Raw genomic sequence first — 72,089 nt, 5'->3', positions numbered from 1 at the left:
GTTAAGGGACCTGTGGGCTCGGAAGGAGCCCAGAGGTGCCCTCCCCTGCCCCCAGGGACACCCCCTGCCACCCTTGCCCACCCCAGGAGGGACCCATCCCAGGGAAGGAAAGGTAAGTTCGGGTAAGTATTTGTTTCAGATTTTTTGTGTGGCATAGTGGGGCTTGATTTGGGCCCCCCTGCATGCCACTATGCCCAATGGCCATACCCAGGGGACATAAGTCCCCTGGGCATGGCCATTGGGCAAGGGGGCATGACTCCTGTCTTTGCTAAGACAGGAGTCATGTTAATGGAGGTTGGGCGTCCCAAAAAATGGCGCAAATCCGGTTTGAGGCCTAAATTTTGCCTCAGACCTGACTTGCACTGTTTTTTGACACACAACCCCAATTTTCCCAAACGCCGGCGCTGCCTGGTGTGAGTCATTTTTTTTTACGCACACCAGTCCGCAGCGCCGGCTAACGTCATTCCATTAATAAGGCGCCCGCATGGCACATTGGAATGGCGTTAGCCGGCGGTAAAAGTTTTGACGCACAACTGCGTTGGCGCAGTTGTGTCTCAAAAAGTATAAATATGGGCCTGTGTGTGGCTAATAGGTGAGCCTAAAGTCCGCACACAGTTTCATTTGGTGTCTGGGTATGGGAGATTCCCTAATGTTTGGAGGATGTCTAACAGTTGTCCCTCGATATTTGCAGGAGACTCTGGTTACCCCAATGTGTCATGGCTACTGACCCCAGTGAGGAATCCCAGGACAAGGGCAGAGGAACGCTACGATGAGGCACATTGGCGAACTAGGAGGAAAATAGAGCGCACCTTCGGCCTCCTGAAGGCCAGATTCTGGTGCCTCCATCTGACAGGTGGATCCCTATACTACTCACCAAAGAAGGTGTGCCAGATCATCGTGGCCTGCTGTATGATGCACAACCTGGCTTTGTGATGCCAGGTGCCTTTTCTGCAGGAGAATGGGCCTGATAGTGATTTTGTGGCAGCTGTGGAGCCTGTGGACAGTAAAGAAGAGGAGGTAGAAGAAGAAGATGTAGACAACCAAAACAACATCATCATGCAATACTTCCAGTGAGACACAGGTAAGAAGATAGAACTGCTTCCCACATCTTATACTATTGTAGGACCTAGCATGAGTCTGCCTTTTTCACTCTGTGTATGGACCCTGACTTGTCACTTTGGCTTTCCATTTCACAGATCTGGGTCCCAATTTGTGCCCTCTGCTCCTGGCCTACAGCTGTGTAACACTGGTATGTGAACAAGTACATTGACATTGCTATATTCCAGAGATTTTGCAATTACACATTTGTGAAAGCACAGACTGACTCCAGATTGATTTGTGATTCAAGGGTATTTATTTCTGTGCTAATAAGTGGAGGGGTGTGTGCAATGGGCTGGGGTGATACTGGAGGAATGTCCAGGGTTGAGTCCAGTCTCTTGGTCTCACAGGTGCATTGTCCAATAGGGCATAGTAAGGGGAGCAATGGCAGTTTAAGGTGGACAGGGTGACAAAGTGGGACAGAAGGGTGACATTCAGTAGGGTCTTTTTTCCTGGCGGGGTCTTGGTAATGTTCTCTGTCTTGTTCCTGGATCTCCGGGACCGTTTGCGGGGTGTTTCTCCTTCTGCAGGGGGTGGGGTGCTGGTGGTCTGTTGGTCCTGTGGCGGTGCCTCCTATTCACTAGCGCCGGCGGAGCAGGAGGGCTGTTCTTCATCCAGGCTAGTGTCAGGAGCCCGTTTGTGTGCCACTGTGTCCCCCATGGCGTTGACAAGGTCTGCCAGCACCCCTGCAATGGTGACCAGGGTGGTGGTAATGGACTTCAAGTACTCCCTGATCCCCAGGTAGTGTTCCTCCTGCAGCCGCTGGGTCTCCTGAAACTTGGCCAGTACCGTGCCCATGGTCTCCTGGGAATGGTGGTATGCTCCCATGATGTTGGAGAGTGTGTTCCCTGGCCTGTCATCCCACTGTCGCACATCAGTCCCCCCAGCTTCCCTGTTATCCTGTGCCTCTGTCCCCTGAACTGTAAGCCCACTGCCACTGACCCCAGGTCCCTGATTGTCTTGGGTTGGTGGGTTTGTCTGTGGTCCCTTTAGTGGTGGACACACTGCTGATTGATGTGTCCTGGGGACAGAGGGATGGGCCCGCTGGGTAGGTGTTGTGCCAGTGTTTCATGAGGGGGGAGGCTCTGTGGTGATTTGGGACTGTGTCAGGGGAACCGACTGTCCCGAGGTCCCTGATGGGCCGGGCTGCTCATCTTGATCCAGATGTGCAGAGCTGCTGTCATCACTGTGGGCCTCTTCTGTGGGTGGAATGGATATGTCTGGCACCTCCTGTCCAGTAGGGGTCCTGTTGAGGTGTAAATGCATAGTTTTAGTATCTGTGTGTGCCATCTTGTGCATTGGGTGAGGTACCTTCTACTCCTGTGCTTGCGTCATTGTGTTAGCCCTTTTGTGATAGTTGATTTGGGGTCTGTGTGGGTTTCTGTACTGGACATGCTTTGGTGACGGTGGTCCATGCATAGGTGTTGCATGCAGGGCCTTGGTATTGAGATGTGTGGGTTGTGATTGTGGGACATATGGAGTTGATGGTGTGATGGGGGTTAGGGTAAGAGTGGGAGTATGTAATGGCATGCAGGTGGGGTGGAGGGGATGAAATAGTTAAGATATGACTTACCAGAGTCCAGTCCTCCTGCTACTCCTGCGAGGCCCTCAGGATGCATTATTGGCAAGACTTGTTGTTAGTTGTGGGGAAAGAGGTGGGGGTCCACCGCCAGTCCTCTGTACAGCAATCTGGATACCACGGATCGTTTCTTCCCCCGTAGGTCATTCCACCTCTTCCTGATGTCATCCCGTGTTCTTGGATGCTGTCCCACTGCGTTGACCCTGACGACAATTCTCTGCCATAGCTCCATCTTCCTTGCAATGGATGTCTGCTGCACCTGTGATCCGAATAGCTGTGGCTCTACCCGGATGATTTCCTCAACCATGACCCTGAGCTCCTCCTCTGAAAACCTGGGGTGTCTTTGAGGTGCCATGATGTGGTGTGGGTGATGTGTGAGGTGCTGTCTGTTGTGATGTGTGGGGGGTTGTGTTGGTGTGTGTTGTTTGAGGTGCGTGGGTGTTGTATAAGTGATGGTGTTGTGTGTCTGTGGATGCTGGTGTTGTGTTAGCCAATCTCTCTCTCTGGCCTTCTTCCAAATTTTGGGTTGGAAGGGTTTGTGGATAATATGGGTGTGTGTTTTTTATTGGATTAGGTGTGTGGGTGTGGTGTGCATATGTGTATCAGGTGTGTGTATTTTGAATTGTCCTATGTGGTTGTGTTTTGCAAGTGTGTGTGTATTTTGAGCGCAGTGGTGTGTACCGCCAATGGATTACCACGGTTGAAAGACCAGCGTGTTGATTTGTGGGTCGTGATAGTGTGGGCGTATTCTTGTTGGCGTGACGGTGTCGGTTTTGGTATCCCCAGTTTATCACTGACCTTTGGTGTGGCGGACTTGTGTAGGCGTCTGTATTGTGGCGTATTCCGAGATGTGGGTTGTAATACCTGTAGCGGATTTCCGCCGCCGCAACGTTATGTTGGCGGTCTTCAGCATGACGGAAAGTGGGATTTACCGCCCGGGTTATAATGAGGGCCAGAGTGTTGAGGGTTCAAGTGCAGGTGTACCCCTGGTCATTTCCCTCCTTTTTGTTTTCAGGTGCAAATATTTAAGGCTCATACTAAAATGTGATCTTACTGTTTTTAATTGACAAGTACATTATTCTTTCAATTTGTGCAGAAATATCTAATTTAAGTATATCATATATCAAAGCCTAAACATCTCTTTCTTTCTCTCTCTCTCTCTCTCTCTCTTTTCCTCTTTCAATCTCTTTCTCCAACTCCCACATCCAATGAGACCCCTATGGACTCACTCACAGACCTACTCAGATACTCGGGTATCCACTCACAGACCCACTCAGATCCTTGTGCACACACACATAGCTCCACTCAGACCGTCACGTACCCACTCACAGACCCAATCAGACCCTTACTCACCCACTTACAGACCCACTCAGACTCTTCTCACACACCCACCCACAGACCTACTAACACCCTCATGCACCCACTCACTGTGGCCAACCACACTCGGCCAAAGGCTGTGGTTGGATTAACATATACTAATAAAACCATAGAAATTGACTGAAAAAAAAATCCAAGGTTACAGGGATGTTATCATTAGGAAGTGGAATTTTTTAAAAATATAGAAATTCACTTGAAAAAAACAAAGATTACAGGGGCGTTATTATTAGGCTCACATTTTAAATGTGCTAATCCATAGAAATTCACCAGTTATAGTCATCTCAAGCAAATATAACTCGTGCCCTAAGGTAACTATAACTTGTTCCCTCGCCATGCACTGCTAATTACAGCACTCATGGCATCTTTGATAACATAATTGATAATATCAATCTAATATTTGTTTTAACATTTTTGATGAAATAACTCTGCATTGCAAGGGCACAATTCATAGTTACCCTAGGGCAGGGGTTATAGTTACTTGAGATATGTTGAATTTCTATGGTTTGGTACATTTAAAATGTGAGCCTAACTATAATGTCCCTGAAACCTTTGGTTTTGTAAGTGAATTTCTATGTTTTAAAAAAAATTCTATTCCCTATGATATCCCTGTAACCTTAGTTTTTTTCAGTGGTATATATATATACATAATTATATATATATAAACATATATATACATATATATATATATATAAACCATGTGCGTTTTTTGACTTGCCTATATCTTTTGGGCCGTTTAATGGATCTTCACAAAATTTTCCCAGAAAAAGCATGCTGGTAATTATTGTTGCATATTGAAAGTTTCAGGGTGGTCCATCAAGTGGGACCGAGAAAAAGGGGGAGTCAAAAACAGCGAGTTTCCCATGTTAATTCTCGTAGGAGTTTTGAAAACAACTACATCCGAACTTTTGGATGGAATTACACAAAATTTGGCAGAAATCTAGATTTTGTTTCACAGACTGCGTTTTTTGTCATTTGGTTGTTATTTTGCTGTGACCAACCCCCTCCGCACACGGACAAAGGCTGTGCATAGTGCAGGATTGGGAATTTATAGTGGGTTGGCTTCAAGATTTAGCTGCAGACCAGGCCCTGTGGCCAACCCCCACCACGCACGGCCAAAGGCCATGCATGCCAGTGGCTGGATTACTCTATAGTAATTAAAATTACATTATGTTAAAAAAAAAACATTAAAATCCCATTAAAAAAACTAAAGGTTACACTGACATTATACATAGGATTTGCATTTACTCATGCAAAACCATAGAAATTCAGCAATTATTGTTATGGTTAGCTCAAGTAACTATAACTAGTGCCCTAAGGAAACTGTAACTCATGCATATTAGATATTTTGATAGTGCACCACTTGAAATAGATCAATAAAGTCCAATTACTACATATTGTGAAATTATCATCTTCATTTTATTTTGCTTGTCTTGCACATAAAAAACACATCAGCCAACGCGTTTCGTCCTTAGCAAAGGATTTCTTCAGGGCTGAAATATAATAGAGAAAAGTATTCTAAATATGTTAAAAAGATACAGGCATAACATCAACACTGGATTAGAAACATAAAACAAATGCTGAAACAATGGCCAAAGGCCAATTTGTAAAACATATAGGCAAGGGACACATAAAAAGAAATTTGCTAAATTGGAAAGACACATAGGGGGTGATTCAGACCTTGGCGGACGGCGGAGGCCGTCCGCCAAGGTTCCGCCGCCGAATGACCGCACCGCGGTCAAAAGACCGCAGCGGCCATTCAGACATTTCCGCTGGGCCGGCGGGTGCTCTCCAAAAGAGCGCCCGCCGGCCCAGCAGAAATGCCCCTGCAACGAGGACCGAGCCGGCGTAGTTGCAGGGGTGCGACGGGTGCAGTTGCACCCGTCGCGTATTTCAGTGTCTGCAAAGCAGACACTGAAATACTTTGCGGGCCCTCTTACGGGGGCCCCTGCAGTGCCCATGCCATTGGCATGGGCACTGCAGTGGCCCCCAGGGGCCCCGCGGCACCCCCTACCGCCATCCTGTTCATGGCGGGTTTCCCGCCATGAACAGGATGGCGGTAGCGGGTGTCTGAATCCCCATGGCGGTAGGGCGCGCTCCGCCGCCATGGAGGATTCATTGGGGCAGCGGTAAACCGGCGGGAGACCGCCGGTTTACCCTTTCTGACCGGGGCTGAACCGCCGCGGTCAGAATGCCCTCGGGAGCACCGCCAGCCTGTTGGCGGTGCTCCCGTGGTCGGTGACCCTGGCGGTCACCGGCCGCCAGGGTCAGAATGACCCCCATAATACTCATATATGAGCAATATAAACAGCATAAATGATTAAGCTGATGATCAACACAAAGATATGCATAAAGAATATGTATGTAGAATCAAATACAGCAAGATAATTAATTAACGAAAAAGTAATACAGAAGAACGACCCAAAAAACTGGAATAAAAAATAAAGAAAAAGCTAATGTGTGTGTAAAGAATATCAATAATGTCTACATACTGAAGGGCAGTTAATACACACAAATTGAGGATCAATTGTTAAAAGTGCAGGGCTAAAGAAGCATAAGTTGTTATGCTAAACTTCAACACAGAGATACAAATAAAGATCATATATGTATAATTAAATAAGACAAGGTAATTGGTTAACGAAAACAAAATACAAAAAACAACAGAAAAACCCAAATAAAACATCTGGAGACAATGTGTATATGTGAAGCATCAGTAATGTCTATGTATTAAAAGACAATTCATATATACAAAGAGAGAATCAATTGTTACATGTCTGAAAATGTAAGGTCTCCCCAGGAGAGGGACCGGCAGTGCCTACTATGGGACTATGCCCATTATTAAGGTGATAAAGATAAGTCAAAAAATGGGAAATTTATCACCTCAATGATAATATTAATTACAAAAAATCTGAAAATACAACAACATATATTTGAATGCAAAGGAAATATTAAATTTTTTGTACAGAAAATATGGAAAATAATCAAAATATGTAAGAAATTATATGAGCAGAAATTATTGTAGCCTGTAGCCATTGAACGTCCCTTAATTTCATTGATCCTGCAAATACATAAAATATTGAAAAAACAGGAGTATCAGGAAGTGGTGTTCAATATCACTTCTCATGCTAGTGATTCAGGTCGTCAAAGTCCACAGAACCAAATATAAATGAGGTAGACTAGTACTGGGCAATAATACTTGACCAAAAGGGTGACCTGAGTCCGATTATGAAAATGGCAAAAAACAATAGATAGAGGGGAAATAAGAAAAACCTGCCGAGAGAGATGAGCCACAAGAGCATAGATGACAATCTCTCATCTCTCACCTAAAGGAAAGATAGGCCGATAGACGCCTAGTGTGGAGTCGTTTAGAACGCTTACCGTCTGAGAGCCTCTTGTTGTGCGCACCTCTAACTGCCGTAGTGAGAATACGTCTAAACCGAGCACACCCTGGTACTTGTTTATATGGAGAGCTGAAGGCCATTTTTGTCTGGGCCCAGTGCGAAAATTCATTGCTAAGGCAACACATTGACAAAGCACAACCTGGTATAATTAAGGCGTTCATATGGCAGCCATCTTGGAATGTTTAACAAAATATTCAAAACAAAATATAACAGGCTTGTAAAAGCAGGCAAAAGTGAAGAATAAGGGTGAAAAAAATTGGAAAAAAAATCCACACTGAGACTGAAAAGAAAATAAGAAAAATCATCATTCCTAACTGGAAGTAAGACGAAAGAGATGAATGATTAAAATAAGAGAGTAGCCTATATAGCAATTGCTTCCAAAAGGTGATTATTCATAGAATATCTAGATGCTAAGGAGCAACAATGCCCTCATGAATTATCTCCAATCCATAGTCAAAAGAAGACGTTTGTAACATAAATTTCATCAATCTGCTAACAAAGCACCGCCATAGGCAATATAATAAGAAACAAGAAAAAACATAACAACTAACTTACAGAAAGTGAAAAAGAAAAAGACAAGAAAAAAAGAAAGAAAAGAGATACCCTAAAATTGAAGAAAAAATGTGTGAAATGGTGAGCGCTAACTCACCGTTCAATAGAAACAATCGTACCCGCTTCAACCAGCATGGGAAAGGCGATAAATTGTACAAATTTATATGTCATTTTAAAAATATAAATGTAGCTAAAGAAAGACAAATTGCTCATGAAGAAATATAAATGGGAATAATGAAAACATCAAACCAAAGAAAGTGACTAGTGAAAAATGTCGACAGGAAGTAATGAAAATCCTCTTCAGTATTATGACCCCTATCGACGGTCCGTAAGCGACATATCCATGCTGCCTCCTTGCGCCTTAGAACCAGTTCTCTATTGCCTCCTCTCCAATTAGGTAGTGCCAGATCCAACCGATGGAACCAAATGTTACTATCGTTCGGGTGTTGTTCCATCATATGGAGCGCCAAAAGATAGCTTACATCTTTATTTTTTATTGCACGGATGTGTTCTTGTATGCAGAGTTTAAGGGGCCTTACAGTGCTGCCAACACTTTTATCTTTTATCACAGCTGCAGCCTAAAATATAGACGGCATATTTAGTTTTGCAGTTTAAAAAGTGCCTGATTTTGTAACTTCTGCCAGTATTGTAGCAGAAACACCTGATCTTGTCCACACCCAGACTGCACATATTACATTCATGGCATACGAAGAATCCTTTCGGACCTGTGGTTAGCCACGTATGCGTCTTGTTGGTGATAATATAGCTAGGGCATACATGGTATCTAAGGGTCGTCCCTTTCGATAGGTCACCAGTGGCTTGCTGGAAATAGAACCAGTGATACTGGGTACTTCCTACAGTAAATGCCAGTACATACAGAGGATCTTATAGATGTCATTGCTCAATGTAGAAAATTGAGTGACGAACGCCAAGTGGCTAGGCGTAGCTTTTTCTTTTATTCTTGTGATTTGTGAGTGTGGTACTTCTCATTACTGTCCCAATACTTTTTTGCGCTTTTGTTAAGACGTCTTCACTATAAATCCGATCCTGAATCTTTGTTTGGCATTATCAATATTGGTAGTAAATGTATTACTGGTGCTACAGTTGTGCCTGATGCGTACCATTTCTCAGAAAGGGATATTGTTAATAACCGATCTCGGATGGGTGCTGCTAGCATTGAGAACACTATTACATGATGTAGGCTTCCTGAAGAGGGTACTTTGTATCTTGTTGTTTTCAACATAGAATCTAATATCAAGAAGGTCTATCTGTTCCTTACTGGACTGTAAGCTCAGTTTGACATTGAATGGATTATCGTTAATAAAAAGATGATATGCCAAAAGTTTTTCCGCGGATCCTATCCACAGTAGAATAATATCATCTATATATCTATCCCAAAAGACCAGTAAATATGTCCATTGAGAGGCATATCTGTCCCAGGCATGCTCTCTCTCATACCAGCCCATGAAAAGGCAGGCATCAGAAGGAGCAAACCTGAAACCCATCGCAGTTCCCTGTATTTGATGAAACCACTGGCCATCATGTAAAAATACGTTTTTGGATAAAAAGCTATCAATCACTCTCAGACCCTCTCAGATACTCATGCACACAATCATAGACACACTCATACAATTACGTACCTACTCAGAGACCTACTCATGCATTCATGCATCCACTCACAGACCTATTCAGTGTCATGAATCTACTCACGCATCTATTCAGAGAATCATGCACTTACTCAGAAACCGACTCAGAGACCCATGTTCCCACTGACAAACCCACTGAGGTAGTCATGCTCACATTCACAGACCCACCCAGAGACTTATGGAGTTGGGTGGTTTAGGGGCTTAACCACAAGGCCTGGCCACAGACCAGCCCTGTGGCCAACCCCCTCCGCACACAGACAAAGGCTGTGCATAGTGCAGGATTGGGTATTTATAGTGGGTTGGCTTCAAGGTCTGGCTGCAGGCCAGGCCCTGTGGTCAAACCCCACCACACACGGTCAAAGGCCATGCATGGCAGTGGCTGGATTACTCTATAGTAATTAAAATGACTTTATGTTAAAAAAAAAACATAGAAATTCACTGAAAAATACAAAGGTTACAGGAGCGTTAAAGTAAGGAAATAGAATAAAAAACCATAAAAATCCCCTTAAAAAAACAAAAGGTTACAGGGATGTTATACATAGGATTTGAATTTACTCACGCAAAACCATAGAAATTCAGCAGTTATAGTTATGGTTAGCTCAAATAACTATAACTAGTGCCCTAAGGTAACTGTAACTCATGCACTCACCATGCACGGCTCATTACCCCACATATTACATCACTCATAACATCTTTGATAACATAATTGATTATATCAATGTAACATCTGCAGTAAAATTATTTAGGAGAAAACTGTGCATGGCGGGGGAGTGAATTATAGTTACTTTAGGGCACGAGTTTTGTTGCCAGAGCTAACGATATCTATAATTGCTGAACTGTTATGGTTTTGTGAGAGTACGTTTTTTAAGTACAATTCTATGTTGTTTTTGATTCTATTTCTAACTATAACATCCCTGTAACATTTTTTTAATGAAAAATATATATGTATATCACATTCCCACCCAAAAAACAATACCCACACTAAAAACCCTTTATCATCCAAAAACCCATACCCACCTCCAACCCTAAAATGCGCTTACCACCCAAAACCCCAAACCCCAAACCCCATACCCACCCTCAAACCTAAGTATGCCCTTACCACCCAAAAACCCATATACGCTTACCTACCCTAAACCCTAAAAATTACCTTTCCCTAATCTCTCTCTCTCTATATATATATATATATATATATATATATATATAACACTTAGGACCTCATTATGACCCTGGCAGGTGGCGATATTTTGGAGAAAAGTACTGCCAACAGGCTGACGGTACTCTTCCCAAAAACAAAACAATCGCAGTTTGGCTGAAGCCAAACCGCCAATGTACCACTCTGTCCACCAGGGCGGTAACAGCTGCCGGGCTGGAGACATCAGTCTCCAGCCAGGAGGCCGTCACTGTCCAGCAGGATTTTGACCCCATCTACCAGCATGGCTTTTGTGGCTTCCTTAGTGCCACAAAAACCATGGCGGTAGGCACTATCAGTGACAGGTAATTCCTTCCCTGTCACTGATAGGGGTCTCCTCTGCCCCCCTCCCCTCCTGATTCCTCCCCAACCCTCCCCCACCCACTCCAGCCCACCACTCGACATACAAGCACATTCACGCACCAACATACACACACTCATATCCACATTCACCCACGCATTCAGACATCGATTCACACATACATCCACACCCACTGACATACATTCAAGCACACATGCATTCAGACAACACAACATACACGAACACCCATTTATGCACACACGCATTCCACACACCACACACCCGCATGTACGCACACAGAAACATACACCCACACCCCCAGACACACACACACAAAAAAAACCACCCCCTCCCCTGTCAGAGCACTCAACTTCCCTGCTTGCAGGGTGTCCTCCAGCAGGAGACGGGACATGGTGCTGCTGCCAGCAGCAGCGTCCGCCAGCAGAACACCGCCAGGCCATATCATGGGTCATGTTACAGTCTGTGGCGGTCTACTGGTGTGGCCTTCTGGGGGAATTCCGGTTACGGTCATAATATGGTGGACGGTAGGTAGCTGCGGCAACGGTGTTTTGGTGGCCATCGCCACTGCAGTAGGTGGTCATTACCGCCATTGACATAATTAGGGCCTTAATACTTACCTCTACTTACATCTAAAACATTTACTAGGCATATATCTTTACCATTCAAGCCCTTACAAAAATAAAAAAAGTAGGCCCTCATTTTGAGTTTGGTGGGCGGAAAAGGCCGCATACCAAACTCCATCATTCAGGTCACTGACAGTACGGTAACCTTCATGCAGCCCCTATTACGAGTTTCCCACAGGCAGAAATAGAGTTTCCGCCTGCTTGCTCAGTGAGAAACAGCCCTCGTAATCGAGCTGGCAGCAATGTTGCAGTGTGTAGGGTGCAACAGCACCCGTCACGCTTTTCACTGTCTGCTTAGCAGACAGTGAAAAGCGCAACAGGGCTTTACATTGGGGCCCCTGCACTGCTCATGCCAATTGCATGGGCGGTGCAGGGGCCCCCATGGGCCCCCCCGGCACCCTGTTTCTGCCATGTAACATCTGCCACAGAGAGGACTCATAATCCCCAGCACTGCTCTGGAGTATTAAGACTGCAGCACCACCAGGCCGTCGGCTGGCAAAAAAGTGGTGGTGCCAATGGTCCGACCATCGCGCATTTACCAAGGTCATAATGTAGAGGCCGGACCGCCGCAGTGGTGGAGGTCCGAATGCCAACGCAAGTCTGGCGGTCCTAGTACCACCAGACTCACTATGAGGGCCTTAATTCTTACCTTTGAGACTTTTACCACTTATATACCTTTACCATTCACGCTTTTAGAATTACATTTGTTGGTGAAAACATATTCAGGGCAAAGTCATGAATGTTAAAGGTATGTTTGGTAAAGGCATATGCATGGTCAAGGGTTCATGATAATGGTCATGCTTGGTTATGACTGCGTTGTAATGGCTATTTCCCCCTTGACACATGACCATAAACGTATTTAAAAACATACAAAAAAAATAATTTCCCTACCTGGTACCACTTTAATAAAGTGGTAATAGGTAGAGACCTACTACTTACCTATAGCTAAGGCCCTATCACTGAGCATAGCCAAAGTGTAGCAAAATCAATATGGCTGCCTTTTCATTCTTAAAGAACAGCCATTGGTTTGCCATTGCTGTGTACCACAATATACTGCAAAGTTATCACAGTATACGATGGCCCAAAATATAACGAAGACATAGCTGTATTAATGGAATGTGGTACCCTTGAATCATTCATGGTGTTGCATGGACAATGCAATACTTAAGTAAGATTTACAAAGGAGCACAAGACCACCATGCATGGTCCTACGTAGACTGGTAAATCTGGAGAAACAAAGGCAGTGTAATTCACTGTTTTGTGTTACTCTGCACACCACAATCTACATTTCTGCTAAATTTAACATATATCCATACACCACACAACTGTAGCCACTCCACTATATACTTTTCTACTCTATGTCATTCTACTGTATGCCTCTCCACTCTATTCCACTGTATTCCACTCCACTATACAACACTCCACTGTACAGAATTCCACTGTATGCCACCCCACTGTATACCACTCCACTCTATGCCACTAAAGTGTATGGCAATCCACTCTACCCCACTTAATTCTACGCTCTTTAATTGAACCCCACTCCAATGTACGGCATTCCACTCTATCCCATGCCACTCTAAACACAGTAAACTCTGTTATACATCACTACACTGTATGCTACTGCACTAAAAACTATTAAAATCTATGCCACTACATTGTACAACACCCTGCTCCATGCCACTCAACACTATGCTATCACACTGTGCACAACTCCACTCTTCACGAGTCCACTAAACGGTATTACACTGTATGCAACACCTCTCTATACCACTTCAATGTACATAATTTCACTGTATACCACTTCCTTATAAGCTACTCTAGCATACACTATTCCACTCCACACAAGTTACCTGTATGCCACTCCTTTCTATGATATTCCACTGTACACTACTCCACTGTATGTTACACCACTCAATGACACTCCAGTGTATGCCACTCCATTCTAACCCACTCCATTCTACGCTATTCCATTGGACGCCACTCCAGTGTACACCGCTTCACTGTATGCCACTGCATTGTATGCTACTACACTAAACTCTATTCCACGCTATGCCACTCCACTTTCCTCCACTCCACTCTACACTATTCCACAGTATGCTACTCCAGTATATGCTACTCCACTCCAGTGTACACCATTCCACTCTATGCCACTCCATTCTCTGCTAGTCCATTGGACACTATTCCACTCTATGCCATTCCATTTTCTGCTAGTCCATTGGATGCCCCTGCACTACCCCATTCCAGTGTATGCCATTCCAGTCTAACCACTTTACTCCACTATACACTATTTCAGTCTATGCCACCCTACTGTACAGCACTCCATTCCACACTATTCTACTGTATGTCATGCCAGTATGAGCTATTCTACTCTATGCCTCTCCAGTGTACACCACTCCACTCTACACCAGTCTATTCTCTGTATGCAACTCCACTCTACATTACTCCATTATTTGCTATTTCACTCTACCACACTCCAATGTACACTACTCCAGTCTACATCACTCCACTCTACTCTATTTCACTCTATGCTATTCTACTCAATGCAACTCCACTCTACGCTATTTCACAGTACGCCACTCCATTACACTGTTCACAACTTCAATCTTTGCAGTTATACTGGATGGTATTCCACTCTACACCACTCCAGTGTATGCAATTAAGCTCTACCCCACCTCACAATACACCACTCAAGTTTAAAGCACTTCATGGTACACTACTACATTATACGCTATTACACTTTACACTACTCCACTGTATGCTACTACATTTTATGTTATTAAACTCCACACCACTCTTCTGTACACCACTCCACTCGACACTTCTCCACTCTAAGGCCCTCATTACAACATTGGCAGCAAAAGCAGCAGAATTCCGCCACGGTCATTATGACCCACTGCTCGGAATCCGCCAAAATTGAGACACCCACACAAGTCCGCCACACCAAAGGTCAGTGATAAACTGGCGAAAACAAAACCTCCACCGTCACGCCAACAGAAATCCGCCCACACTATCATGACCCACGAATCCACGAGGCGGTCTTTCAACCGTGGTATTCCATTGGCGGTACATACCGCTGCGCTCAAAATACACACACTCTTACTAAACACAGCCACATTGGACAAATCAAAATACACACACCTGATACACATACACACACCGCTCCCACACACCCATTGCAATATAAAACACACACCCACATCACCCACAAACCCCTACGACCAAAATACCGAAAGAAGGCCAGAGAGAGACACTACAAACTACTACCAAGCATCCACAGGCACACAATAACATCACCCACATAACTTCCACGCACCTCACACAACACACCACTAAATATCACCCCACTTATCACTACACACACCACCCCACACATCACCCACACCACCCCATGGCATGGCAAAGACACCCCAGGTTTTCTGAGGAGGAGCTCAGGGTCATGGTGGAGGAAATCATCAGGGTAGAGCCACAGCTATTCGGATCACAGGTGCAGCACACCTCCATAGCTAGGAAGATGGAGCTATGGCGAAGAATCTTGGACAGGGTCAATGCAGTGGGACAGCACCCAAGAAATAGGGATGACATCAGCAAGATGTGGAATGACCTACGGGGGAAGGTGCGTTCCGTGGTCTCAAGACACCACATCACGGTTCAGCAGACTGGCGGCGGACCCCAACCTCCACCCCCACAACTAACAACATGGGAGGAGCAAGTCCTGGCGATTCTGCATCCTGAGGGCCTCGCAGGAGTAGATGGAGGAATGGACTCTGGTAAGGCAATGCGTTACTACTATATCCCCCACCCTACCTGCATGCCATCACATACCCCCACCCTCACCCTCACCCCCATCACTCCAACTCCTCACAAATGTCCCAATATCACAAACCACACATCCCAACACCAAGCCATGCATGCACCAACAAAGCATGGACACCCATCACCAAAGCATGGCCACTGCACATACTCATACACCCCCCTAAACCACCATCACACAAGGTCCCACACAGGAATGCAAGCACTGGGGTACTCGGTCACCCACCCACTGCACACTATGGCACACACAGATGCAATAAACATCCTTTTACACCCCTGCAGGACCCCTACCCAACGTCACCGGACAGGAGGGTCCACACATGTCCACACCACCAACAGAAGAGACCCACAGTGATGACAGCAGCTCTGTCCAACTGGATCTAGATGACCAGGCCGGCGCATCTGGGACCTCAGGACAGTCGGTTCCCCTGACACAGTCACAGGCCACCACAGAGCTTCCCCCCTCTGGAAACACCAGAACAGCACCCACCCAGTGGGCCCATACCTCTGTCCCCAGGACACGTCAATCAGCAGTGTGTCCACCACTACAAGGAACCCAGGCTAACCCACCACCCCAACAACAACAGGGACCTGGGGGCAGTGGCATTGGGCACACGGTCCAGGGGACAGAGGCCCAGGAACACAGGGGAAATGGGATGGCTGCTGTGCGGCAGGGGGAGGACAGGCCCAGGGAACCCACTCTCCACAAGGCCCTCTCCAACATCTTGGGAGCCAACCATCATTCCCAGGAGACAATGGCAACAGTACTGGCCAAGTTTCAGGAGACCCAGCGGCTGCAGGAGGAACAGTATTTGGGCTTCAGGGAGGAACTCAGATCCATCAATTCCACCCTGGGCACCATCATAGGGGTGCTGAAGGAAGTTCTCAACACCAGGAGGGACACTGTGGCACTACAAGGGGCCTCTGACACTAGCCTGGATGATGAACTGCCCACCACCTCCGCCGGCGCCAGTGGACAGGAGGCACCACACCACAGGACCTCCACACCAGCACCCCACCCCCTGCAGAGGGAGATCCACCCCGCAAACGGTCCCTGAGATCCAGGACAAAGACAGAGAACGATGCCAAGACCCCCGCCAAGAAATGAGACCACCCTGATTGTCATGCTTCTGTCCCACCTTGTCACCCTGTCCATCCTCAAACTGCCCCAGCTCCACTTCCTATGCCCACTTGGGCAATGCACCTGTGAGACTAATAGACTTGACTCTGCCATGGACTTTCCTCCACCATCACCCCTCACCATTTTACAGCACCCTCCAATATTGAACACTTAAATAAACACCCTTAAAGCACAAAACAATCTGGAGTCTGTCTGTGATTTCGAAATAGTGTATTAGCACTTACAGTGTCAAAATGTTCTTTCAATTGTAATGTCAACATACCTATGTCACACAGCTCTAGTCCATGAGAAAACAAAGCAGATGTCACACAGTGGGACCCACATCTGGGAAATCGTAAGGGAAAGTGACAACTCAGTGACCATACACTGGGTGAAAACGACAGACAGTAGAGAGGTAGTAGTGTTAAAATACATGTAGTAGGCAGGTTTGTATTCTTACCTGTGTCTCACTGGAAGTATCGCAGGATCACAGAGTTCCTGTTGTCCATGTCCTCTTGTTCTGCTTCCTCAACTTCACTGTCCACAGGCTCCACAGCTGCCACAACACCTCCATCTGGACCATCCTCCTGCAGAAAAGGCACCAGTCGTCGCAAAGCTAAGTTGTGAAGCATACAGCAGGCCACGATGATCTGGCACACCTTCTTTGGTGAGTAGAATAGGGATCCACCTGTCATATGGAGGCACCCGAACCTGGCCTTCAGGAGGCCGAAGGTCCGCTCTATAATCCTCCGAGTTCGCCCATGGGCCTCATTATAGCGTTCCTCTGTCCTTGTACTGGGATTCCTCACTAGGGTCAGTAGCCATGACAGGTTGGGGTAACCAGAGTCACCTGCAAATGGCGAGGGACAACTGTTAGACACACACTAACTCTTAGGGACATCCCCAGACCCAGACACCCATTCCCAATGACTAGCTTCCAGATGCTCACCTAATAGCCACACACGGGGCCTCTGGAGTTGACCCATCACATAAGGGATGCTGCTATTCCACAGGATGTAAGCGTCATACACTGAGCCAGGGAATTTGGCATTCACATGGGAGATGTACTGGTCTGCCAAACACACCATCTGCACATTCATCGAATGATAACTCTTCTGGTTTCTGTACACCTGTTCACTCCTGCGGGGGGGTACCAAAGCCACATGTGTCCCATCAATGGCACCTATGATGTTGGGGATATGTCCCAGGGCATAGAAATCACCTTTCACTCTAGGCAAATCCTCCACCTGAGAGAAAACGATGTAGCTCTGCATGTTTTTCAGCAGGGCAGACAACACTCTGGACAACAAGTTGCAAAACATAGGCTGGGACATCCCTGATGCTATGGCCACTGTTGTTTGAAATGACCGACTTGCAGGGAAATGGAGTACTGACAGCACCTGCACTAGAGGGGGGATTCCTGTGGGATGGCGGACAGCTGACATCAGGTCTGGCTCCAACTGGGCACAGAGTTCCAGGATTGTGGCACGATCAAGCCTGTAGGTGATGATCACATGTCTTTCCTCCATTGTCGACAGGTCCACCAGCAGTCTGTACCCTGGAGGATGCCGCCATCTCCTCACATGTGCCAACAGACGGTGCCTATGAAGGACAACAGTGAGCACAGAGTCAACCATCTCAGAGGTACGTACCCACAGCTTACACAGAACACGATTCATAATCCGAAATTTGCATGTATGAGTGTTGAGGCAAGGCCTAGGTATGTGTGACGCAGTTAAAAATTAAGCCACGTGGGCCCCTGAAATGGTGGCTGCCTGACCTGTAAAGTGGGACAATGGGATGTGTAGGAAAGTACCATCTTGCCTGGTATGTTACCCCCATTTTTCACTGTATATATGTTGTTTTAGTTGTATGTGTCACTGGGACCCTGCCAACCAGGGCCCCAGTGCTCATAAGTGTGCCTGAATGTGTTACCTGTGTTATGACTAACTGTCTCACTGAGGCTCTGCTATCCAGAACCTCAGTGGTTATGCTCTCTCATTTCTTTCAAATTGTCATTAACAGGCTAGTGACCAATTTTACCAATTAACATTGGCATACTGGAACACCCTTATAATTCCCTAGTATATGGTACTGAGGTATCCAGGGTATTGGGGTTCCAGGAGATCCCTATGGGCTGCAGCATTTCTTTTGCCACCCATAGGGAGCTCTGACAATTCTTACACAGGCCTGCCACTGCAGCCTGAGTGAAATAACGTCCACGTTATTTCACAGCCATTTTACACTGCACTTAAGTGACTTATAAGTCACCTATATGTCTAACCTTTACCTGGTAAAGGTTGGGTGCTAAGTTACTTAGTGTGTGGGCATCCTGGCACTAGCCAAGGTGCCCCCACATTGTTCAGGGCCAATTCCCCGGACTTTGTGAGTGCGGGGACACCATTACACGCGTGCACTACATATAGGTCACTACCTATATGTAGCTTCACAATGGTAACTCCAAATATGGCCATGTAACATGTCTATGATCATGGAATTGCCCCCTCTATGCCATCCTGGCATAGTTGGCACAATACTATGATCCCACAGGTTTGTAGCTCAGACCTGGGTACTGCCAAACTGCCTTTCCCGGGGTTTCACTGCAGCTGCTGCTGCTGCCAACCCCTCAGACAGGTTTCTGCCTTCCTGGGGTCCAGCCAGGCTTGGCCCAGGAAGGCAGAACAAAGGACTTCCTCAGAGAGAGGGTGTTACACCCTCTCCCTTTGGAAAATGGTGTTAGGGCTGGGGAGGAGTAGCCTCCCCCAGCCTCTGGAAATGCTTTCATGGGCACAGATGGTGCCCATTTCTGCATAAGCCAGTCTACACCGGTTCAGGGACCCCTCAGCCCTGCTCTGGCACGAAACTGGACAAAGGAAAGGGGAGTGACCACTCCCCTGACCTGCACCTCCCCTGGGAGGTGCCCAGAGCTCCTCCAGTGTGCTCCAGACCTCTGCCATCTTGGAAACAGAGGTGCTGCTGGCACACTGGACTGCTCTGAGTGGCCAGGGCCAGCAGGTGACGTCAGAGACTCCTTCTGATAGGCTCCTTCAGGTGTTGCTAGCCTATCTTCTCTCCTAAGTAGCCAAACCCTCTTTTCTGGCTATTTAGGGTCTCTGCTTTGGGGATTTCCTTAGAAAACGAATGCAAGAGCTCATCAGAGTTCCTCTGCATCTCTCTCTTCACCTTCTGCCAAGGAATCGCCTGCTGACCGCGCTGGAAGCCTGCAAAACTGCAACAAAGTAGTGAAGACGACTACTGCAACTCTGTAACGCTGATCCTGCCGCCTTCTCGACTGTTTTCCTGGTGGTGCATGCTGTGGGGGTAGTCTGCCTCCTCTCTGCACTAGAAGCTCCGAAGAAATCTCCCGTAGGTCGACGGAATCTTCCCCCTGCTACCGCAGGCACCAAAGAACTGCATCACTGGTACCCTGGGTCTCCTCTCAGCACGATGAGCGAGGTCCCTTGAATCCAGCAACTCTGTCCAAGTGACTCCCACAGTCCAGTGACTCTTCAGTCCAAGTTTGGTGGAGGTAAGTCCTTGCCTCCCCACGCCAGACTGCATTGCTGGGAACCATGACTTTTGCAGCTACTCCGGCCTCTGTGCACTTCCGGTGGAAATCCTTTGTGCACAGCCAAGCCTGGGCCCACAGCACTCTAACCTGCATTGCACGACTTTCTAAGTTGTCCTCTGGCGACGTGGGACTCCTTTGTGCGACTTTGGGTGAGCACCATTTCACTCCTCTTCATAGTGCCTGTTCCAGCACTTCTGTGGATGCTGCCTGCTTCTGAGAGGGCTCCTTGTCTTGCTGGGGGCCCCCTCTGTCCCCTGAGGCAATTGGCGACATCCTGGTCCCTCCTGAGCCACAGCAGCATCCAAAAATACTAACCACACAATTTGCAGCTAGCAAGGCTTGTTGGCAGTCTTTCTTCAGGAAAATACTTCTGCACAACTCTCCACAGCGTGCGGAATCCATCCTCCAAAGGAGAAGTCTCTAACCCTTGTCGTTCTTGCAGAATCCTCAGCTTCTACTGTTCAGTAGCAGCTTCTTTGCACCCACAGTTGGCATTTCCTGGGCATCTGCCCATCTCCGACTTGCTTGTGACTTTTGGACTTGGTCCCCTTGTTTCACACGTATCCTTGACTGGAAATCCATCGTTTTTGCATTGCTGGTTTGTGTCTTTCCTGTAGAATTCCCCTTTTCACGACTTCTATGTCCTTTGGGGAACTTTAGTGTACTTTGCACTCACTTTTCAGGGTCTTGGGGTGGGCTATTTTTCTAACCCTAACTGTTTTCTTACAGTCCCAGCGACCCTCTACAAGGTCACATAGGTTTGGGGTCCATTCGTGGTTCGCATTCCACCTTTGGAGTATATGGTTTGTGTTGCCCCTATCCCTATGTGTCGCCATTGCATCCTATTGTAACTATACATTGTTTGCACTGTTTTCTAATACTATTACTGCATATTTTGGTATTGTGTACATATATCTTGTGTATATTTGCTATCCTCATACTGAGGGTACTCACTGAGATACTTTTGGCATATTGTCATAAAAATAAAGTACCTTTATTTATAGTATATCTGTGTATTGTGTTTTCTTATGATATTGTGCATATAACACTAGTGGTACTGTAGGAGCTTCACTCGTCTCCTAGTTCAGCCTAAGCTGCTCTGCTAAGCTACCATTATCTATCAGTCTAAGCTGCTAGACACCCTATACACTAATAAGGGATACCTGGGCCTGGTGCAAGGTGTAAGTACCCCTTGGTACTCACTACAAACCAGTCCAGCCTCCTACAGGATGTGAGGTAACTGCGCTGGCGCTGTACACCGTCATGGTAGGCGGTTGAAGACCACAACACAATTCTGCATTGGTTAACATTGGACCCTATGGGTCCCAGGAGCCAATGATGATGTACGCCGGCGGTGACGGTACGCACCGCTGCGGACTTGACCGCCATTTTCTATCTGTTCAATCACTCGATACCTGATCTTCGACAGGAGAGGACCTACACTGCAAGAGCTGCTGTGACCTCAGTCTGGAAGAGACAATGGCTCGTGCATCTGGGGAAAGGGCCCCTGCCTCCACCACAGAGGAGTTGGAGAAACTCATGGATGGGGTCCTCCCCAGTACACACTACTCTACGGTCCTCCAGACAAACAGGTAAGTACACTGGGAGCATGCTATATGGGCAATGCCTGTGTGGAGTGGGGTGGATGAAAGATGGGGGGGGGGGAGATTGAGGCGTGCATGAAACAACAGTGAGTGCATGTGCCACATGGCAAGGGTAGGGATGGGGACCAATGACTGTGACGGTGCAGTTGGTAATAACTTTTCTTTTTCCCCTGTACAATTCCTGTAGGTCTGTGCCCACCAGAAGAAGGACATCTGGTATGCCATCGCCAAGGATGTCTGGACCCTGGGGGTCTATCACAGACGGAGCCCCCACTGCTGTAAGAGATGGGAGGACATTCGCCGCTGGAGCAAGAAGACGGTGGAGGACCAGCTGGGGATGGCCTCCCAATGTGGGAGGGGAGCCCGTCGCACCATGACCCCCCTGATGTTCAGGATCCTGGCGGTGGCGTACCCAGAGTTGAATGGGCGCTTGAGGGCATCACAGCAGCCACAAGGAGGTGAGTACACTCTCATTTAGCTGATTCAGCGCGCAGTGGAGGTGTCTGGCTGGGGGAGGTGGGCTGTGGGTTTCCCTAGGCCAGGGTGAGTGTGCTAGTTAGGTCCCCTTCTTCTGGCAGACCCTGTGGCACCCCACCTGTGTACAGTGCCAACTACACCTAGTCAGGCTCCTGTGACATCCAAGTGTGCAGATGTCAGCCATAGCCTTGTAGGCCATGTCCCAGGGATTGAACAGTGGACCCCAAGTGCGCGGCGTAGTGCAGGGGGCTTCTGTGTCTGTCGTGTCCGCCAACGGTAGCAGTAATGCATGCACTCAACATGTCTTTCTTCTGTCGCCCCCCCTTTTTGTGGTCTCCCTGTTCTTGTGTGCATTAGCATCATCAGGCAGAGGAGCAGTGGCACCGGAGCAGGAGGGAGCTGCATCCCACATGGCCCTGGAGGGCGAGACTATGGACTCGGAATTCACCAGTGAGACGTAGGGCGAGGGGAGCTCCACGGCAGGGACAGGAGCTGACACCAGTGATACGTACTCATCCTCTAATGGGAGCTCCCTTGTGGTGGCGGCCACATCTGTGCCCCCCGCATCTACAGGTACAGCCACCACCCCACTACCAGCACCGCCCTCCCAGCAGCCCCTCAGCCTTTGCCCCGTGCTCGTTCACCCAGGATGGTGGGCATCACCTTCGCCCCAGGCACTTCAGGCCCTGCCCCAGTCACCCCTGCTGCCCTCATTTAGGAGGCCATTGACCTCCTCAGGTCCCTCACTGTTGGGCTGTCTACCATTTTGAATGCCATCCAGGGTGTAGAGAGGCAGTTGCAACAAACCAATGGATTCCTGGAGGGCATTCATTCTGGTCAGGCAGCCCTTCAGCAAGCTTTTCAGACTCTGTCCTCAACACTGATGGCAGCTATTGTCCCTGTCTCTAGCCTCCCCCTCCAAATTCCTCCACCCAGTCCCACACCCCTGTACCTCAGCCTACCCAAAGCACACCATCAGACCAGCATGCACACACCTTGACACACAAGGGAAGCTCTGGCAAACATAAGCACCACACATCCCACAGGCACTCACTCAAGCATCACACACATGCAGACACACCAACATCCACTGCCTCCACTGTGTCCCCCTCCTCCTCATCTCCCTCCTCCCTCCCAGTCTCGTCTCCACTCACACCTGCATGCACTACATCTACAGCCACTACTTCCATCACCAGCACACACACCACCATACCCCGCTCACATGCAGTCACCACCCCCACTACCATTCACACGTCCCCTGTGTCCTCTCCCAGTGTGTCTGTGATGCCATCTCCCAAGATACACAAACGCAGGCAAACACATACCCAACAGCCATCCACCTCACGACAGCCTCCAGCTCATGCATCTTAACCCAAAGTCACCAAACGTACACCTCCTACAACCACAACCTCTTCCTCCACTCCCAAACCCCCTCCAGCTACCTGTCCCAGTGTTCCCAAGAAAGCTTTCCTGTCCACCCTTGACCTCTTTCCCTCCCCTCCCCCACCCCGTCAGTTTCCTAGGGCCCGACTCTTCAGGTCCGAACCTAGCACCTCAGCCACAACATCTCCGGGACCAGTGGTGCCAGCAGTCACCGGATTCTGGAGTGCACCAGGCAGCAGGGCAGCCAGTGTGGCAAGGAGTCACAACACGGACAGTCCCCCACCTGTCAAGCATCATAAGTTGGCCAGTGCCCGGCGGGAGAAGGGGAAGACTCCAGCCACCAAAGCCGCTCCCAGGGGTACAGGTGGGAGTGTGAAGTCAGCTGCGACACCTTCCCAGGTGGGGAAGGGGCACAAGAAACCCGGCATGTCTGGGAAAAGCAGCATGGCGGAGAAGCCCGCCATCATCTCCGCTGCCCAGGAGGCGACCCCCATCATCCCCGCTGCCCAGGAGGCCACTTCCATCATCCCCGCTGGCCAGGAGGCCACCGCCATCATCCCCGCTGGCCAGGAGGCCACCGCCATCAGCCCCGCTGGCCAGGAGGCCACCGCCATCAGCCCAGCTGGACCAGACAGGACCGCCAGCACCAGCCCCGCTGGGCCAGACAGGACCGCCAGCAGCTGAGTCGCTGCCAAGGACCCTGTCGCAACAAGCACCGCTGAACAGGACACCGCCGCCACAAGCACCGCTGAACAGGACACCTCCGCCACAGGCACCGCTGCCAAGGACACCGCCGCCACAAGCACCGCTGAACAGGACACCTCCGCCACAAGCACCGCTGAACAGGACACATCCCCCAAAAGCACCGCTGAGCACCAAGGGTACTGACGCTACTGAGTCCGCCACGAGCAGGATGAAGCACTCTGGGCACAAAGCCCCCTCCAGAACCAGTGGAGAAAGGCATCCACTCACACAGTCCTTGGCAGGATGAAGCACTCTGGGCACAAAGCCCCCTCCAGAACCAGTGGAGTATCACATCCATTCACACAGTCCTTGGCAGGATGAAGCACTCTGGACACAAAGCCCCCTCCAGAACCAGTGGAGTATCACATCCACTCACACAGTCCTTGGCAGGATGAAGCACTGTGGGCACAAAGCCCCCTCCAGAACCAGTGGAGACTGTTATCCACTTGTGAGACTGTGGCTTTGCACTCCCCAGGATTGAACAGTGGGCAAGCCACCCACTGTAGAGACTTGAGAAACTGTGGCTTTGCACTCCCCAGGATTGAACAGTGGGCAAACCACCCACTGTAGAGACTTGAGGGACTGTGGCTTTGCACTCCCCAGGATTGAACAGTGGGCAAACCACCCACTGTAGAGACTTGAGAGACTGTGGCTTTGCACTCCCTAGGATTGAACAGAGGGCAAACCACCCATTGTAGAGACTTGAGAGACTCTGGCTTTGCACTCCCCAGGATTGAACAGTGGGCATGTGGCCCCCTCGTGGATTTGGCGTTGTGCACTCAACCAGCTGAGGTGCCCCCCTTTCCCTTCCCCCTGAGGTGCCTGTTTTATTGCTATCTGATGCCCCTGCAGTGTTCTCTCCATCATGTTCGGGTATTGAGTATGGGCGTCGCCCATGCAGTGTGGGCCCAGTGTTCCACAGACTTCAATGGAGCAATACCTGGACTACTATTCTTGGAGGATATATTTGTTAATAGTGGATATATATTTTAGGGTACTGGATTTTAATATATTACAAAGGTTACACTAATTTCCTTTTGTCTTTGCATTCTTCCGGGGGATTTGGGGGGTGTAACTGTAATGTATCAAGCTCTATTAGTGTGTGTGTTGTTGTGGGTGAGGGTGGGGGTGTTGCGTGTTGCGTGTGTGAGTCCCTGTTTTTTCCCTCCCCCCCTTCCCTGTGTCATAGGTGCAGTACTCACCCTGGTCTTCGCCGGCGGCATTCGTGTTCCTGGTAGAGGAGCAAGAAGATAAGGGCAGGGAAAATGTGAAGCTCTGGTTCCATGGCGTCCTGGTTCCTCGTGGGGTATGTCGAGGTGAGTGGTTTCCCTTCGAAGTCCTGTTTCCGCAGTGTTTTTTTTCATGGTGAATCTGCCCCGGAAAAGGTGGCGGATTGGTAGGTTGTAATAGTGTGGGCGGTACATTGTCTTCCGCCTGTCTGTTGGCAGTGACCGCTGCACTGTTTGTTTGTACCGCCTTGGCGGTCGGAGTGTTAAAGTGGCTGTCTTTGTTGGCGGTTTCCGCCACGGTCATGATTCCATTTTTTTTGTCGCCGGCCTGTTGGCGGTCTTACCACCGCTTTAACACCCACCGTCAGGGTTGTAATGACCACCCAAGTCACTATAATGTACTCTTCCCACCTCTATATATAACTCCATTCCACAAAACTCTACTAAGCTCTATCATTGTACACTGGACTGTCCGAATTTGCTCTCAACTTGATGCCCACATACTCTGTTGTACACCAATTTACTCTACTCTACAACAGTTTTCAACACTGTATGACGCAGCACTCCTGCCTAGAATATAAGACTCACTTCAATCTATAATAGTTTCCTCAACTCTATGCAATGCCACTTCAAAGTATGCCACCCTACTCCACACTATTCCACTCTGTGCCACTCCGCTCATCTACACTCCACTGTGGTGTATTGCTGTTGGAAATTGGATCATAAGTGAGGGCAGATAGGTACCTCCACTTAGTAACAGGCCGCAGTGGCACACTAGGACAAGTAAAGGCCTCAATAAATGTTGCTCAACCCTTGGTAACTTAGCCCACAAGCAGTTAGGCTTAACTTGGGAGACAGGTGTGTAAGGAATTTAATATCAACAATACTGTAAATAAGTAAAACACAACGCACAATAAAAATCTAACACCACTTTATAAAAATAGGAAATATTTTTGTATTTCAAATGACACCAAAATGCCAAATCCAATGTTGGGAACCAGAGTTATGAATTTTTAAAGATTAAGGGGGTCATTACAACCATGGCGGATGGTGTTAAAGGTACGTTAATACTGCAAACAGGCCGGCGGACAAAAAAAGGGAATCATGACAGTGGCGGAAACCGCCAACATAGACAGCCACTTTAACACTCCGACCACCACGGCGGTACAGACAAGCAGCGCAGCGGTCACCGCCAACAAACAGGCGGCAGACAATGTACCGCCCACAGTATCACAACCCGCCAATCCGCCACCGTTTCCGGGGCGGATTCACCGTGGATAAAAACACGGCGGAAACAGCTTTTGCAATGGGAAAACGCTCACCTTCTACACATCCCACGAGGAAGGAGGACACCATGGAGCCGGAATTACAAATCCTACCTGCCCTTGTCTTCCTGCTCATTTACTAACACCAGCAACGGCGGCGGCGAAGAGAACGGTGAGTACTGTACCTACGACATAGGGGAGAGGGGAGGCAAAAGTCAGGGGAACACACACGCAACACCCCCACCCTCACCCTCACCCTCACCCTCGCACATTACAACACACACACCAATGCATTTCAAAACATCACAGTAACAACCCACAACCCCCCCGGAAGAATGCAAAGACAAAAGGAAATCAGTTCAAACATTGTAATGTATCAAAATACAGTTACCAAATATATACAGATATATATATATATATATATACACATTCAAAAGTATATACATTACGAGAAGTAGTGCAGGTATGCACATATCAATGTCCGTGCACCGCTGGTCCAAAAATGCATGGGCGAGGCCCACAATAGATACCTGTCCACAAACGGAGAGAACACTGTTGGGGCATCAGATAGAAATACAACAGGCACCTCAGGGGGAAGGGAAGAGGGGGCACCTCAGCCGGATTACAGCACCACGCCAGATCCACGACGGGGCTCCATGCCATTTGATGTATCCTGGGGAGTGCAAAGCCACGGTCTCTCAAGTCCATACAGTGGGTGGTTTGCCCACTGTTCCATCCTGGGGAGTGCAAAGCCACAGTCTCTCAAGTCTCTATAGTGGGTGGTTTGCCCACTGTTCCATCCTGGGGAGTGCAAAGCCACAGTCTCTCAAGTCTCTACAGTGGGTGGTTTGCCCACTGTTCCATCCTGGGGAGTGCAAACCCACAGTCTCTCAAGTCTCTACAGTGGGTGGTTTGCCCACTGTTCCATCCTGGGGAGTGCAAAGCCACAGTCTCTCAAGTGGATAACAGTCTCCACTGGTTCTGGAGGGGGAATGGTGCCCACACTGCATTAGGCTCCCCGTGACGGTTGCTGTTCTGTCACAGTCCCAGCTGTACATGGGATAACGATGCTTGATGTGGTGGTGTTTCCTTGTTCAGCGGTGCTTTGCCATGGCGGTCTGTGCCCTGTTCAACGGTTCTCTGCCCTGTTCAGCGGTGCTTTGCCCTGTTCAGCGGTCTTCACCATGGCGGTGATTTACTTATTCAGCGGTGCTTTGCCATGGCGGTCTCTGACCTGTTCAGCGGTTCTCTACCCTGTTCAGCGGTGCTTTGCCCTGTTCAGCAGTCTTCAACATGGCGGTGATTTCTTTGTTCAGTGGTGCTTTGCCATGGCGGTCTCTGACCTGTTCAGCGGTTCTCTGCCCTGTTCAGCGGTGCTTTGCCCTGTTCAGCGGTCTTCACCATGGCGGTGATTTCCTTGTTCAGCGGTGCTCTGCCATGGCGGTCTCTGACCTGTGCATTGGTGTGTGGCATGACGGTCCCTCATTGCCCAGCGGGGCTGTGCAGCCGGGGCCCTCCTGGGCAATGACTCCGGCGGTGGACTCCTGACCAGTGACGATACTCCTGCCCTCCTGAGCAATGACTCCGGCGGTGGTCTCCTGACCAGTGACGATACTCCTGCCCTCCTGGGCACTGACTCTGGCGGTGGTCTCCTGACCAGTGACGATACTCCTGCCCTCCTGGGCAATGACTCCGCGGTTGTCTCCTGACCAGTGACGACGGTGCTGGCGGTGGCGTCCCGGCCACCGGGGAGGATGGCGCCCTTCTCCACCGTGCTGCTCTCACCAGACTGTGCAGACTTCTTCTGGCACTTCACCACCTTTGGAGGAGTCACAGCTGACTCGGCAATCCCCCTGGGACCCTTGTGAGCAGTTTTGCCGCCAGGAGTCTTCACCCTGTCCCATCGGCCACTTTCCAACTTGAGATGCTTTACAGGGGGTGGACTGGCAGTGCTTTGGCTCCATGTCACACTGCCTTCCCTGGTGGCCGGTGCACTCCACACACCTGTAACACACACCACTGGTACTGGAGTCTTTTTGGCTGAGGCGCTACTACAGGACTTATGAATTGGAGGGGTGGGGATGGGGGCAAAGAGGTCAACGTTGCTGAGGGAGAGTTTCTGACGAACACTGGGATGGGTAGCTGGAGGGGGTCTGGGAGTGGAGGAAGAGGAGGTGGTTGTAGGAGGTGTCACTTTAGGTGTTTTGGGTGCAGGTGCAGGTACTGGAGGCTGTCATGAGGTGGATGGATGTTGGGTGTGTGGGTGCCCATGTTTGTGTACTTTGTGAGGGGGCGTCACAGACACACTGGGAGAGGACACAGGGGACGTGTAAATGGTAGTTGGGGTGGTGAGTGCAGGTGAGCGGGGTGTGGTTCTGGGTGTTCTGGTGCGAGTCCTAATGCCTGTAGATGTAGTGCATGCAGGTGAGGGTGTAGACGACACTGGGAGGGAGGAGGGAGATGACGAGGAGGGGGACACAGTGGAGGCAGTGGATGTTGGTGTGTCTGTATGTGGGTGATGCTTGTGTGAGTGCCTGTGGGATGTGTGGTGCCTATGTTTGCCTGAGCTACTTTTGTGTGTTGAGGTGTGTGCATGCTTGTCTGATGGTGTGCTTGGGATGGGCTGGGGTACAGGGGATTGGGTCTGGGTGGAGGAAGTTGGAGGGGGGAGGCTAGACACAGGGACAATGGCTTCCATCAGTGCTGAGGCCAGAGATTGCAGGGTTCGATGATGGGCAGCCTGACCAGAATGAATAATCTCCAGGAATGCATTAGTGTGTTGCAACTCCCTTTCTACACCCTGGATGGCATTCACAATGGTAGACTGCCCAACAATGAGTGACCTGAGGAGGTCAATGGCCTCCTCACTGAGGGCAGCAGGGGTGGCAGGGGCAGGGCCTGAGGTGCCTGGGGCGAATTTGATGCCCACCCTCCTGGGTGAGCGGGCTGAGGGGCTGCTGGGAGGGCGGTGCTGGAACAGGAGGTGGCAGCTGTACCTGTAGAAGTGTGGGGCACAGATGGTGCCACCACCACAAGGGAGCTCCCATCGGCGGACGAGTCCGTGTCGCTGGCTGGTGATCCGGTGACTAACGTGTAGCTCCCCTCGCCCTCCGTCCCAATGGTGCATTCTGAGTCCATGGTGTGGCCCTCCATGGCCATGTGGGATGCAGCTCCCTCGTGCTCCTGTGCCACTGTACCTCCGCCTGATGATGCTGATGCACAAAAGAACAGGGAGAGCAGAAAAAGGGGGGGGGGACGACAGAAGAAAGACAGGTTGAGTGCATGGCTTACCGCTACCTTTGGCGGACAATACAGACACAGCAGCCCCCTGCACTACGCCGTGCTCTTGGCCTCTACAGATGCAATTCCTGGGATATGGCCTACATCGCTATGGTGGACATCTGCACACATGGATGCCACAGGGGCATGTATACCTGTACTTGGCACTCTCCTGAGGTGGGGTGGAGTGGCACATGGCCTGCATTATGGAGGGGCCTAGCCTGTGGAATTCGCCCTGGCCTAGGGAAACCCACAGCCCTCCTCCCACACCCAGACCCCTCAACTGCACGCAAAGTCCCCAGAATGAGGGTGTACTCACCCCCTTGAGTCTGCTGTGATGCCCTCAAGTGCCCATCCATCTCAGGGTAGGCCACCGCCAGGATCCAGAACATCAGGGGGGTCATGGGGCGACGGGCACCCCTCCCACATTGGGAGGCCATCCCCAGCTGAGCCTCCGCCGTCTTCTTGCTCCAGCGGCGAATGTCCTCCCATCTTTTCCGGCAGTGGGTGCCCCGTCTCTGGTGGACCCCCAGGGTCCGGACGTCCTTGGCGATGCCAAAAGTCCTACTTCTGGTGGGCGCTGACCTACATGACATGCACAGGGGAAGAAGAGAAGTCATTAGCAAGAGCACCGTCGAAGTGAGTAGCACACATCCCTGCCCTTGCCAAGTGGCACATGCATTCACAGTCCTTCATGTTCACTGCACTCTGCCCCCTTCCCTCTTACGACCAGCCCTCTCCACACAGGCATAGCCCATACAACTTGCTCCCTGTGTACTTACCTGTTGGTCTGGAGGACCGTAGAGTAGTGTGTACTGGGGGAGGACCCCGTCCACGAGCTTCTCCAACTCCTGAGCAGTGAAGGCAGGCGCCCTTTCCCCAGACGCAGCAGCCATTGTCTCTTCCAGACCGAGGTCACAGCAGCACTTGCAGTGTAGGTCCTCTCCTGTCAAAGATCAGGTATTGAGTGATTGAACAGATAGCAAATGGCGGTCACGTCCGCGGCGGTGACGTCCGCGGCGGTGCGTATCATCACCGCCGGTGCACTTCATCATTGGCTCCTGGGACCCATAGGGTCCAATGTTAACTAATGCAGCATTGCGCCGCGGTCTTCGACCGCCTACCGCAACGGTGTACAACGCCAGCGCAGTTACTTCACATCCCATTGTCCCAGTTTAGAGGTCTGGAGCCGCCATTTCAGGGGCCCACATGGCTTCATTTACAACTGCGTCACACATACCTAGGCCTACACTCGACACACATGCAGGAAGATTTTTGCCTTTGGTGTCGTGTTCTGTGTATCTGTGGGTACATACCTGGGATTTTGTTGACTCTGTGGTCGCTGTTGTCCTTCCTAGGCACCGTCAGCTGGGACATTTGAGAAGATGGCGGAATCCTCCGGTGTACCGACCGCTGGAGGACCTGTTGACAATGGAGGAGCGACATTTACTCATCACCTACAGGTTTGACTGTGCCACTATCCATGAACTATGTACCCAGTTGGAGCCAGACCTGATGTCACCAATCCACCATCCCACAGGAATCCCCCCTCAAGTGCAGGTGCTGTCAGTGCTCTATTTCCTTGCAAGTGGATCTTTTCAGACAACAGTGGCCATGGCATCAGGGATGTCCCAGCCTATGTTTTCAAACGTGTTGTCCAGAGTGTTGCCTGCCCTGCTGAAACACGTAAGGAGCTACATCGTTTTCCCTCAGGTGGAGGATTTGGCTACAGTGAAAGGTGACTTCTATGCCCTTGGACATATCCCCAAAAACATAGGTGCTATTGATGGGACCCATGTAGCTCTGGTCCCCCCCACAGGAGTGAACAGGTATACAGAAACCGGAAGAGTTATCATTCAATGAATGTACAGATGGTATGTTTGGCAGACCAGTACATCTCGCAGGTAAATGCTATGTTCCCTGGCTCAGTGCATGACGCCTACATCCTGCGCAATAGCAGCATCCCTTATATGATCGGTTAACTCCAGAGGCACCGGGTGTGGCTATTAGGGGACTCTGGTTACCCCAACCTGTCATGACTATTGACCCCAGTGAGGAATCCCAGGACCAGGGTAGAGGAACGCTACAATGAAGCCCATGGGTGGACTAGGAGGGTGATCGAACGCACCTTCGGCCTCCTGAAGGCCAGGTTCAGGTGCCTCCATATGACAGGTGGTTCCCTATTCTACTCACCGAAGAAGGTGTGCCAGATCATCATCGCCTGCTCGATGCTTCACAATCTTGCTTTGCGACGCCAGGTGCCTTTTCTGCAGGAGGATGGTCCAGATGACGGTGTTGTGGCAGCTGTGGAGCCTGTGGAGCCTGTGGACAGTGATGAGGAGGACGCTGAGGAAGAAGACATAGACAACAGGGAGTCAGTCATACAGCAATATTTCCAGTGACACACAGGTGAGAACAGTTTTCTTTTAACCATTACATTCACTTTCACACTTCTACCTCTATCTTGTTTGTCATTTCATAGCAGTATTTGGTCACTAAGTTGTACCTTTCCATTACGGTTTCACAGGTGTGGTTAGCAACGTGTGTCATCTGCTTGCATCCTTCAAGGACTTGTGATGTGTGACATAGGTATGTTGGCTTTACAATTGGAAACGCATGTTGACACTGTCATTGATTATACATATTTAGCAAATCACAGACTGACTCCAGATTGTTTTGTGGTTCAAGGGTGTTTATTTAAGTGCTAAAAAATGGAGGGGGGTAGTAATATGGTGATGGGGGACGGTGGAGGAATGTCCATGGCAGAGTCCAGTCCATTAGTCACACAGGTGCACTGCCCATATGGGCATAGGAAGTGGAGCTGGGGCAGTTTCAGTATGGACAGGTTAACAAAGTGGGACAGTGGGAGGACAATCAGGGTGGTCTCATTTCCTGGCGGGGGTTTTGCCATCTTGCTCTGTCCTGTTCCTGGATCTCAGGGACCGCTTGCATGGTGGTTGTCCATCTGCAGGGGGTGGGGTGCTGGTGTGGTGGTCCTGTGGCGGGGCGTCCTGTCCACTAGCGCCGGCGGAGTTGGTGGGCAGTTCATCGTCCATGCTAGTGTCATGGGCCCCTTGGAGTGCCACGGTGTCCCTCATGGTTTTTTGTATGTCCTTCAGCACCCCTACGATGGTGCCCAGGGCAGAGCTGATGGTTCTGAGCTCTTCCCTGAACCCCAAATACTGCTCCTCCTGCAGGCGCTGGGTCTCCTGAAACTTGGCCAGAACCGTTGCCATCGTCTCCTGAGAGTGGTGGTATGCTCCCATGAGCCCCCAGGTTCCCTTGGCCTGTGAGCCCCCAGTCGCACAGCAGCCCTCCCAGTTCCCCTGTGTTCCTGTGCTTCCGTCCCCTGGACCGTGTGCCCACTACCACTGCCCCCAGGTCCCTGTTGTTGTTGGGGTGGTGGCTTATCCTGGGTTCCCTGTAGTGGTGGACACACCGCTGATTGACGTGTCCTGGGTACGGAGGTATGGGCCCGCTGGGTGGGTGCTGTGCTGTGCTGGTGTTACCAGAGGGTGGAAGGTCAGTGTTGGGCTGTGCCTGTACAAGGGGAACCGACTGTCCCGAGGCCCACGATGGTCCGGGCTGGTCATCAGGATCCAGTAGGGAAGAGCTGCTGTTGTCACTGTGGGCCTCTTCTGGGGGTGGAGTGGAGTTGTCTGGACCCTCCGGTGTAGTGACGTTCCGTAGTGGTCCTGCAGGGATATAAGAGCATGATTATTGCATGTGTGTGTGTAATGGTGTGCAATGGGTGGGTGTTTGTGTACCCCAGTGCAAGCATTCCTGTGTGTGGGTTTGTGTGATGATGGTTAGGGGGTTGTTATGGGTATGTGCAGTGAGCATGCTTTGGTGAGGGGTGATAATGCTTTGTTTTTGCATGCGGGGCTTGGTGTTGGGATGGGTGGTTTGTGTTATGAGTACATTAGTGAGGAGTTGGAGTGATAGGGGAGGGGGTGAGGGTGGGGGTGTGTGATAGCATGCAGGTAGGGTGGGGGATATGATAGTTGAGATTTAACTTACCAGTGTCCATTCCTCCACCGACTCCTCCGAGGCCCTCTGGATACATGATGGTCAAGACTTGCTCCTCCCATGTTGTTAGTTATGGGGGTGGAGGTGAGGGTCCGCCGCCAGGCCGCTGTACCGCGATGTTGTGCCTGGAGACCACTGAAGGTACCTTCCCCCGTAGGTCGTTCCACCTCTTCCTGATGTCCTCCCGATTTCTTGGATGCTGTCCCACAGCGTTGACCCTGTCCACGATTCTTTGCCATAGCTCCATCTTCCTGGCTATGGATGTGTGCTGCACCTGTGAGCCAAATAGCTGTGGCTCTACCCGGAGGATTTCCTCCACCATGACCCTGAGCTCCTCCTCGGAAAACCGGGGGTGTCTTTGGCGTGACATGGGATGGTGTGGGTGATGTGTGGGGTGGTGTAAGGGTTGATGTGTGTGTTGATGTGTAGTGGTGTGTGGTGTTTTGTGCGTGTAATGTTGCTGTGCTCTCTGTCTATCTGGCCTTCGTCCATGAATTGTGGTCGTAGGGGTTTGTGGGTGATGTGGGTGTGTGTTTTATATTGTGTTGGCTGTGTGGGAGTGGTGTTTGTATGTGTATCAGGTGTGTGTATTTGGAATTGTCCAATGTGGCGGTGTTTTGGAGATGTGTGTGTATTTTGATCGCGGCGGTGTGTACCGACAATGGAATACTGCGGTTGAAAGACCGCCGCGTGGATTCGTGTGTCGTGATAGCATGGGCGTGTTTCTGTTGGCGTGACGGTGGAGGTTTTGTTTTCGCCAGTTTATCACTGACCTTTGTTGTGGCGGTCTTGTGTGGGTGTCTGAATTTCGGCGGATTACGAGATGTGTGTCATAATAGCTGTGGCGGAATTCTGCGGCCGTGGCGGTGTTTTGGCTGTCTTCTGCGCGGCGGTAAGCGGCTTTTACCGCCAATGTTGTAATGACCGACTAAATGTAAAAAAAAAAAATTATAGTGCCTAAAAACAAAAAATCACAAGCCGGGGACATCTGGTCATTCTTGACCGGGTCAAAGTCAAAGTTTGAGACCGACCGTGATAGAGCTCAAGTCAAATACACTGATCACTAGACCTCAGTCAAAATTTTTCCTTCTGACTAGTCTCTCTTTTTAAGCTTTTTCTCTCATCATTGGGCGAGGTTCCTCATCAGGCCACCATGTGATGCAGCATCATCAGCTTGGCTCAGTGCGAGGTCCCAGTCAACTTCTGGAAGTCTTGGCGACAGGGAATAACTCGAAAGCTTCAGTGGGACGAACCTGAAATTCAAGCCTTTTCGCTGTTCAACATCACCGGTTTGACTCTTGTTTACTGCCTGTCAGCTTATTGAGCTTTTTCACCAAGTTCCTCCAAACGTCTTCAACTTCTGGATCTTCTTCCATAAGTCCTTTTCGGGCCCTGAAGTGACCACACACTTGATCCAAGGTTATAGAAGTGTTGAGTTGTCCTTGGAAGTTGGAACTACAGTTCTCAGAATGCTCCTCGTCAGAATCCTCAAATGGCCACTAGACACCGGTCAGCTGGGCTCTTCTTGCAAGACTTGATTCAGGAGGCTCTGGTCAGCTCCTTTTTACCTGTAGCCTACAGGGATCCACTCCTGGAGTTTAACCTCTTAGCTGCTGGGCCTCACCCCCCCCAGTGCTAAGCACTTTTTTGGCTCTTTGGGGTGGTTTTCGTTTAGGCCTTCATAACTTTTTGTCCACATAAGCTTACCACGCCAAATTCGTGTCCTTTTTTTCCAACATCCTAGGGATTCTAATGGTACCCAGAGTTTGTGGTTTCCCCTGGAGGAGACTAAGAAATTAGCCAAAATACAGTGAAAATTTAGTTTTTTTCAAAAAAATGGGAAAAAAGGGCTGCCGAAGAAGGCTTGTGATTTTTTTCCCTCAAAAAGGCATCAACAAAGGGTTTCTGGTGGTAAAATCACCATCTCCCCACCTTTCAAGAACGGGCAGACTTGAATCAGAAAACCACATTTTTCAACACAAATTTGGCATTTTACTAGGACATACCCCATTTTTACTATTTTTGGTGCTTTCAGCCTCCTTCCAGTTAGTGACAGGAATGGGTGTGAAACCAATGCTGGATCCCGGAAAGCTAACCATTTCTGAAAAGTAGACAAAATTCTGAATTCAGCAAGGGGTCATTTGTGTAGATCCTACAAGGTTTTCCTACAGAAAATAACAGCTGAAATAAATAAAAATTGAAATTGAGCTGAAAACTACAGCCATTTTTCTTTATGTTTTACTCTGTAACTTATTCCTGAGATGTCAGATTTTTGAAAGCAATATACTGTTATGTCTGCTGGACTCTTCTGGTTGCGGGGATATATAGGGCTTGTAGGTTCATCAAGAACCCTAGGTACCCAGAGCCAATAAATGAGCTGCACCCTACAGTTGGTTTTCATTCTATACTGGGTACACAGTAATTCATTTGCTGAAATATGAAGAGTGAAAAATAGGTATCAAGAAAACTTTTGCATTTCCAAAATGGGCTCCAGATAAGGTTTTGAGGAGCAGTGGTTATTTGCACATCTCTGAATTCCGGGGTGCCCATACTAGCATGTGAATTGCAGGGCATTTCTCAAATAGAAGTCTTTTTTGCACACTCTCTTATATTTGAAAGGAAAAAATGTAGAGGAAGATAAGGGGCAATAACACTTGTTTTGCTATTTTATGTTCCCCCAAGTTTCCCGATAAAAATGATACCTCACCTGTGTGGGTAGGCCTAGCGCCCACGACAGGAAATGCCCCAAAACACAACGTGGACACATCCCATTTTTTGACAGAAAACAGAGCTGTTTTTTGCAAAGTGCCTACCTGTAGATTTTGGCCTCTAGCTCAGCCGGCACCTAGGGAAACCTACCAGCCCTGTGCATTTTTGAAAACTAGAGACCTAGGGGAATCCAAGATGGGGTGACTTGTGGGGCTCTGACCAGGTTCTGTTACCCAGAATCCTTTGCAAACCTCAAAATGTGGCTAAAAAAACACTTTTTCCTCACATTTCGGTGACAGAAAGTTCTGGAATCTGAGAGGAGCCACAAATTTCCTTCCACCCAGCGTTCCCCCAAGTCTCCCGATAAAAATGGTACCTCACAAGTGTGGGTAGGCCTAGTGCCCGCGACAGGAATGCCCCAAAACACAACGTGGACACATCCCATTTTTTGACAGAAAACAGAGCTGTTTTTTGCAAAGTGCCTACTTGTAGATTTTGGCCTCTAGCTCAGCCGGCACCTAGGGAAACCTACCAAACCTGTGCATTTTCGAAAACTAGAGACCTAGAGGAATCCAAGATGGGGTGACATGTGGGGCTCTGACCAGGTTCTGTTACCCAGAATCCTTTGAAAACCTCAAAATGTGGCTAAAAAAACAAATTTTCCTCATATTTCGGTGACAGAAAGTTCTGGAATCTGAGAGGAGCCACAAATTTCCTTCCACCCAGCATTCTCCCAAGTCTCCCAATAAAAATTATACCTCACTTGTGTGGGTAGGCCTAGCGCCCGCAACAGGAAATGCCCCAAAACATAACGTGGACACATCCCATTTTTTGACAGAAAACAGAGCTGTTTTTTGCAATGTGCCTACCTGTAGATTTTGGCCTCTAGCTCAGCCGGCACCTAGGGAAACCTACCAAACCTGTGCATTTTAGAAAACTAGAGACCTAGGGGAATTCAAGATGGGGTGACATGTGGGGCTCTGACCAGGTTCTGTGACCCAGAATCCTTTGCAAACCTCAAAATGTGGCTAAAAAAACACGTTTTCCTCACATTTCGGTGACAGACAGTTCTGGAATCTGAGAGGAGCCACAAATGTCCTTCCAACCAGCATTCCCCCAAGTCTTGTGATAAAAATGATACCTCACTTGTGTGGGTAGGCTTAGAGCCCGCAACAGGAAATGCCCCAAAACACAACTTGGACACATCCCATTTTTTGACAGAAAATAGAGCTGTTTTTTGCAATGTGCCTACCTGTAGATTTTGGCCTCTAGCTCAGCCGGCACCTAGGGAAACCTTCCAAACCTGTGCATTTTAGAAAACTAGAGACCTAGGGGAATTCAAGATGGGGTGACATGTGGGGCTCTGACCAGGTTCTGTGACCCAGAATCCTTTGCAAACCTCAAAATGTGGCTAAAAAAACACGTTTTCCTCACATTTCGGTGACAGACAGTTCTGGAATCTGAGAGGAGCCACAAATGTCCTTCCAATCAGCATTCCCCCAAGTCTTGTGATAAAAATGATACCTCACTTGTGTGGGTAGGCTTAGAGCCCGCGACAGGAAATGCCCCAAAACACAACGTGGACACATCCCATTTTTTGACAGAAAACAGAGCTGTTTTTTGCAAAGTGCCTACCTGTAGATTTTGGCCTCTAGCTCAGCCGGCACCTAGGGAAACCAACCAAACTTGTGCCTTTTTGAAAACTAGAGACCTAGGGGAATCCAAGATGGGGTGACTTGTGGGGCTCTGACCAGGTTCTGTTACCCAAAATCCTTTGCAAACCTCAAAATGTGGCTAAAAAAACACGTTTTCCTCACATTTCAGTGACAGAAAGTTCTGGAATCTGAGAGGAGCCACAAATTTCCTTCCACCCAGCGTTCCCCCAAGTCTCCCGATAAAAATGATACCCCATTTGTGTGGGTAGGCCTAGCGCCCGCAACAGGAAATGCCCCAAAACACAACGTTGACACATCCCATTTTTTGACAGAAAACAGAGCTGTTTTTTGCAAAGTGCCTACCTGTAGATTTTGGCATCTAGCTCAGCTGGCACCTAGGGAAACCTACCAAACCTGTTCTGTTACCCAGAATCCTTTGCAAACCTCAAAATGTGGCTATAAAAACAAATTGTCCTCACATTTCGGTGACAGAAAGTTCTGGAATTTGAGAGGAGCCACAAATTTTCTTCCACCCAGCGTTCCCCCAAGTCTCCCGATAAAAATGGTACCTCACTTGTGTGGGTAGGCCTGGTGCCCGCGACAGGAATAGATCACACAACGGTCAATGTTGGTCCTTACATGAGGCAGCTGTTGACCCTGGGGTGATCCTTCCTGACGCAGGCACTAGGTGTAGGCACTCAAGTGGGGTAGTAGTTTTATCAGGACGGGTGAGGAATCACAGGGTGGCAGGAATTTTGTGGATCCCAACATATTCCTATAGTTTGTGTGACAGAAATGCGAGAAAAATAGAGTTTTTATTCAACATTTCAGCTTTGCAGGGTATTTTGGGAAAGAAAACTTTGGGGAATCTACACAAGTCACACCTCTGTGGACTCCCCCGAATGTCTAGTTTCCAGAAATGCTTGGGTTTAGTGTGTTTCTCTATATGGCCACCGAACCCAGGACCAAAAACACAGGTGCCTGCCTTACAATACCAGTTTGTTTTGCGATTGATAATTTTGATGTCTCCACAATACGATTTGGGCGGTGGAATTTGGGGCTGAACTAAAATAGGGAGCTCCCAAGAGAGCACTCTCTCTCTCTGCTTGCCGCCGCATTCACCTGCTCTCTGGGTTGGGCTAACTCACTATTACCCAGTTGCACAGACTGCTTGCGAAGGGACAGCAGGACTGTCCTCATCACCTCCCTCATAATTTACTGGAAGAGGAGTTATCGAATGGGACTCCTCCGACTGAAAAATCACTCCCAGAGTCTGCGCCATTGTCCTATCCCTCAGATGCTGTCTCAGTATCTGATGTCTCAGTCTCTGATCCTATGTCAGAGCTATACTCTATAACCCGAGTAACGGCAGCAGTCATCCATCAAGATGCCATCTCTGCTATTGGCTAAACTGTTGCTCTAAAACACTAGCCTACATAGACAGTCACAAAATCAATGGTGTGTGTGAGATACGTGCAACAGTGGAGGCCACCTTACCTGCGCTTCTTCCCTCAATCCGCACGTTCTTTCAAGACACTCAAAAAACACCTTGTCACATACCATTAGTCACAGTCTTTAGCACCTCCTGCGCCCCTCCAACAATCATTATTGGTGCCCCCGCCTCCTCGGATTCCCTCATTACCACCCAGCAAAAGTGCCCTTCATCTCGCCATAGCCACCCTCCACCCCGCACATACATTTCATTTGTATTATAGCGCAGGTAATGGCTGACTTTACTAATGTACTCAGCTATTTACATAAAATACAGATTTGCTCTTTGCAGTAGGCATATAAACCTTCTGTGCTTCTTTATGGCACTAAAACTGCCACTAGACAAGTCTGACCCTTTTGTAGCAGAAACATAATCACAATACTTACTTGACTTTTTTATTGCTGCCTAAAAGCTACAGTTGAAAAGCGTCAGTTGAGGTATGTGCATTGCTTTGAAGACGCAAGCTACAACTGCAAGACAACTGGTGGCAAATCTCTCTCTCTCTCTCTCTCTCTCTCTCTCTCGCTCTATATATATATATATATATATCACTTTTATATGTGGGTCTGGTTTTCCTGGGGGCCGATCGCAGCCCCCAGGGAAGCCACACATGTATTGACAAAAGTGATATATATATATATATATATATATATATATATATATACATATCTATCTACATAGATCAAGGATACTCAAAGTACAGCCCGCGGGCCTCATGCGGCCCCTCTGACCTTTACATGTGGCCCCTGGGGCAACAGAAGCACTGGGCAGCTGTTTGCTCGACTCCGCACTAACAAATATTAAATACACACAAAATCATTTATTTCAAACTTAATTGGTGTTAAAGGAAGTAACTAGGGACTCCTGCACTTAACTTTAAAAACGCCTTCTTGTTTAAAGACATCTTGCAGCATAAATGTAAAACTAAGACAGTCTCTTCAATATTAATTAAGTGTATTTAGTTAACAAGCAGAACCTTTTTGCCTTAGTACAATTTATTTTATCAGTGCATTGAGATGTATTCCTTTTAAAGTGATAGTTTTCAAACATAAATTTGGAAACATTAATTATTTCCCTTACCCTGAGAACACCACAATAGTAAATTAAAGAGGCAAGTCACTTGGTATGTATGATAGGAACCCAGGCCACCCATAAACAACATTATAGTTTATTAAATCAAACATAGAAGCAGGTTTTGTGCAGCGCACCCCATGAATCATGTATTTCGAGGTCATCTTAAATGTCATAATGCAGAAAAAGGAGGGAAAGTGACACTAAACAATTGCCTGGGATCACACAATTTGGAAAAGTGGGTAAGCCGGGATTCATTCCAGATTTTCTGGTTTCCCATTGTTTATTTCAGCCACTAGATGTATATCCTTTGCTTCCCCTACACCTATCTTGCCACCAATCCCCTAGTCCCCTAGATAATTTTGATGTCTCCACAATATGATTTGGGAGGTGGAATTTGGGGCTGAACTAAAATAGAGAGCTCCCAAGAGAGCACTCTCTCTCTCTGCTTGCCGCCGCATTCACCTGCTCTCTGGGTTGGGCTAACCCACTATTACCCAGTTGCACAGACTGCTTGCGAAGGGACAGCAGGACTGTCCTCATCACCTCCCTCATAATTTACTGGAAGAGGAGTTATCGAATGGGACTCCTCCGACTGAAAAATCACTCCCAGAGTCTGCGCCATTGTCCTATCCCTCAGATGCTGTCTCAGTATCTGATGTCTCAGTCTCTGATCCTATGTCAGAGCTATACTCTATAACCCGAGTAACGGCAGCAGTCATCCATCAAGATGCCATCTCTGCTATTGGCTAAACTGTTGCTCTAAAACACTAGCCTACATAGACAGTCACAAAATCAATGGTGTGTGTGAGATACGTGCAACAGTGGAGGCCACCTTACCTGCGCTTCTTCCCTCAATCCGCACGTTCTTTCAAGACTTTTTTTGAAAGCAATATACTGTTATGTCTGCTGGACTCTTCTGGTTGCGGGGATATATAGGGCTTGTAGGTTCATCAAGAACCCTAGGTACCCAGAGCCAATAAATGAGCTGCACCCTACAGTTGGTTTTCATTCTATACTGGGTACACAGTAATTCATTTGCTGAAATATGAAGAGTGAAAAATAGGTATCAAGAAAACTTTTGCATTTCCAAAATGGGCTCCAGATAAGGTTTTGAGGAGCAGTGGTTATTTGCACATCTCTGAATTCCGGGGTGCCCATACTAGCATGTGAATTGCAGGGCATTTCTCAAATAGAAGTCTTTTTTGCACACTCTCTTATATTTGAAAGGAAAAAATGTAGAGGAAGATAAGGGGCAATAACACTTGTTTTGCTATTTTATGTTCCCCCAAGTTTCCCGATAAAAATGATACCTCACCTGTGTGGGTAGGCCTAGCGCCCACGACAGGAAATGCCCCAAAACACAACGTGGACACATCCCATTTTTTGACAGAAAACAGAGCTGTTTTTTGCAAAGTGCCTACCTGTAGATTTTGGCCTCTAGCTCAGCCGGCACCTAGGGAAACCTACCAGCCCTGTGCATTTTTGAAAACTAGAGACCTAGGGGAATCCAAGATGGGGTGACTTGTGGGGCTCTGACCAGGTTCTGTTACCCAGAATCCTTTGCAAACCTCAAAATGTGGCTAAAAAAACACTTTTTCCTCACATTTCGGTGACAGAAAGTTCTGGAATCTGAGAGGAGCCACAAATTTCCTTCCACCCAGCGTTCCCCCAAGTCTCCCGATAAAAATGGTACCTCACAAGTGTGGGTAGGCCTAGTGCCCGCGACAGGAATGCCCCAAAACACAACGTGGACACATCCCATTTTTTGACAGAAAACAGAGCTGTTTTTTGCAAAGTGCCTACTTGTAGATTTTGGCCTCTAGCTCAGCCGGCACCTAGGGAAACCTACCAAACCTGTGCATTTTCGAAAACTAGAGACCTAGAGGAATCCAAGATGGGGTGACATGTGGGGCTCTGACCAGGTTCTGTTACCCAGAATCCTTTGAAAACCTCAAAATGTGGCTAAAAAAAAAAATTTTCCTCATATTTCGCTGACAGAAAGTTCTGGAATCTGAGAGGGTAGAGCCCGCAACAGGAAATGCCCCAAAACACAACGTGGACACATCCCATTTTTTGACAGAAAACAGAGCTGTTTTTTGCAAAGTGCCTATCTGTAGATTTTGGCCTCTAGCTCAGCCGGCACCTAGGGAAACCTACCAAACCTGTGCATTTTCGAAAACTAGAGACCTAGAGGAATCCAAGATGGGGTGACATGTGGGGCTCTGACCAGGTTCTGTTACCCAGAATCCTTTGAAAACCTCAAAATGTGGCTAAAAAAACAAATTTTCCTCATATTTCGGTGACAGAAAGTTCTGGAATCTGAGAGGAGCCACAAATTTCCTTCCACCCAGCATTCTCCCAAGTCTCCCAATAAAAATTATACCTCACTTGTGTGGGTAGGCCTAGCGCCCGCAACAGGAAATGCCCCAAAACATAACGTGGACACATCCCATTTTTTGACAGAAAACAGAGCTGTTTTTTGCAATGTGCCTACCTGTAGATTTTGGCCTCTAGCTCAGCCGGCACCTAGGGAAACCTACCAAACCTGTGCATTTTAGAAAACTAGAGACCTAGGGGAATTCAAGATGGGGTGACATGTGGGGCTCTGACCAGGTTCTGCGCCATTGTCCTATCCCTCAGATGCTGTCTCAGTATCTGATGTCTCAGTCTCTGATCCTATGTCAGAGCTATACTCTATAACCCGAGTAACGGCAGCAGTCATCCATCAAGATGCCATCTCTGCTATTGGCTAAACTGTTGCTCTAAAACACTAGCCTACATAGACAGTCACAAAATCAATGGTGTGTGTGAGATACGTGCAACAGTGGAGGCCACCTTACCTGCGCTTCTTCCCTCAATCCGCACGTTCTTTCAAGACACTCAAAAAACACCTTGTCACATACCATTAGTCACAGTCTTTAGCACCTCCTGCGCCCCTCCAACAATCATTATTGGTGCCCCCGCCTCCTCGGATTCCCTCATTACCACCCAGCAAAAGTGCCCTTCATCTCGCCATAGCCACCCTCCACCCCGCACATACATTTCATTTGTATTATAGCGCAGGTAATGGCTGACTTTACTAATGTACTCAGCTATTTACATAAAATACAGATTTGCTCTTTGCAGTAGGCATATAAACCTTCTGTGCTTCTTTATGGCACTAAAACTGCCACTAGACAAGTCTGACCCTTTTGTAGCAGAAACATAATCACAATACTTACTTGACTTTTTTATTGCTGCCTAAAAGCTACAGTTGAAAAGCGTCAGTTGAGGTATGTGCATTGCTTTGAAGACGCAAGCTACAACTGCAAGACAACTGGTGGCAAATCTCTCTCTCTCTCTCTCTCTCGCTCTATATATATATATATATATATCACTTTTATATGTGGGTCTGGTTTTCCTGGGGGCCGATCGCAGCCCCCAGGGAAGCCACACATGTATTGACAAAAGTGATATATATATATATATATATATATATATATATATATATATATATATATATATATATATATACATATCTATCTACATAGATCAAGGATACTCAAAGTACAGCCCGCGGGCCTCATGCGGCCCCTCTGACCTTTACATGTGGCCCCTGGGGCAACAGAAGCACTGGGCAGCTGTTTGCTCGACTCCGCACTAACAAATATTAAATACACACAAAATCATTTATTTCAAACTTAATTGGTGTTAAAGGAAGTAACTAGGGACTCCTGCACTTAACTTTAAAAACGCCTTCTTGTTTAAAGACATCTTGCAGCATAAATGTAAAACTAAGACAGTCTCTTCAATATTAATTAAGTGTATTTAGTTAACAAGCAGAACCTTTTTGCCTTAGTACAATTTATTTTATCAGTGCATTGAGATGTATTCCTTTTAAAGTGATAGTTTTCAAACATAAATTTGGAAACATTAATTATTTCCCTTACCCTGAGAACACCACAATAGTAAATTAAAGAGGCAAGTCACTTGGTATGTATGATAGGAACCCAGGCCACCCATAAACAACATTATAGTTTATTAAATCAAACATAGAAGCAGGTTTTGTGCAGCGCACCCCATGAATCATGTATTTCGAGGTCATCTTAAATGTCATAATGCAGAAAAAGGAGGGAAAGTGACACTAAACAATTGCCTGGGATCACACAATTTGGAAAAGTGGGTAAGCCGGGATTCATTCCAGATTTTCTGGTTTCCCATTGTTTATTTCAGCCACTAGATGTATATCCTTTGCTTCCCCTACACCTATCTTGCCACCAATCCCCTAGTCCCCTAGATAATTTTGATGTCTCCACAATATGATTTGGGAGGTGGAATTTGGGGCTGATATAAAATAGAGAGCTCCCAAGAGAGCACTCTCTCTCTCTGCTTGCCGCCGCATTCACCTGCTCTCTGGGTTGGGCTAACCCACTATTACCCAGTTGCACAGACTGCTTGCGAAGGGACAGCAGGACTGTCCTCATCACCTCCCTCATAATTTACTGGAAGAGGAGTTATCGAATGGGACTCCTCCGACTGAAAAATCACTCCCAGAGTCTGCGCCATTGTCCTATCCCTCAGATGCTGTCTCAGTATCTGATGTCTCAGTCTCTGATCCTATGTCAGAGCTATACTCTATAACCCGAGTAACGGCAGCAGTCATCCATCAAGATGCCATCTCTGCTATTGGCTAAACTGTTGCTCTAAAACACTAGTCTACATAGACAGTCACAAAATCAATGGTGTGTGTGAGATACGTGCAACAGTGGAGGCCACCTTACCTGCGCTTCTTCCCTCAATCCGCACGTTCTTTCAAGACACTCAAAAAACACCTTGTCACATACCATTAGTCACAGTCTTTAGCACCTCCTGCGCCCCTCCAACAATCATTATTGGTGCCCCCGCCTCCTCGGATTCCCTCATTACCACCCAGCAAAAGTGCCCTTCATCTCGCCATAGCCACCCTCCACCCCGCACATACATTTCATTTGTATTATAGCGCAGGTAATGGCTGACTTTACTAATGTACTCAGCTATTTACATAAAATACAGATTTGCTCTTTGCAGTAGGCATATAAACCTTCTGTGCTTCTTTATGGCACTAAAACTGCCACTAGACAAGTCTGACCCTTTTGTAGCAGAAACATAATCACAATACTTACTTGACTTTTTTATTGCTGCCTAAAAGCTACAGTTGAAAAGCGTCAGTTGAGGTATGTGCATTGCTTTGAAGACGCAAGCTACAACTGCAAGACAACTGGTGGCAAATCTCTCTCTCTCTCTCTCTCTCTCTCTCGCTCTATATATATATATATATATATCACTTTTATATGTGGGTCTGGTTTTCCTGGGGGCCGATCGCAGCCCCCAGGGAAGCCACACATGTATTGACAAAAGTGATATATATATATATATATATATATATATATATATATATATATATATATATATATATATATATATACATATCTATCTACATAGATCAAGGATACTCAAAGTACAGCCCGCGGGCCTCATGCGGCCCCTCTGACCTTTACATGTGGCCCCTGGGGCAACAGAAGCACTGGGCAGCTGTTTGCTCGACTCCGCACTAACAAATATTAAATACACACAAAATCATTTATTTCAAACTTAATTGGTGTTAAAGGAAGTAACTAGGGACTCCTGCACTTAACTTTAAAAACGCCTTCTTGTTTAAAGACATCTTGCAGCATAAATGTAAAACTAAGACAGTCTCTTCAATATTAATTAAGTGTATTTAGTTAACAAGCAGAACCTTTTTGCCTTAGTACAATTTATTTTATCAGTGCATTGAGATGTATTCCTTTTAAAGTGATAGTTTTCAAACATAAATTTGGAAACATTAATTATTTCCCTTACCCTGAGAACACCACAATAGTAAATTAAAGAGGCAAGTCACTTGGTATGTATGATAGGAACCCAGGCCACCCATAAACAACATTATAGTTTATTAAATCAAACATAGAAGCAGGTTTTGTGCAGCGCACCCCATGAATCATGTATTTCGAGGTCATCTTAAATGTCATAATGCAGAAAAAGGAGGGAAAGTGACACTAAACAATTGCCTGGGATCACACAATTTGGAAAAGTGGGTAAGCCGGGATTCATTCCAGATTTTCTGGTTTCCCATTGTTTATTTCAGCCACTAGATGTATATCCTTTGCTTCCCCTACACCTATCTTGCCACCAATCCCCTAGTCCCCTAGATAATTTTGATGTCTCCACAATATGATTTGGGAGGTGGAATTTGGGGCTGAACTAAAATAGAGAGCTCCCAAGAGAGCACTCTCTCTCTCTGCTTGCCGCCGCATTCACCTGCTCTCTGGGTTGGGCTAACCCACTATTACCCAGTTGCACAGACTGCTTGCGAAGGGACAGCAGGACTGTCCTCATCACCTCCCTCATAATTTACTGGAAGAGGAGTTATCGAATGGGACTCCTCCGACTGAAAAATCACTCCCAGAGTCTGCGCCATTGTCCTATCCCTCAGATGCTGTCTCAGTATCTGATGTCTCAGTCTCTGATCCTATGTCAGAGCTATACTCTATAACCCGAGTGACGGCAGCAGTCATCCATCAAGATGCCATCTCTGCTATTGGCTAAACTGTTGCTCTAAAACACTAGCCTACGTAGACAGTCACAAAATCGATGGTGTGTGTGAGATACGTGCAACAGTGGAGGCCACCTTACCTGCGCTTCTTCCCTCAATCCGCAAGTTCTTTCAAGACACTCAAAAAACACCTTGTCACATACCATTAGTCACAGTCTTTAGCACCTCCTGCGCCCAGTCCAACAATCAATATTGGTGCTCCCGCCTCCTCGGATTCCCTCATTACCACACAGCAAAAGTTCCCTTCATCTCGCCATAGCCACCCTCCACCCCGCACATACATTTCATTTGTATTATAGCGCAGGTAATGGCTGACTTTACTAATGTACTCAGCTATTTACATAAAATACAGATTTGCTCTTTGCAGTAGGCATATAAACCTTCTGTGCTTCTTTATGGCACTAAAACTGCCACTAGACAAGTCTGACCCTTTTGTAGCAGAAACATAATCACAATACTTACTTGACTTTTTTATTGCTGCCTAAAAGCTACAGTTGAAAAGCGTCAGTTGAAGTATGTGCATTGCTTTGAAGACACAAGCTACAACTGCAAGACAACTGGTGGCAAATCTCTCTCTCTCTCTCTCTCTCTCTCTCTCTCTCTATATATATATATATATATATATATCACTTTTATATGTAGGTCTAGTTTTCCTGGGGGCCGATTGCAGCCCCCAGGGAAACCACACATGTATTGACAAAAGTGATATACTGTATAAATATATATATATATATATATATATACATATCTATCTACATAGATCAAGGATACTCAAAGTACAGCCCGCGGGCCTCATGTGGCCCCTCTGACCTTTACATGTGGCCCCTGGGGCAACAGGAGCACTGGGCAGCTGTTTGCTCGACTCCGCACTAACAAATATTAAATACACACAAAATCATTTATTTCAAACTTAATTGGTGTTAAAGGAAGTAACTAGGGACTCCTGCACTTAACTTTAAAAACGCCTTCTTATTTAAAGACATCTTGCAGCATAAATGTAAAACTAAGACAGTCTCTTCAATATTAATTAAGTGTATTTAGTTAACATGCAGAACCTTTTTGCCTTAGTACAATTTATTTTATCAGTGCATTGAGATGTATTCCTTTTAAAGTGATAGTTTTCAAACATAAATTTGGAAACATTAATTATTTCCCTTACCCTGAGAACACCACAATAGTAAATTAAAGAGGCAAGTCACTTGGTATGTATGATAGGAACCCAGGCCACCCATAAACAACATTATAGTTTATTAAATCAAACATAGAAGCAGGTTTTGTGCAGCGCACCCCATGAATCATGTATTTCGAGGTCATCTTAAATGTGATAATGTAGAAAAAGGAGGGAAAGTGACACTAAACAATTGCCTGGGATCACACAATTTGGAAAAGTGGGTAAGCCGGGATTCATTCCAGGTTTTCTGGTTTCCCATTGTTTATTTCAGCCACTAGATGTATATCCTTTGCTTCCCCTACACCTACCTTGCCACCAATCCCCTAGTCACCCCACCCGACTGCCACCTCCCTGGCATCAATGCGGACCCAGGCACGTCACAGACCAAACTTTTTGGCCCCTGGGAAAATGTTTGCGAGTACCCATGACATAGATATATCTATAGATAGATAAATACATATATATTTTTTTTGTTGTTGTTGTAGGGAAACCCTACAACAACTAAAAAAAAATTATTGCCCCCACAGGGGTCGCCCTGCCCACGGGCTAACCCCTGTCCATTTATTTTTCTTTTTGTTTAAAAAAAAAAAAATTGCCCCAGTGGGGGGGACCTACCTTTTAAAAAAAAAAAATGCTCCTGGGGGTGCCCGCCCAATTTTCGAGGGGGCGAACCCCCCCAAGTGAAATCCCTGGTGTCTAGTGGTATTTCCTGGCCCCGATCACAGCTGTGCTCTCCCCTTTCTTACAAGGCCTACCTGAAGTTGTGCTGCGATCGGGGGCCAGGAAACACTTTCAGGAAGGCGAGGCCTTCCCGAACGTGGGGAAGGCCATTTGTGGCCGTTTTCCCCATCGGAGCAGGAAGCGCCCGCAAGGCCGCTTCCTGCTCCGATGGGGAAATCAATATAGTTACGTCAGCGCGCCTCGTGGAGCACTGACGTCACAAAGGGGCGGGTGGGGCGTGGGGGGGAGACACAGAAGAGCTTCCGTGTCTCCCTGGGAACAAAATAACAAAATAAAAAAATACTCCGGTGCAACGCACCCAGGGATTTATTAACCCCTTCCCTGGTGTCGGCCACTGGTCGTGACCCGCACCAGGGAGGTAGTGCGGGCGTAGGCCAGTGGCCGACGCCCTCATTGAAAGGGTTAAGAAGCAAGGCAAAGTCCTTTTCTTGGTGAAGCCTAAAATGTTGAGCTGGTGCAGTCCTTTTTGGTGTAGTCCTTCAGGTGCAGACGAGGAGTTCAGCAGGGCAGTCCTTCTTCTCCAGTATCTTCTTCCAGCTGCGATCTGAATTGCTGGTCAGCTCTGCCATATTTATCCTTGCTCCCAGGTTGGCAAGCAGGGACAGCACCCCTGACCAGTGGGATGCAGAGTTCCACTCTCAGGAGTGACCGCTTCTTCTAAGGTGTGGCAAAAACAATCCCAGAAAGTAGCATTCTTTAAAAATCCAACATGAAGAAAATCTCTCCTTTGAGCCCAACCACTGATGTGGCTACGTTTGTCTAACAAACTGCCTTCCAGCCCCTCTCCTAATCGAATAACTGGGGCTCATATGTTACTGGGGCCTGGAGGAGCAGGAAATGAGGAAGGTCTAGTTTCTGTCCAGATGACTGTTCCCTCCTTGGAAAACCAGTTTGGCCACTCTACCCCCTTCCTGATCTGCCATCTGCTGCAGCAATTATCTTCCCACTAGATGCTTCATTTGTTTCATCCCAGACTACTTCACACCTCATTAAGGTAACTTGGCTCATGCTGTCAGAGGCTGACCAATGTAATGAAAGGGCAGTATAGGGTTTATTTTTGTAACTTTCAGAAAGAGTTCTAAAACTATTTCTCTATACTAGTTATAACAAACCCAACATGGGCAAGTTGTCAGATGTATTCTAACTCTAATTTGATATCAAACATGACATATTGAGCTTTTTTCTAGCGGAAATGTGACGTTGTTGTTTTTAGATAAAGCCTTCAAATGTTAGCCTATTTAGCCATTGCACGACAATGGGGAAAACTAATTTGGCTGTTTTTCCCTGACCAGGGTTTATTAAACATTTTTTTTTAAAGTTCCTGCTTATATTTACCCTGCACCTAACAATTGGGCCATCGAGGTCAAACCCTGGAGGTGACTTCTTCGTAAAAATAAATCAATCAAATCAGGTTTTATAGAGCGCAACTACTCACCCTTAAGGATCTCAAGGTGCTGAGGGGGTCAGTCCTCTGAGCTCCAGCTGAAGAGCCAGGTTTTAAGGTCCTTCCTGAATTGTGGTAACAATGGTGACTGCCTTTGGTGTAGGGGCAGAGTGTTCCAGACCTTTGCTCTGAGGTAGGCAAAGGATCTTCTACCAGCCAAGGTCTTCCATGTGTGGGGTACAGTGGCTAGTGCCTTCCTTGTGTGGGGTACGGTGGCTAGTGCTTGTTGAGTGGAGTAGAGAGGTCTGGTGGGGGATTAGAAGTTGATGCCATGGTTGAGGTGGGAGGGTCCTAGGTCATGGAGGGCCTTGTATATGTGGACGAGAAGTTTGAAGTTAATTATTTTCTCAATAGGAAGCCAGTGGAGGTCTCTTAGGTGACTGGAGATGTGTTCACGGTGGGGAAAGTCCAAGATGAGTCTGGTGGAGGCATGTTGGATGTGCTGTAGTTCTTCAGGTTCATCTGGGTGCTGCTGGAGTGGAATGGGTTATGGTTCTGCAGCAGTCCTTTTGGATCCATTTGTAGATCTTCTAGAGAAGTCAGAGTGTGTGAAAATAGGAGGATGTGACTGAGTTGATTTGGCAGGTCATGGTGAACGATGAGTCAGGGATGAAGCTGAGGTTGCGTGCATTGTTTATTGGGGTGGGGGGTGCCTACGATGTATGACCACCAGGAGTCATCCCAGGCTGATGTGGAGCGTCAGAGTTGAGCTTGAGGCAGTTGTCCTTCATCCAGGTGGCAACGGCTTCCATCCCATTGTGGAAATTCTTCTTGGCAGTTTTGGGGTTTTCGGTGAATGAGATGATCATTTGGGTATCGTCAGCATAGGAGATGATGTTCAGCCCATGGTTCCTGACAATGTATGTGAGTGGGGCCATGTAGATGTTTAAGAGTGTGGGGCTCAGGGAAGAGCCCTGTGGAACTCCACAGCTGTTCTCCATAGGTTCTGACAAGTAAGGCGGGAGTCTGACTCTGTGTGTTCTGCCAGACAGGAAGGAGAGTATCCATTGTAGGGCCTTTCTACGGATGCCAGCTGCGTAGATTCTGGAGCAGAGGGTGAGGTGCAAGACTATGTCAAAGGTGGCTGATAGGTCCAGTAGGATGAGGGCTCATGTATGGGCGCATTTGAGGAGCAAGCAGATGTCATCTGTGGCGGTGAGGAGGGTGGTCTCTGTGCTGTGGTTGCTCCTGAAACCTCATTGGGAGATGTCCAGGATGCTGTTGTCCTCGATGTGCTTACGAAGTTGAGCGTTGATGGCCTTTTTGATGACCATGGCTGGAAAAGGCAGCAGAGAGATGAGCCTTAATTCTTGAGGTCCAGGGGGTCAACCGTGCGCTTCTTCAGGAGCTGGTGGATCTCAGCATGCTTCCAGTCCCCTGGGACGGTGGCTATCTCTATGGAACAGTTGAGGGTGTGGAGGAGCTTGGATGTGATGGAGGTGTTGGCTTTGTTGAAAATGTGGTGAGGACAGGGGTCCAAAGGGCCTCCGAAGTGGATGCTGCTCATGGTGGTGCAGGTCTCGTCCACGGTGAGGGTGGTCCAGTTGTGCAGGATCTGTGACGGTTTGGTGGGTCAGAGCTGGGGGTTGGTGGAGGGCTCGGAGGGTCTTCATATATGACTTTGATTTTCCAGTGGGAGAAGTTGGCTAGTCTGTCTCAGTGGTCTTGAGATAGAGGGATGCTTGCCATTTCTCATTGGGGTTTGGCAAACTCTTTGACCGCTGTGAAGAGCTCTTTGGTGTTGTGAGCGGTGGTGCTGATAAGGTCCTGCAGGGTGACTTTCCAGGTGACTCGGATGTGGTGGTGGTGGGATTTGGTGGCATCTTTGATGGATTTGAACCCTTCTGGGGACTTGCTGTTTCTCCAACTTTTTTCTAGCTGTCTGCAGGTGTGCCTGAAGTCCTGGAGTTCAGGGGGAACTATCTGGCCTTATTAAGATGGTGTTTAGCTGACATCTTATGGAGAGGTGCTAGCGGATTCAGAGATCCATTGGTGAAAGGTTTGTGCTGAGATGTTAGCATCTGCAGTGAGGGGCGGAGAAGACTTGCTGAGGGTGTTTCTGAACTGTTCCTCAGTAATCTGGTTCCATTTTCTGCGGAGTGTGCGGAGGTGGATGGTCGGTGAGGTGATGGAGAAATGGATGCAGTGATAATCAGTCAAGTGAAGCATAGAGGTGTTGTTGACGCAGACGTTGCTGGTGGAAAAGATGGAATTGAGTGTGTGTCCAGTGGTGCGTGCTGGCGAGGTGACCAGTTGCTTTTGTATGAGGATATCAAGCAGGGAAGCAGTGTTGGTGTTGTTGCCATTGTCAATGTGGTAGTTGAGGTTGACGAGTAGAAAGCAGTTTGAGGAATCAACAGCGTGAGGATAAATGATGTTGACGATGGAGTCACTGAAGGCTGGCGGGGGGCCAGGTTGCCTGTAGATGAGGGTGTCGTGGAAGGTTGACTTGGGGGTGGTGTGTATCTGGAAATGGAGGTGCTCCATGAGGGGGCAGTGTTCTTCTGTGTTGGTTGTCAGGCAGAGGGTGGATTAGTGTACGATGGTCAAGCTGCTGCCTGGGCGAGAAGGCTGGTTTTTGCGGAGTAGTTTGTTGTCGCTGGGGATGTTGATGGTGATGTCCGGTGCAGACACTGGATTTGTCCATGTTTCGGTGAGAAAGGTGATGTCAGGGTGGGTGGAATCTAGTAGGTCCAAGAGTTCCAGGCAGTTTGAGACTTTGGAAATGTGTTCAATTCCAAAGTCTAATTTGGGTTAACTTTAACTTAAAAGCAGCCAGCAAGGAGTGACCACAGCGGTGCACCCAGGGGTGCCCTAACTTCACTGGGGTCCTTAAACCTACATGCCCTACCATATAATAGGGAGTTATAGGAACGTTGTCAGAGTCAATTATAATTATATCTTATTTGCATACACCATTTTACTCAGAGCACTGGCCCTGGAACTGGTTAGCAGTGCCCAGGGCACAGTCAGAGTCAGTAACTACCAGTATCAATCAAACAGTTTGAGGGTAATCAGGCCCAAAGGATGACTTTCTCACAATTGCACTGTGCACTCTTCCACTGTGTCATACTTTGCAGTAATCCACTCTATGCACCACTCCACTCTTCGCTGCTCCATTGTATGACACTCTCTTCCACACTATATAACTATGGAAGTCTACCACACTTCCTGGTAATATACTACATTCTACTTCATTCTTTCTACATACACTCCACTGTCCAACTCTATACTCCACTCTATGCACATATACTCAAATGTACAACACTATGTTCTACTATTTGCCATTTTTCTAAACAACACCGCATTCCACTCTACTGTAGAAGACCCCTCTCCAATTTAAAACAGTTTAGTACCTACAGTACGTGCACCAATTCATGTCACTCCACTCTACAACCCTCCAATACAGTCTATTGTACTTTTCTCCACACTACGTTACACCACTTCACTCTGCTCTATCATACTGTACTTTACAACAATCCACTCTATGAAACTCCACTCTTTCACACATATTACTGTACGCTATGGAACGCCATCTACAACACTCTACTACAGTGTATGCCTCTCTCCACCACTTTAATCCTGTATTTACTCCTTCACACCACTGTAGAAGACTGCACTATACTGTTTGCCACTGTATAACACTCTACTCCACTCCACACCACAATACTCTAGTGCACTATACAACACTGTATGCAACTATTCATATGCAATTGCACCCCAGTTTACTCCACTGTACGCTGCCAAAGTACTCCATACTACACCACTACTCCACGTATGCCTCCCCACTCTACACCACAGTTTAAAATGGGGTTTCCAGTTGTCAGAATATGGACCTTGTACAAGCAGGGACCACCATTCGAGTCAGGATAAGTCAGATACAGATATAAAATTAACTTGTGCTCACCCTCTGGTAGCTTAGCACAGAGCAGGCAGGCTTATCTAAAGTGGCAATGTGTAAAGTAGTTGTGCAACACACACAGTAACACAATGAGAACACCACAAAAAGTACTCCACACAGGATTAAAAAATAGATTATATTTTTATGAGTAAAACAAAACCAAAACAACAAAAATCTACTAAGTAGAAGCCGAGATATGAATTTTTGAAGAATAAACCAAAAATAGTGCTTAGAAATCACTAGCGCTATAAGGTTACTTGAGGTAGCGCTAGACTGAAATTAATCCAAAGCTCAGGCTGAATGTGCTGCAGTGCCATCTGGCTACAGAACCCACGCAGGGGGTCCGCTGAGAAAACACCTTGGATGGAAGAAGTGTTGATGTTGAGGACTAAATGTGAGGGGCAGAGGCTAGGAGATGAATCCCTGTCGATCAAGGAGATTTCTGCATTGTGTCAGTGCTGAGCTGGGAGCATCCAGAATGCGTTGAAGATCAAGTAGTGTTGGGCGTTGAGGTGATGCATCGTCGTCAAACCGCTAGGCTGGAGCAAGCCAACAATCCAGTGTTTGCACCTTGGGCAGCAGCAGCAATGTGTCAGTGTAAATAGGAAATACCCAGGTTCCGATTGGTGCACCATCAAAGATGTGTTTGTTTTCTTCAGTTGCAGGAGGATCTCCTTTCCAAGGGCCCAGCACTGGACTGCCACCACTTGGCAGAGTAGGACTCACAGCAGACAGAGTCCAGGGGCTGATTGCAGTTTGCAGGCAGTCTTTGAAATCCCTGAGACTGTAGGAGAATTGGGGGCAATCCAACAAGCCTTGAAGTCACTCTAGGTTCAGTTGGGAGGGGTCCAGCCCTTCCTCAGCAGGGCAGAGGTCAGCAGGAAGCTGGGTAAGTCATCAAAGCAGAGAGCAGTCGTTTTTTTAAAGCAGTCCCGCAGAGTGGCACTTCTTGTAGCACAGCAGTCTTTACTCCTGGCAGAGTTCTTCACAGGTCCAGTAGTGTACTGATTTGGTAGGGTCAGAGACCCAGTTCTTATACCCAAATGTGCCTCTGAAGTGGGGATGACCTTAAAGAAGTGCCTTTGAAGTGCACAAAGATTATTTCTTCCTCAGCCCTGGCTCCAGACTATCAGCGGGGGATAATCAGCCCTTTGTGTGGTGACAGGCACTCCCTATTCAGGTGTGTATGTCAGCTTCCCACCACCTTTTCTGCCCGGGAAGACGATTCCAATTATAATGTACATGATGCAGCTACTCCTTTCTGATTACAACTTAAAAGTATTAAGGAATTCTCAATACTGGTCTACGAGAGGAGTAGACCTCACAGTAGTGAAACACAACTTTGGGTTTTTTTCATCACCAGGAAATGTAAAACCTAAAAGTACATATCCTTTCTTTTACTTACATAGCACCCTGCTCTATGGGCTAACTAGGGCCTAACTTAGGGGTGACATATGGAATAAAAGGGGAGTTTAAGGCTTGGCAAGGGATTTTAAATTCCATGTCAAAGTGTCAGAGATTCTCCACACACAGACCATGCAGTGACAGGCCTGATATATGTTTGAGAGGCTATTTAAGTGAATGGCACAACCAGTACTGCAGGCCCACTAGTAGATTTTATTTGCAGGCCCTGGGTATATGGTATACTACTTCACAAGGGACTTACAAGTAAATTAAATATGCCAGTTATGTCTACACCACTGTTACCACATTTAGGGGAGGAGCATATGCACTTTCTCACAGGTCAGAAGTGCTCAGAGTCCTAAGGCCAACAAAAAGATACAGCAAAAATGTAAGCAAACAGGCAAAAGGTTTCGGGGAAGACCACCCTAAGGCTGACAAGTCTAACAGCCACTCAATGTCATTATACTCTATAACACTGAATGCTAATCCACTCTACCACACACTACAGTACTGTATTTTATTGTACACCACTCATTTCTGTACTTTACTGTACTGCACCACTCTTTTATAAAAACCATGCGAAACAAGCAGATGTAAAGATCAAGTATACTATGTTCCACTCTACTTTTCTGTAGCCTATATCACTTTCCAGTGCACAACACAGTAATTCAAATTATGACACTTTAGTCAGCTCTACAGTATTCTATGCCGCTCCACTCTACTGCACACCACACCACTGCAGTTTACGACACACCACTCCACTCTGACACTTTACTCCCTTTTACACTACCCCACTCCAGTGTACTCCACTCCACTGTGCTCCATTCTACTACACTTCATCGCACTCTGTGCCAATGTACTCTGTTCCACTCTATACAGCTCCACTTTCTGACATTACACTCCACTGTATGCAACTCTACTCTCCAACAATGTACTGCACTCTACGCCACTCTGACACTCTACTCCACTCTATGCCCATTCACTCTATGCCACTGTGCTACACTGTATGGCAATCAATGACATGCCACTCACCTTCTCTCTATGATTAAAGTATGGTAATTAAATATATATATATATTTTTTTTAAACCATAGATGTTCACTGATAAAAACAAAGATGATGTTAAAGTTAGGTTCAGATTTTACACACACAAAATCTCAGAATTTCAGCAGTTATAGGTTTAGTTATCTCAAGAAACTATAACTCGTGCCCTAAGTTAACTATAACTTTTGAACCTACCAGGCACAATTTTCTCATCAATAATTTCATTGCAAATGTTGCAGTGATATTAATAATGATGTCATAGAAGATGCCACGACTAATGGAATATATGGGGTAATCAGCAGTGTACAGTGAGGGTGCTGTGGATCCGCATCTCTAGATATACATACATCTTTTTTTCTTTCATAACTCCAAACCTAATGCACAGATGTACACCAAATTACAAAGAGACCTTTCTCGACCAAGATCTATCTTTCTGCCAAATTTTGTGTAATTCCATTCAGGGGTTCGGACTGTAGTCATGTCTGAAAATTATACCATACTATGTTACTTTGCTCCCACCCAGGAGCAGCTGTTTCCTATTCTCCGGCCAGGCGGGAGCAAAGTTGTGCTCCCTGCCAACGAGGATGTGGGATTACAGGAATTAATGACGAAAAAATTGAAGGTTGGCAAAATGGTGCTGGTTGGCTTAAGTGCAAACCCTAGACAATGAGAAACCCCATTTCTAACAGCAAGTCTTGTCATAATCACTCTTTCTAACATCTCAGCCTATATACGTGCTATAACCAGTCTGTATTCATGCACTCCTCACCTATTCACCCCTTACTGCACTTTCCCAGTCAGAGACTCAGTTACTAATTCAACCATTCGCTTTTGTAATCAAACATTCATTCATTTATCCATGCCTGTACTTACAAATGACTCATCCTTGAGCTCAGTTACTCACTCATTCATCTTTTCATGCATTCACACAACTATCCAAATAATGACTCGATCTCACATTCACCCATAAATACCCATAAATAGATACATATACTTGCCGAACAGCGAAGAAGCTGTCATGGAGTAATGATATCCCCAGACCTAGTGGTTTTGCTACTACTTGTTTATATCTGATGTGCTCCTCTGGCCATCTTCTAGTTGTAATACAGTGGGAATACAGGCGATCACTTAAGTTGCACAACTACCATTCTTTAATGCCCCACCTGAAGATTCCCTTTGATAACATCAAAGGTGCCATCCTTGCAGATAAAAACTGTTATCCTTACTCAGTGTTGTATTGCTAGCAACTGCTGGCTGTGATAGTCCTAGAATATTGATTTGTTTGATGATGCCAGCTGGGGTTCTAATTTATGTTGTGACATTATTTATTTACCTCATAGCTTCAATCCGATAATTGCATTTCTGCAAGAGAGGTGCACCCTCCATGGCTGCTGGGAGTTGGAGAGTCTACATATAAAATAGCCGAACAATGCCCTGACCTTGAATGCAATGTGGGTTCAACCACGACCTGATAATGTAGTACAATAAAATACTTGTTTATGTCAAGCTTCCTGCGTGAGGCCTCCATTTCCTCACCCTACATGGTAGCGAATATTGAATTACTTAACCTACATAGAAGATGCAGATTTTTTTTAGAGTGGAGTGATGCCAAACATGCATTTTCATCCATGCAGATTTGTTTATTATACCCCAGTCGAACTTTATGCCAAAAATGTATTACATCTGTCAAATGCATTACTCCAACATTGTGCCTTCTGTGATATTTCCTTATTTGTTTTTTATGTTGCTTCCATAAGCAGCATTAGAAGGAAAATATGGTTTTGGATCGAAAATAGTCTTTAAAAATGCAAAACGCATTTTTATTTGTTAGATAGTATGGGTAGTTCTGATGACATATCATCTGCACTTTATTGGATACGGTGAGGCTTAATGAATATACTATGACTGTGAACTTGCCACACAATTTGGTATCACTTGAGCAACTTTACTCTAGTTACCAAATAGCTAAAAAATATTGCACGGCTAGAGCCAAGTTGATAGGTAACCATTGTTAAGAGACCACATTTAACACGTGAAAGCTTTCAGTAGAAGGTCCTGGTAGGAACAAAGGGGCATATTTATACTCCGTTTGCGCCGGAATTGCGTCGTTTTTTTTGACGCAATTTCGACGCAAAACTAACTCCATATTTATACTTTGGCATTAGACGCGTCTAGCGCCAAAGTCCATGGAGTTTGCGTCATTTTTTAGCGTGGACACCTACTTTGCGTTAATGAGATGCAAGGTAGGCGTTCACGTCTAAAAAATCGACTCCGAGGCATGTGCGTCGGATTTATACTCCCGGGCAAAATTCACGCCCGGGAGTGGCAGGTAAAAAAAATGACGTACGGCTGCTTTTGCGCCGTTTTTTAGCGCCTGCAAAAGGCAGGCGTTAAGGGACCTGTGGGCTCTGAAGGAGCCCAGAGGTGCCCTCCCATGCCCCCAGGGACACCCCCTGTCACCCTTGCCCACCCCAGGAGGACACCCAAGGCTGGAGGGACCCATCCCAGGGACATTAAGGTAAGTTCAGGTAAGTGTTTTTTTTTGTTTTTTTTTGTGGCATAGGGGGGCCTGATTTGTGCCCCCCTACATGCCACTATGCCCAATGACCATGCCCAGGGGACAGAAGTCCCCTGGGCATGGCCATTGGGCAAGGGGGCATGACTCCTGTCTTTGCTAAGACAGGAGTCATTTCTATGGGGGTTGGGAGTGAAAAAAAATGGCGCAAATCGGGTCGAGGCGAAAAAATTGCCTCAACCTGACTTGCCCCATTTCTTGACGTTCAAGCCCCATATCCCCCTACGCCGGCGCTGCCTGGTGTACGTCGTTTTTTTCCACGCACACTATGCAGCGCCGGCGGCTAACGCCGGCTAACGTCATTGCTTAAATACGGCGCCCGCATGGTGCTTCAGAATGGCGTTAGCCGGCGCTAATTTTTTTGACGCAAAACTGCGTTAGCGCAGTTTTGCGTCAAAAAGTATAAATATGGGCCAAAGAATCTCCAAACTGTATAAGAGATTGTATTGTACTTACGCCAAGGGAATAACTGTTATAGGAATTAATCACTATTAGAGTGAAGAGCAGTAGGTAAAATGGAAAGAATAAAAAGAACAGCATTTCCGACGTACAAGTATCTACGAATTTAGCGAGAAAAGGCTTTACATGCAAAAACAAATAAGAGATATAAATTAAAGTTAAGGCTGAAAAATTGCGTAGGTTAGAAGAACAAACTTGCGTGGGAGAAGGGCATGCGATGCGATTTTTACGTTTAAAGGGAAAGGAAGAAACTATATAGAACCAAATAAATAAGCAAAGGCGAGGAATTGCTGACCAAAATCTTTTATTGACTATTCGCAAAGAAAAGTTGGATGATGGATTGTATTCCATATATCAAAGAAAGAATGCAGCCGGAGTTTGCAAATCCTAACGTGGAACAAGCAATCGAACAGGTGCCACACAGCAGGAAAACTAATGGCTCAGAGAGAAATGTTGTAGGCACCATTAGCAGCCAAACAGGCCTCCCACCATGGTCTCCGAGGTGAAAAGATGAATAGAATCACTTATAGGAGAAATGCAAGTCTCATTGTAAAGAAGAAATGGTGACAGGCGCTATGGCAACACATTTCCCTAAGAAGGAATTCAAGCTGACAACTATAATTGACTTTTTGTCAGGGTGACATGTGAAATTTATGAAGGCATATTAGGGAAAGTTATCATCTTAAAACTGTTGTAAACTAAAAAAAGGTACACAAGGCACTACTGACCGCTAATGTGAATGTGTAACGGAAATCTGTCTGAGGGAGAAGCGTGTTTGCGCGCACATACCTGCAAGCATACACATGTGTATATGTGTGTATATGTGTTTCCTATATTTTGATTACTTCTGAGAGTGGATTATATTGAGGCATGTCTTTGCAACTCCAAAGTTATAATTCTTGCCTTAATTTGTTCTGGTACCGTTCTACATGTCAGTCACCCTTCTTCTACTGTACTCAGCTCTGATTTATCATTATTTATCTGGCATGCAGAGATGTTTACATGGTAGGAGACATTACACAGTCCATAATTCATTAATAGGACGCTTCAGAACGTTGCTGGAAAAGGGGACTTTACTCCAGTAGGGGTATGCCACTTTTTGTAGTATAGTTCTGACTATCTGAAATGATATTTTTTAGCATACTATTCTTGTAGTAAAGTTCTGAAATCGGCAACTAATGTACTAACATAAATAAATAGTCCAAAAATAAGTAATGTGAAACTTGTACGTTTCCTTGAAATGTACATGCTCACTTCACAACCTTTTTGTATCTCTGTAGGGAAGATATCATTCCCCTTGCAGAAAACTCTTCCGCTACAAACATGCCCAATGTTTGGGTCTCCTCTCTCCACTCCGAATGTTAAAGTACATTCATTACTGATATTGGTTGTCATATATTGATGTTTTTATTTTTCATTAGGACATACTTGCAAAAGACTGGTGATTACCCACGACTTTTACAAGTTTTATATCGACAGTCTGCTTGCGATTCTAGGGCAAGATGTATGAGAATTAGAAATTAGCGAATTTGTGAGATTTACAAATTATGAGTCGTAATCTCTAATGTACAAAAGTGTCTTCAACAATGTTACCGATTCGCAACTGTCGCAGGGACCTGCCTCATTAATATTCCTAAAGCAGGTTGCATTTTGCGACCTATTGAGACTGGCCAGCATTCACAGGGATGGTGGCCTGCTGGGGTCAGCAGATCAACATGTCTGTTACTGCTTTTAAAATAAACAGGTTTTTTTTTAAATGCATCCCATTATCCTTAAAGGAAAATCGGATGCATTACAAAAAAAAGGAAAAGTTTCCTTTTAATTTTTTCAGAGTAGGCAGTAGTCTGTGGGGCCACTGCTTGCTCTGAAATGTTGTTGACGTCCGTATTCACAAAGAGAATAGGTCCCTTGGGGACAGCTTCCCTTTGCAAATGAGTTGCCACCTACTTGAAGTAGGTGGTAACAGTGATTGTATTGGACCACATTCCCAGTCTCAAAACAATCATATATACCCCTACAACTCTCTATTAGGAAGGGATGACCTTGGCATGCCACTTCCTAATAGAGAATTGCAAAGTCTCTTTTGTGAGTCAGTAACAGGTTACCAATTCACAAACCAAAATAGGGTTGGTATGTGGTACAAGGCTATTAAGCAGTTGCAAATGGAAAATTTCACCTTTTACGACTGCTACATCTAGCCCAGAATTTCTTGCTTCAGGATGTCCTTCAACAAGACATTCTGCAGCATCCAACCTGAGAAGGAAGGCACTCCACTGAATGTAGAAGGTGCCAGGGAGGGCATTAGGGGATGGTGCAAGGTGTGGAGGATGGAATGAGTGATGCAAGAGGTTACATAAACTGAAAGTAGCATGGAATGGGGCAAAGGAACTTGGGACTGTAGAGAAGGGAAAAGTGCATGGGAAGGGTTATGGGGCTCAGGAGTCTGCTAGATTAGGTGAAGGCTCCCAAGTGGCACCAGAACTCCAGCCACTCTTCAGGTCACTGGGAACAGCTTTCTGTTTTCATCATTGTCCAGTTACATGGCCTTTTCTCTACACTACATAAGCTTGTTACCTAACAATATACAAAGGAAAAAAAACAATTGAAAGCATTTTAACAATTGTGGACTATCAATATGGAGAAGAAAGGAATGAAACCCAGATCCTAAAAAAGACATGCTACGTTACTGTACGAAACTGAGTTACTGGTTGAGGAGATAGAAGTCCAATTCAGGCAACAACTACAGTCTCTATCAGGATGAACCGCAAAATTCTCCAAATCAACCTCTACTTAACCCTCTGGTTGGTTGACACAAAAGCAGTCAGACAAAACTTAGAGGCAATTTTCAAAGTATTCACAGAGCACACAAACAGTAACAAAGTGAAGACACAATATAAGAAAAATCCCAAACCAATTTAGAAAAAATAGAGTCAATTTTAATGAATAAAGTGCCACTCACAGTCCTCTGGCTGCGCTAGACCAGGAGGAACTCACAAATTGAGGCTGACAGCAATGGAGTGTAGATTGGATATAGGGACCAGTTTAACCCCCCTGAAAAGTTACAGTTAAAGTCTGGCACAAAGATTTCTTTGCATTGGAGGGGGCTGCAAACAGCAGGTAGAGCACTGCGGGCTGTCATTGCTGTAGCACAAAGAGCTAGTTGGGCATTATAGATGTTTTTATTTGTGTTGATGGCCAATGCGGGCTGTCATTGCTTAGCCTGAAGTACAGCTCCTACTTTGTCGGTCATCGCTGCAAGCAGTTGTTGTAGCATGAAGAGCAGGTCTCACTGGAGCTTGAAGTTGGCGGTCACCAAGGGCAGCACAGTTTCACACAAACAGGCAGTTTCACGAACACGAGGGGCCCAAACTTCTGGATTTTCACCTTTACTTTGGGAGGAGCAAACTCTGATGCCAGCCAAGGATCCAAGACCTGGGGAGACGTAACTTGTTTAATTTTGGGCCACGGCGAGGTGAGGAGAAAATTTTAAGGTGGGAGTGTTGCTTTGAGGAACATGTGACTATAAGCACCCCCCTCTGCCGGAGGACCTATGATGCAATTAGCATAAACACTGAAAATGTGCCTAGCAGAGCATTGACACTGGTGGGTAGTATTTATTTAATTTAATTTAATTGGTTTATATCATCTTACCACAGTAAATAGTAAAAGTAATTCTACTAGTGTAAGGCACACAAGGAGTGATACTTTGGTCCTGAAGAGGAGTTTACGGGTAAACTCCGAAATATGTAGACCACTAAGGAGGACAGGTTCATAATATACCCACCCTCCTACCACCCCTGTGAGACATATTAAACTAGTAATATCATCCAGAGGGGGGTGTCTTTTTAATTTACCAAGACCCCATCACTCCTATCCTTTTCTAGCATCCACATCGCTGATATCAATAGTGCTCCCACGTATTCCACTGCTGCCTCATTTCTGCAGCAGAGTGGGAAGAAACCCAATGATGAAGCATGCCACCAAGAGGTAACCCTGGTGGGTGATGGTTTTTCTAACAAAAAAACTTTTTCTCTGTGGAAGTTTTTCCCCTCTGGGTTGGGTTTCTTAAACGTTTACTGAGGCTTCAAGGAGGATAGACCCTCCCCTTTAATCCTCCTTCTCCCCCCTTTGTTTAGCAGATCAAGGACTCACGCCAACAGATGCCAGCAGGACTCAGGCAGATCCACTTGCAGCAGCTAGGTAGTTATGGCGAAACCTACAAAGCTTTTTCTATCTCTGTAGCTTACACAGGATGCCAGAAAACTGATGCTTGGAGTCACTATGGTTAGCATGGGATGAAGTCAAGCAGGTCCCGTATTCCTTCTCAAACAGCAAGGCAGTCCTTCAAGCAGGCAGGGAAATTCTCTGGTAGTGGGGCAGCCTTTCTTCTGTACCTTCCACAGGTCCAGAAGTGTTCTGATGAACAGCTCTGGAGGTCCAATATCTATATCTTGCACCACCCTTTGAGTAGGGGAACTCCCTGTCATACCCCAAATCTGGTTCTGGAAAATTCCTCCCCTTATTCTACAAAGGCTCAAAACTGCCTGGGGTTGACATAAAGCAGGGCAGGCCTGGTGTCAGGTTTCTTTGTGTGTGTAGGAGGCAGACCCCCCTGAAATGTAAGACAGGCTGGGTACAGCTCCCTCCTAGTCATCTTGCCAGGATGGCCCATCCTGTCTACACATACCTCTTTTTTGTTACTGTCTGGAAGCAAAGCACAACCCCCTGCAGCAGAGCCGGTCACTCAGAATAAAAAGCACTAATAGTGGTGACAAGAAACAAGGGCAAGGTCCAACAGTTATCACTAGTGGTACACACTGTTAACATTCATATATTCCAAATAAACAGAGAGGTCAATAAAACTGTGCAGATACCTATTCTAGGGGCAACATAAAAGATAGGAGAAGTGATTTTGCATCCAGACCTAGGGCCCATACAAAGATCATACTTGGGTGCATGAGACACACATTGATTAGACTTTCTGGAAATGCAGTGGAAATTCTTCAGAAAATAGCAGGACCACTATGTAGCAACTAAGGCATGTATTTATGACTACATGAAACACAAGACAAAGGATTGGATAATGACTGCCTTCTGGCATCTAAGAACGTACCTCTGCCTAGGATAATATAGTTCACATAACAAAACAATAAGGGAACATGAGGAATGTAAGGTGAGTAGCAAAGTGATGATTGTTGTAAGTAAAAAAGCAGAGATGGCAGGAGGTATGAAAGGAATTATAGGAATGCCAGCACGGAACGAAGAAGTCAGCAGTGCAAAGCTGGAGATGAAATACAGTAACATCTAAAAAAAAAGAGAATGTCTCAGGGTAAACCTGAAGACTGAAAGGAACAGGGCACGCACTAGGATTCTAGGAGCTGCTAGACAAAATAGAGTATGGTTGCAGGATAAAGTTGGAGATTGAAAGCAGAAGAGCAAGAGGCAGATGTCGGGGAACTGTATCAAGTGAGAGCCATAGACCACAAAGTAAACTGTAGAAAATCTAGCAGTACATGTTAAAAAACAAGGAGTCAAATTATGGAGATTGGGAAGGAGACTGAAAAACTATGGACTGAAAGACTGGGCTGGATTCACATACATAAACCCAATGGCTGAACATGGTTGCAATATAGTTTGTACTCAAACATATCGTAAACCAACAGCTTGTAATGCAGTATTACATGCAAATAGTTCACACCCTAGGACTCAGATAAATGTCAGACCTTTGGGGGAAATGATTCAGATGAAAAGGAACTGTAGTAGGCCAGATTCATGTGAAATGGAGTTGGAATGTTTGGAAAAGAGATTTATCAGAAGGGGCTATTTGAAGAAAATTATAAAAGAAGCTAGAGAAAAGATTAATAGGCTGCTAAGATCCTCGCTTTTGAAAAAACGAACAAAGACAAAAAACTCCACATTTCAAAAGATGACATATTTTTGTACACCGTTTAGTCAGAACAGACAAGATATCTATAAGATTCTGCTTAGACATTGGAACATTCTACAGACTGATGGCACTTTAAAGAAAATCGTACCAACTGAACCAAAAATGATTCACAAGAGGGGTACAACTATCAGAGATCTGGTTTGCAACAGTTTTCTACCACCAATAAAGGCCAATCTGAACACTTGGATGCCTATAAGACAACGGGCTTCTACAAATGTAGTAATTGTAACATGTGTCACATTGCCCTACACAAAACTTTGACTTTCAGTTTCAACAATAGCAAATCTTATTAAATTCAATCATTTATAAAGTGTAACACCAAATATGTGGTGTACATATTGCTATATGATTGTGGCACGATATATGTAGGGAGCACCATCAGATCCCTGAAAGAGAGGGGACAGGAACATATGCGATCCTTAAGGAACAATGATCCATCATCACCTGTTGTCAGACATATGAACAAAGAACATGTGACATCAGAGATTCCTGTAATCAAATATATGGGCATTAGTCAGACACCTTTACATCTCAGAGGAGGACATCGAGAAAATCAACTTAGAAAAAATTAGGCCAGGTGGATAATTAGACTTAAAAGTATTGAATTAGGTATGAATCTGGACCATGAAATGCATCATTTTCTGTAAATGTGTGATTAACCCATATCACTTTGATCTAGAGAACTAGTGGATGACATCATCTATTTATTCCCATAACAGTTGGATGATATGATTTATTATGTACTAATCATGAATAATGATGGCGGGTGTCTATTGTTTTGTGGGTTATATGCCATCTGTACTTTTTGTAAAAAATCTTTTTTCTCTGACATCTAACTTCCTTGTCCCTTTCCTCCTTTTTGAGAGTGTTTGATATGTATTAATATTGGTACTATATATTTAACAAAACTTAGGTGATCTATGATTTATAATTCTTATACATGTACTAATACACTATTTCACTCTCTATTGGCATATTGTCTCTCGGACTTGTATCAAAATCTGTTTAGATTTTGAAATGACATTTAGATATATGTATTGCTCTATAAGTTATGATAATTGGTTATGGTTATAATGAAACTTTTAGTGAAAGAAAATACTATGGAACCTTCTGGTTTCAGAAGAGATGCTTTTATTTGCAATCATGACGATTATGGCTGTTTTTGGTTGGCATTCGGATAAATTCAAATATGGCCGCCTTATTTGCATTGGATATGTGGAGGATTGTGTGTCCTCTAGAATCATCTGAATTGAGAGGCTAAACCCTTATATTGATGTCATTAATATGTGTTCATGGTACGTTGAGATTTTTTTTTTTTTCCGGTGTTTTTATTTTAAATAGAGTTTAATGCCATCAACTAATTTTGAAATTGCTGTGGGCAAATTTAATTACATCAGTGGGCAGCATACGTGTTGGAATTCTATAGATTTAGTTCCAACAGGCCGTATAACATTAATTCGGGCAACTCAGATATGGCAACCGCATCAACCGAAGCTTAATCGGACGATTCTATAATGACGTCAATGGACGCGTAAGGGCATACATAGTGGCTAGCACTATTTGAAGACAGAACATGCGCTGTTCTGATTCTTCCGAGTCCTGAAGGATACAATACATTCATTGCGTGAGTACAATCGAGCGGAAAATAAAGGTAATGGATTTAGGTGAATTGTTTAGTTTTCTAACTATTGTTTAAAAATGGTAAATGTATAGCGAGAACGTAACTTTCAACTTTGAGAATTGGAAGGTCTCTTTTAAGTTAATACTGACACTTAAAGTTAGGAATTTCCAAAAAATTATTGCAGCAAGAGTAGAATATTGTGAAATAGTGTTGACAATAACAATATTAGGTATTGTTGTTCGGCATTTTGGAAATAAGTTGCTTGGCTCAGGGTTACATTAGTAGGAAACCTAACACATACACTAGTAGACCATTGGATTAAAACTGTTATGTTTCTCTTTTTTTTGGTTTGGAGAACTGTTGAATTATATCGTTTACCTATTTATTAGAATTGTCTTATATTTATCTGCTTTTTTTGCATTTACCAAGGGTCATTGGTGTGTTGTCTTAAAATGAGACGTGGCCAAAATCTAGATGGAATCTTCCTGTTGCTATGATGTTCTGGGATTTATTCTCATTGCAAAATCGGATTATACTCGCTTGATAGACGATTACCTAAAAGGTTGGTGTAAGCAATGGACTATTTATTCATGGGGAATAGATGCTGGCATCATATGTGGTTATATGATATGGGTCTTTTCTCCGCTAGTATCTGTGGTGCAATAGAAGAAAATGGACTACTTGTAATACTAAGAGGTACATTGTTGGAAAATGGGTTATTGGTAAGGGCAGGTAGGTACCTACACCTAGCAACAAGCCACTATCCTCCACTTAGGTCCAGTTAGGTCTCAGTAAATTAACCCCAGCTCAACCCTTGGTAGCTTGGCAACGAGCGTCAAGGCTTAACTTAGGAGACAGTGTGTAAAGCATTCAAATATCACAAAACAGTAATTAAATAAAACACAGGAAACAGTTTAAAAATCCAAAACCAATTCATAAAAGTAGTTTATATTTTTATCTTTAAAATGACACAAAAACGAATAAAATCGGATAAAGGGAACCGGAGATATGAATTTTTAAAGAATTATTATTTTTCTAGCGCTTAGAAACAAAAAGCGCCAATCGGGTCATCTGGTTGCACCTCGACCGGGGCAAAGTCAAAGTTTCAGGCCTCGGTTAAAAGTTTACCTTCACACTTAGGCGGTCATTCCGACCCTGGCGGTCATGGACCGCCAGGGCCGGGGACCGCGGGAGCACCGCCAACAGGCTGGCGGTGCTCCCAAGGGCATTCTGACCGCGGCAGTACAGCCGCGGTCAGAAACGGAAAACCGGCGGTGTACCGCCGGTTTTCCGCTGCTCTGGGGAATCCTCCATGGCGGCGCAGCTTGCTGGCCGCCATGGGGATTCCGACCCCCATACCGCCATCCTGTTCCTGGCGGCTTTGGCCGCCAGGAACAGGATGGCGGTATGGGGTGTCGTGGGCCCCCGTAAGAGGGCCCCACCATGATTTTCGCAGACACTGAAAATCGCAACGGGTGCAACTGCACCCATCGCACCCCTTCCACTCCGCCGGCTCCATTCGGAGCCGGCATCCTTGTGGAAGGGTGTTTCCCGCTGGGCTGGCGGGCGCCCTTCTGGCGGTCGCCCGCCAGCCCAGCGGGAAACCCAGAATACCCGCGGCGTTCTTGTGACCGCGCAGTGGTATTCTGGCGGCTCCCGCCGGCCCTGCGGATACCGCGGCCGGCGGGAGTCAGAATGACCCCCTTAGTCTTTATTTTGAAGATTTTCTTCAGCGGGACGAACCTGCCAGTCCTATCCGACCTCCTGGAGCCCTTCTCCGGATACGCGATGCTGGAATCCTCGGTGGAGATTTTTACCTTCGGACTTAGTCGTTTTTTCGAGGTGAAAATCCTTCGACTGGGGTAAACCTGGATCTTGATCCGACGTCCATGGAGCCCTTCTCGGATACGATGGCCTGGAGGTCCCGGTCAACTTTTTACCTTCGGACTTAGTCTCTTTTTCTGAGATTTTTCCTTACCGGGACGAACCAGCAAATCAGGCCGGGTCGCGGTTGAGGCAAGCCGGCTAGAGTTGCCGTGGCGGGTCGGTCCCTCTATGGAGCTTTTTTACAAAAATTCTCCAAACTTCTCCAAACTTCTGGGGCTTCACCCAGATGTCCTTTTAAGGTTCTTTTGGGGTCCACAGCTCACCCCAAGGGTCCAGAAGTTCTGAGATGGTCCTTGGGGGGTGCGGACTACAACTCCCAGAATGCACCTGGCGCAAACTCCTTTTTGGCCACTGGGCAGTGGTCAGCTGGTCGCTTTCTTCAGGAGTTGGTGCAGGGGACTCTGGTTAGCAATTTTTCACCTGTAGCAAACAGGGAGTCCCTCCTTGAACCAGTTGAAGCCAGGCAAAGTCCTTCTTGTGGTGAAGCCCAAGTGTGCAGCTGGTGCAGTCCTTCTCAGTGCAGGCCAGGGGTCCAGCAGGGCAGTCCTTCTTCTCCTTTAGTTCTTTTCTTGTTGATATCTGGTGGGGATCTGAGGTGTGGGTGCAGGTCTGCCAGTTTTATCCTTGCTCCTGGGTGAAAAGCAGGGGGGTCCTGGTTCTCCAATCAGGTACAGGGTCATCCCCCTGTGATGACCACTTCCTGGGAAGTGTGGCAAAAATCCATCCCAGAAGGCAACATTCTCTAAAAATCCATCATGGCTGAATCTGATTTTTGGAGGTTACATCTGGCTGAGCCCACCCACTGGTGTGGCTAAAAATCATAAACACACCCCTCTCCTGCCCTCTCCTAATCTAATCAAGGGGGCACCTAGTTGTCTGGGGTTGCAGGATGTGGGGGTGTTGCTGGGTGCTACAAATGTCCTTCTCTGCCTTTGAAGACCAGTTTGGCAGCCCTCCCCCTTCCTGCCTCACCATCTGCTGAGGGGAGATTCTCTCCCACAGGCACATTCCTTTGTGTGAAGCCAGGCCACTTCACACCTCATCAAGGCAGCTTGGCTAAGCTGCTACAGGCTGGCCAATCAGAGCACAGCAGCAAAAACAATGCAGGGCTGAAATTGGCAACTTTGTAGGTAAAGTCTAAAACTCTTTACCTGAACAAGTTATATTAAATCCAACAACTGGAAGTTGTGGGATTTATTACAACAATTAATTTGATACCAAATTCTTGGTATGCATCTTTTAAGGAGACTTTAAAATTTAAAACAAAGTCTCCCCATTCTAGCCTATGAAGGCCATTTGCTACAATGAGGGAAAAATGAATTTGGCTGTTTTTACCTCACCAGGGCTTATAAAACTATTTTTATAAAGTCCCTGCTTATAGTTACATGGCACCCAGCCCTAGGGGCACATAGGGCACACCTTAGGGGTGACTTATATGTAATAATAAGGTAGTTTAAGACTTTGGAACTACTTTTAATTCCAAAGTCGAATTTGCATATAACTTTAATTTAAAAGCAGCCAGCAAGGCAGGCCTGCCTTTAACATGACACTGGGCACCTCAGCAGTGCACCTTTGGGTGCACTACCTAGGCTGTGGTCCCTAAACCTACATGCCCTACCATATACTAGGGACATATAGGTAGGTTAACTTAGCCAATTATAATTAGCCTAATTTGCATATCCATTTTACACAGAGCACAGGCCCTGGGACTGGTTAGCAGTACCCAGGGCACCATCAGAGTCAGGAAAACACCAGCATAAAGTGGAAAATGGGGGCAAAAAGTTAGGGGGCCTCTGCAATCAGCCCTGTTTTCTCACATACATTAAAATAAATATATAATAAATTACATCTTGGAACACAGGAGACAATGGCGGTCATTACAACATTGGCGGTAAAAGCCGCTTACTGCCGTGCAGAAGACCACCAACACACCGCCGCGGCCGCGGAAAACCGCCACAGCTATTATGACCCACAGCACGGAATCCGCCAAAATTCAGACACCCACACAAGTCCGCCACACCAAAGGTCAGTGATAAACTGGCGAAAACAAAACCTCCACTG

The sequence above is a fragment of the Pleurodeles waltl genome, chromosome 1_2 (assembly GCF_031143425.1).
Source record: "Pleurodeles waltl isolate 20211129_DDA chromosome 1_2, aPleWal1.hap1.20221129, whole genome shotgun sequence".
NCBI classification, from domain to species: Eukaryota; Metazoa; Chordata; class Amphibia; order Caudata; family Salamandridae; genus Pleurodeles; species Pleurodeles waltl.
Note: the sequence above shows the minus strand (reverse complement) of the source record.